Below are 72,089 nucleotides of genomic sequence, written 5' to 3' on the forward strand. Positions count from 1 at the left end.
ATAAAAGTGAAAGTTATGCATCCAGAACTCCACATGTAGGTAAACTAAAAAGTGGTGAGAAAGAGGAGAGCATCCTCCTTAGTGATTTCAAGCAGATCTGCTAAAAACCACTTCTGTGGCTAGAAACTTCTTTCACAAGGATTAATTGCTATTGTAGGTGTTCACTGCTTCCAAAGAACTAAACTCTGCCTCAGAAAAATGACCCTCTCCTATCTGCCCTGCTGTATTGCAGCAAGAAGCTTGGATTTAACCAATCAAGTAATTCATTTCTGTGAAACAATCTGAGTTAAAGTAACTCATTAAAATAATGTATCAATCTCTGTATCTGTCTTCTATCTATCTATCATCTAAGGATGTCTTATGCATAATTATGATACCAAAGGCGTCATTTTCCACACAATATTCAACATTATTATTGAGAAGTGAAAAATTCAAACCCTTCAGCCTACAGTTTGATTTCTGTGATTCCAAGCAACATACTTGACTGACAACTTTCCCTGTGTTGATTCACTTTTGGCTGAGTTAACTTAATTGATTGTTTTGTAGACACTTCTTCATAGATCCAGACCGTCTGTGGCTTAATGTACCCAGAGTAACCAGCCTCTTAACTGGGTGGGTTGTTTTGCCTTTTTCAAATGGAGTGATGGCATGGTATAAACTCTTTTTGTATTTGTGAGAGGCTTTTCAGTGTACCTTAAGCCTGAGACTAGTTTTCCTGAAATATGGTGAAGTACAGAGTGTTTCTTGATGAAAGTGAAAGAGGAGAGTGAAAAAGTTGGCTTAAAGCTCAACATTCAGAAAACGAACATCATGCCATCTGGTCCCATCACTTCATGGGAAATAGATGGAGAAACAGTGGAAACAGTGTCAGAGTTTATTTTGGGGGGCTCCAAAATCACTGCAGATGGTGATTGCAGCCATGAAATTAAAAGACACTTACTCCTTGAAAGGAAAGTTATGACCTACCTAGATAGCATATTCAAAAGCAGAGACATTACTTTGCCAACAAAGGTCCATCTAGTTAAGGCTATGGTTTTTCCGGTAGTCATGTATGGATGTGAGAGTTGGACTGTGAAGAAGGCTGAGCACCGAAGAATTGATGCTTTTGAACTGTGGTGTTGAGGAAGACTCTTGAGAGTCCCTTGGACTGCAAGGAGATCCAACCAGTCCATTCTAAAGGAGATCAGCCCTGAGTGTTCTTTGGAAGGACTGATGCTAAAGCTGAAACTCCAGTACTTTGGCCACCTCATGCGAAGAGTTGACTCACTGGAAAAGACTCTGATGCTGGGAGGGATTGGGGGCAGGAGGAGAAGGGGACGACAGAGGATGAGATGGCTGGATGGCATCACTGACTCGATGGACGTGAGTTTGAGCAAACTCCGGGAGTTGGTGATGGACAGGGAGGCCTGGCGTGCTGCGATTCATGGGGTCGCAAAGAGTTGGACACGACTGAGCAACTGAACTGAACTGAACTGAACAGAGTGTTTCTGAAGCAGAAACAATATCTTGGGTGATCCTCTGTGTAAATCTCACAGTCTGGAGAAAATCTTGGGCCAAACATGAACCTTGTCAGATGTCAGGCTTTTCAAAATTAGGTGTGGAAGTCTCACATCTGTCTAACTCCTGCTGTGCCCCTGATGATCACCCTATTACCCATGTTGTCTTCAGAACTCACAGCCTAAATAACCACCTTACCTTTTCTTGGAACATTGGGGGTAGACTTCCTTTTTATTTTTTAAAAATTGCATGTGAATTCTATTATGTTTAGCGTGACCCAAGCTTAATATCTGAATATTTGTTTCACAGGCAATTTCTCTGTACATCATTCATGATTACCTACTGTGTCTCACATACAGGCTTAGGGCGTGCAACTGAGGCAACCATCTATAATTGCCTGAGTCAGTGTAATGTCAACGCTGACCCTTGCTTTATACTTTGGATGAGAAGTAGAGTTAGGTCCATGTAGTAGTCTAGTGCCCTCTTGTGGCTTTCAAACTAAGAATTTAAACTCTTTTGTAAAATTAAGAGCTATTTGTGGAATTACAGACTTAGAGAAGGCTGTTGTTAACTCATACTTTTGTCTTCTGTGTGCGTGTGAGAGTCACTCAGTCGTGTCTGACTCTTTGAGACCCCATGGACTGTAGCCTGCTAGGCTCCTCTCCCTGAGGAATTCTCCAGGCCAGAATACCAGAGTGGGCAGCCATTTCCTTCTCCAAGAGATCTTCCCAACCCAGGGACCTAACCCAGGCCTCCTGCATTGCAGGCAGATTTTTAACATCTGAGTCACCAGGGAATACTCCTCAGTAATATTGCCCTCTTCCTGCAAAGCACAATAAATGTTGGTAAATCCATTTTACTCTGAGCTAAGAACACTTTGGAGTGTGTGTTGGACTTTAAAATGAATCTTTGAACTTAGTACACTGTGGAAACATCATAAATGACTAGTAAATGCTGATTGAAATCCCTTCACCAATCTGGTAGTATCTGTCATTTTTTTCCATTTACTGTTATGCTTACTCATTTATTTCAAATAATTTGGTATGCTTAATCTGAAAGAAATTATTACAAGAAAAACTATGAGAGACATAAAAAGCAACCTGATAAATATGAAGATTTGTCATATGAAGAGTTCAAATATTCTACACATCTCCAGAGGAACACAAGAGAAGATTATAGATATTGGTTTACTATAAGAACTTTTCAGTTCAGTTCAGTTCAGTCACTCAGTCGTGTCCGACTCTTTGCAACCCCATGAATAGCAGCACGCCAGGCCTCCCTGTCCATCACCATCTCCCGGAGTTCGCTCAGACTCACGTCCATTGAGTCAGTGATGCCATCCAGCCATCTCATCCTCTGTCGTCCCCTTCTCCTCCTGCCCCCAATTCCTCCCAGCATCAAGGTCTTTTCCAATGAGTCAAATCTTCGCATGAGGTGGCCAAAGTATGACATTTCAGCATCAGCATCAGTCCTTCCAATGAACACCCAGGACTGGTCTCCTTTAGGATGGACTGGTTGGATCTCTTTGCAGTCCAAGGGACTTGCAAGAGTCTTCTCCAGCACCACAGTTCAAAAGCATCAATACTTCGGCTTAAGTAGTTGCAAATCTATAACTCTGGATTACATCTGTGGTTAAGTTTCCATTCCTTGAAACAATTTGGGAAGGGTGGGTTAATTTGATATGAAAACTTTACAAGGGAATTTCTCCATTGAACTAGATGATCCTCAATAAAAAATGTTAGAGTTTTAGAATGCAAAGAGCTCACAAATATATCCAAGAAAGATTAAACAGCTTCTTTTGACTATTCAAATTATTCTCATAGTTAAGTCCTTTAATGTTCAATATGGAACCTTCTCAGTACATAAGAAGTTCATACCTAACATCAATCTTTCTAGGAAATCGAACTGTATGTGAATGTGTGTGTGCAAATGTGTGCAAGTGTATATTTATCCAAACCCATTCTAATAACTTACTTGGTTCTGATTTTCTAGACTGTAGTAAGATCTTTGATGTTTTTTTCTTATTCTGACATCCTACCACTTAAATGATTTTTGTTTTTAGCAAACCCTTTACATTCATGCTTAATTGTATATGATGGAAATTTACATGTTAGAGAAAAATATTCACCTTTTGTTTGACTCAAGTTATACGACATATAATGAGTATATTAACATACTAATTAATATACTTAATAAAGGAATAACTATTTATTAAAGTAGAAGATTACTCATGAAAGATAAAAGGTTGATTTTGTTATGCCAAATAGTAGGGTTGCACAGAGTCGGATATGACTAAAGTGACTTAGCGGCACCAGCAGGGACAATGAAAGTCGTCACCCCTCTCTAGTCCATGTTGACTTAAATGGAAGGAAGAGGACATGGCTTATATGTGTTTCCAGCATTATCTCTCACTCTTTTAAAGAGGTAGAATTATTTTAAAGATACTGATTGAGTTGGATTTTTGTTACTGCTGTTGTTTACATTATTTTTCATATATAGTCAATGAAATCGTCTCTATTTCTTTTTGGTCTGTACCCTAAATGCCAGAGAAGGTAAACAGTTAATTCATCATGTCTTGCAAAGGATAAACATGAGGTTAAAATGAAAAACCATTGAGTCTAATCTTTTAGACCTAGTGTAAAGATAGGTTAGATAGCTGTCTACCCCTTACTCTCTCTCCCCCAAAGATCTCATCACACTCACTGAATTGGGATTGTAGGGGATTGAGGGTTTTCAAAGGTAAAAGTTGCTTGACCCAAACTGTAAAAATCTAGAGGTTCAAGGACATTTCAGGTCAGGGATTCAAGCTGGTATGAGATTGCCCTCTTTTCTACCTCACAGCAATTCACTTACCTGACATCTTGACAAAGGAGCTGATGACCCATGTCACAGACCTTGCCGACAGCCCTGGGCTACAATGGAGGAATTCTCATCCCTTCCCAGCTCCATGGGAGAGACATACTGGATTGTCACCAGCCTGTGAAATAAACTACTCACCTGGTTCATGGAACCATTTCAAGACCAGAAAAGCTAGCCTTACTCAGCTGTGCCATATGGGAGAAAAGAAAGAGTGTTTTTCCTCCATATGGATTTGTCACACATTAATAAGAGGCATTTGCTCTCTGTATCAGCCAAATGCCTTGATTCCTAAAACACATGAGAAGACGTGCTTGGCTTAACTTGCCAGGCAATTGGATATGTACTTTATAAAGTGAATCAAAACTAAAGCTGTGTTGGGCCATTATGTCCCTACCTCATTGGAGAGACATCCCTGCAAATGGACAGCTAATCCCTTTAATGAGCAAAATACCCCAAGGCTTTTCTAGGGGAAGAGGCCAGTGTTTAACTACCTCTTGCTGCACAGCTACAGAACACAGAATTTTAGAGTGGAGAGGGATCTCAGAAATCATCAACATGCCCAACACACAGCTGACTTTCCAGTTGAAAACTGAGCCCAGAGAAGCAAAGTTACTTATGCAAGACCTCTCGGCTGTGTTGTAGCATCTAGGGTTCATATCTAGATTTTTCACTTTTAATTCTTTTCTCATGGGTCACAATTCTTTTCATCCTTTTTCCTTCTGGTAATTCTCTTACAGTGCATTTATTTGATGCTGTTTTTTCCCCAGATTTCTGACCCACTGCTCATAAATTCAATGAATGAAGAATTATGAGTTCCTTATTAACTTCCCCTCAATGATAACATTTCTGTTGATAATTCTGTTCTTTTCTTAGCTGCCACCATTTTTATTCATCACTATGACATGAAATGTGAGACAACAGGACAAAGCTCAGCATTGGTATTAGAGACCTGCATCCTGATGAGAATGTTCACCAGATGATACAGGAAGGTCACACCCTTTGACCAACAACAGAAAGAACAAATCTCTAAATTGAGTGCTCCACTGCTGGTTCTTTTGTATGTATGGAAAATTATTATATCCCTCTAAAAGTCATGCTAAGAACAAAATGTGTCATGAAGAGATTGACATGCAGCTTTCATAGCTATTGATTTTTTAAGGAAACAAGAGGGATCTCAAAATTTTCCAAAGGTCCCTGTCATGTGTGGCTCCTAAATACTAGTCAGAGAAAACTCTCTTGGAATCTAAGTTTTGGAATCCAAATCTCTCTTTGGACTTGCTCTTGAAGCTGTGTCTACACAGAGGAAACTGCCTATGGATTTACCATAAAAACCTTTGATTTGAATCTATCCTGTTGTGTGTAAAACCCTGATCTTTATTCACTATTCATAAAATAAGGATATTTTTATAAAATTTATTCTTAAAATAAGCATATTCATAAAAAAAGGATATTATTCATAAAATAAGGATATTATTACCTACTTCTTAGGGTTGTTGTGATTAAGGAAGACATGATATGTAAAACAATTAGCACAGACTGTTCAAAATATGTTATCTGTGTTATCTAGCTTCCTTTTCTTTCTTCTAGAGTAATATAAGCTTAGTGGCTGCTTCATCAGGGCATATGTGTATGCACGCTAAGTCACTTCAGTCATGTCTGACTCTGTGCAACCCTATGGACTGCAACCTGCCAGGCTCCTCTGTCCATGGGATTCTCCAGGCAACAGTTTTCTTTAATAAGACACCCCAAATAAAGTATCTCACAAGAAAAGCCTAGTGGGAAGGTGTCCTGAGCTCCAGTGAACTGTCCCAGAAAGTTCACTCTCTCTGGGATTATTTCTACTCACCAAGTATTCCTACAGTAATTCCTTGTAAGAAGGTTGGTGTAATGGAGAGGCAGGCCATGAAGGCAGGGAAAGAACAATGGCAGTTTGTTAATATTAATAAATACTCCCACAATAATCTAGGCAACTTATTGATATGTGGTGTGCATACGTGTGTTGCACATACATGAGTGTAGGTAGTTGTGTACATGTGTTTATTTCTCATCTGCCTGTCTTACAGTTAGTTTCAGAACATTTTTTTCTCTTTCTTAGTAACATAGTTGGCTCCCACTAAATCTGGGTTAGTGATCATGTTCAGCCTCTAAAGAGAATTAGAAGGGTTAATGAAATACAAATGTAAAATTTTAGGTACCTAGTCAATTAAGAATTTAAAATTAAGAAACAAAGATATACAAAAATATAAAACTCAGACTCAGCCCCTGGAGCTGAATCAGATGCCATCATCTCTCCACTTTATTCAGAAATGCTTTGACCTAATCTCATCAGTGGCATCTCTAGTTTTCTTACTTTTTTTTTGTCCTTTACAGGGACTCACAAAGTGCTGAGGACATGGTTGATGCAGTGTGAATTCACCTAATGATATGGTTGATAGATGAAGGTAAATGGTGAAAGAACACCAACCAGCTGGTGTCCATCCATGATACCCTATTAACAGATTGTAGCTGTGCTGGTAATTGAGCCTGCACTCAACTTGTGCTTTCATTTATGAAATACTGACATCTCCTTACTGTAGTTTTGTCTTAGAAGCAGAAGAATGATAAAATTCCAATTCCTCACTTTTCAAGTTATCTCTATCTCTAAAAATTCAGTTTAGAGAAAGCAAATGAATAACTTGTCCAAGACCATACACCTAAGGCAGAGCCATCCATCAATGGATATCCACAGTTATCTCTCCCTGTGGCTTACAAAGAAGATGAGTTGAGAATGTATGGAAATAGAGCCAGAAATTGAATCAAAACCATGTATAGTTTAGAGATGGAGAGGAATGAGGAGCTATTTTGTTTAGAATAGGATTTCCTGCATGTTCTATCACCAAGAAATGCAGGGAAAAGACTTGGAGAAACATAGTCTAAACCAGTGTCTAAAATAGTGCTTCTCAAATGTCAAGGTTCATAGGAACCACTTGTAGGTTTTGATTCAGTATGGCTGGGATAGGGCTTGAACTTTTGCATTTCCAACAAGCTCCCAAATCATGCTGAAGTTACCAGTCCATGCTCTACACTTTGAGTAACAGTTAAAAGGATGTGATCAAAGGAGAGTAAACTATTCCTGGAGTGTTGGTGGCATCACAGACTCACTTGGCTTGTTGTGCAGCTGTGTTGGCCCATCCAGAAGGTGGCCCAGTCTCTCTCAGGTGTTGCTCCCTTGGCCTAAGCTCCCAGGCCCATCTGGAGAGAGGGAGCCAGCAAAAGATGAAGAAAGGGCATATTTCTACTCCAGGGAACCCAGCCCTGAATAGACATTTTTAAAGATGATGGTTTGCTAAATATCCTTGAAAATACATTTACCTTGATCATCTGTTCAGTATCACCATAAGATGTGACTCACTGGCCTCATGGATATCAAACATCAGCAAAGGGCTAGGAACAGAGAGCACAGTGAGCTCTTTTTGTCCACAATAGCTGAAAGACAGGATTGTGAACACAACTGAGATTTTGCAGCACTTCCAAAATGAGTCAACAAGTGGGAGATGATGAGATCTGAGGAATCTCAGGTGACATATAGAAAGATACAAAGAAAAAAAAGATGGGTAAAACATATTAAAATATTAATTATAACAGTCTCTAAGCAGGGGCATTATGTGTAGGTCCTTTTTTTGACATGAACTTTTACTTGGTTGTCATCATTCCTTCTATACAATGACTGTACTTTTTTATTTCCACTTAGAAACATAACTTGGGTATTTCCACAAGTAGATTTCTAAAATGCAATGTAGTATCCTACTAAAGGGATATATTCTATTAATAGATGTCTGGCAAAAGGGAATTTGCAGGCCAATAATTTGCTTCCAAATTTTTGTTCTTAAAATTAATGTTGTAATGAACATCTCTGTGTAAGACATTCTGGAAGTCCCAGAGGTAGATTTGATGGGGTTTAAATAAATGAGTCTAATGCTTACTTCCGTACTGCTTTCTTTTACTGATAGTGATGTAAACTGATGTTAGAAGACTTCCTGCCTCATCACACCCACTCCATCAAATCTAAAATTCTAAGAGGTTGTCTTATTTGAGGTCTTGACTCATCATGAACTTGAGGTTGAGGAATATGAAGATACTCAACTAGATGATGGCAGAACTGTAATTAGAGCCTGTTTGAGCCTTGGCCTATGGCCAACAACTATCTATGGTTAATGGTCTGTCAGGTTCTGGAGCCCTGAGAGTAATATGGTACCCATTTTTGTTTTCTTGTCACTATTACTGGTACCTCTTATTAGTTTTTAGATAGAAGAATACAATTAAAAGTATAAGATTGGGAAAATACAAACTCTAATGCCAGCTCCACCTCATTTGCTCTGCAAGAATTTGAATGTGTCACTTAATCTCATAGAGCCCATGGCATTTATGTGTAAAAATGATGCCATCTCTCCTGTGGGATGCTTAAGAAGAATAAATGAAGTTGAAGATTTGACTCTATATGGCACAGTTCCTGATTGCATAAAATGTAGATGTCATAGCACCTTTATTAGAGAATGTTTTTGAAGATTAAGTGGCAGCATTTAAAGAGCTGAACACCATCCCTTTTTTCCTGCTATAGCATTCCCATTCCTTTCCTCAGACTACAGGTTTCTTTTCATTGCTTTACAAACATCTTCATTATAAGTATCCAAGCATAAAAAACTCAGTGGAACAGTAAAATCATTAAATCAATGCATTCATTGAACTTCAGGATAAAGGCTTGTTGTTTTTCAAGTGGCTATCAACACGTCTTTTTAGAATATTTATTACTGTCAGTTGATGAGGACACTTTTTTCAACTTGATGCTTCTTCCCTCATCCCAAATAGATTTTGACATACCAATGGTACAGAATTTCATCATATTTTCTTACTGTTTGAGCATTCCTAACCAAGGTGATTCTGGAACTCATCTGTTAAAAAGTTCATTAAAAAGTGTGCTATTAGAAAAGGAATAAAACTATTTTCTTTAGTGGTGATGTTCTTACCTGTAAAATATAAAAAATACTTGACTTACAAGATTATTGTCAGCTTTAAAAATGTGTTCTGCCTAAAGTACTCTGCATAGGGCCCAGTAATAGTAACTACTGCTCAAAAACAGTCATTGCTAATACTCAGTGCCTTTATGTCTTCCTTTTTTTCCAAATGTCTAAAACTTTGAAGATTGTAATTAAAAGTTGCATTTTTTTTAACAGGTTTGAAGTGTAATTGATATACAAAAAATTGTGCACATTTTATGTAACAGAATGATAGGCTCAAACATTCAGCATATACTTGTAAAACCATGACCACAATCAAGATAATGAACATCACCTCCAAAAATTTCCTCTGCCCTCTCCTTTTTGTAGTAAGAACACTTAACTTGAGATCTATTCTTTTAACAAATTTTTCAGTTTACAAACAGCAAACTATAGTCACTATTATATGGCTGATCTCTAGAAAGTACTCACCTTGCTTAAGTGAAACTTTATATTCTTTGAACAATAATTTTCCATTTCTCCCCACCCTCCACTAGCCCCTGGAATCCACACTTTTCTCTACTTCTATGAGTTTGACTATTTTAGAAATTTCATATAAGTAGGATTATGCAGTATTTGTCCTTCTCTGATGAGCTTATTTCACTTAGCATGTGTGTGTGTGTATGTGTGTGTGTGTGTGTGTGTGTGTGTTAGTCGCTCAGTCGTGTCAGGCTCTTCGTGACCCCATAGACTGTAGCTCACCACACTCCTCTAGTCCATGTAATTCTCCAAGCAATAATATTGGAATGGGTTGCCATTTCCTTCTCCAAGGAATCTTCCCAACCCAGGGATTGACCCTGGGTCTCCTGCATGGCCAGCAGATTCTTTACCATCTGAGCCACCAGGGAAGCTCACTTAGTATACTGTCTCCCAAGTTCATCCATGTTGTTTCATATGGCAGGATTTCCTTCTTTTTTCTTACATTTTCCTCCTTGATTTATTGAGAAATAACTGGCATATATCACTATATAGTTTTAAGGGTATACAGAATGATAGTCTGATTTACATATGCTGGCGTTGTTCAGTCATGTCCAACTCCTTGTGACCACATGGATTGTAGCATGCTAGGCTTCCCTGTCCTTCACCATCTCCCAGAGTTTGCTCAAACTCATGTCCATTGAGTTGGTGATGCCATCCAACCATCTCATTCTCTGCCACCATCTCCTCCTGCCCTCAATCTTTGCCAGCATCAGGATCTTTTCCAGTGAGTCAGCTCTTCGCATTAGGTGGCCTAAGCATTAGAGCTTCAGCTTCAGCACCTGTTCTTCCAATGAATATTCAGGGCTGATTTCCCTTAGGATTGACTGGTTTGATCTCTTTGCAGTCCAAGGGACTCTCAAGAGTCTTCTCCAACACCACAGGTCAAAAGTATCAATTCTTCGATGCTCAGGTTTCATAATGGTCCAACTCTCACATTCATACATGACTACTGGAAAAAATCCATAGCTTTGACTATATGGACCTTTGTCGGAAAAGTAATGTCTTTGCTTTTTAATATGCTGTCTAGGTTGGTCATAGGTTTTCTTCCAAGAAGCAAGTGTCTTTTAATCTCATGGCTGTTATATATTGTGAAACAATTATCACCAATGGATTTAGTTAATATTCATCATCCCGTACAGATTTTCCAAGACTAATTTTAAGAATAGTCCTAAGAATAATTTTTCATTGTATGTATTTATATGTAATTTTATATAGTCATGTAAAATTTTCTTTGTGCATTTATCTGCTGAGGGACAGTTAGGTTGTTCCATATCTTGGTAATTATGAATAATGTTGCAATGAACATGAAAGCATACCTCTTCAAGATCCTGATTTCAACTGTTTTCGATATATACTCAGAAGTGGAATTGCAAGATCCCATATGATAGCACTGGTGTTAACTTTTTGAGGAACCTCTGTAATAAACATTTCTTTAAAAAAAGACATACAGCTGGCCAACAGGTATATATAAAAGTGCCCAACATCACCCATCATCAGGAAAGTACAAATCAATGAGATTATCCCATCACACCTCTTAGGACAGCTATTATCAAAACAAAACAAAACACAACTGCTGAAGAATACATGGAGAAATTGCAACCCTTTACACTGATGTTGGGAATGCGTGGTCTGTAAGTGTGTGTGTGTGTGTGTATCTGTGTATGTGTGGGTGACTGCAAAGCTTATAGTTTCATGCAGTTATTTTAGAGGAAAAATACCAAGGTTCAGGCTAACTTGAACTGCCACACACAAAAAAAAAAAACCCAAGATACAAGTGTCTCCCTGTTTCTTTAAACTGATGAGTTATGCTTATTCTCAATTTATTTCTGTTTTCCTTGGGGAAGTGCTATCATCTCTGGTGTCAAATTCATCTCTGCTGTGACAACTTTGCGTCCAACAAAACTTTGGAGGGTTTCTGGTTTCTCTGCTTTTCTTTCATTATCTTGTATATTTTCACTTGCTTCAAGCATACTTTTTAAACCATCTGTTTTTAATTACTGACTTATGCTGCAGTTGAGATATAGCTAATTTTTTTAAAGGTAGATGAATTGTGACAGCAAAATGACTGAGTGTTCCATACATTTGGGTAATCAAGGAAATTACCAGGTCATGAAAAGCAAATATACGTGGGCATATGTCTATACCCAACACATTAAAACAAACACAAGGTTGGCAAGAAGTTGAAATAATTTGTGAAAGCCAGTGGTGGTGTTTTGCAATCAAAAGTAAAGAAAAACAAGCTCTGGTTTGTAAGGTGAAAAATTCAAAATGTGCTTGTCATGCACACAAACACACACAATTAGCCAAGCAGGTGTGTGAGTTAGCTTGTGGTGCATAACAAATCCCCCCAAAACTTAGTGGTTTAACACAACAACCATTTATTTAGCTCATAAATTTGTGCACTCGTAATTTGAGTTGGGTTTAGCTGGACAGGACTACTCATTTTCGTTGGGGTCTCTTATGAGATTGAAGCCAAATGGAGACTCAACTAGACATTGAGGATTTTCTCCCTTTCTATGTTTTAGGTCCTCTCCTCTTTATCTGGCATGTCTACATGGTTCCACATGGGTAGTTAGACTTCTAACATGATGGTTCATGGTTCACCAAAGTGTGAAAATGGAAATTTCCAGGGTTTCTTAATGGCTGGACTCAGATGTCCTGCATGGTCATTTCTGATGCATTCCACTGGTTAATGTGAGTTCTAGGGCAGCCTAAGTTCAATGTAGAGGGAAGGGATGCTAATAAAAGCATGAATGCCAAGAGGAATAGCTCATCTCGTCAGGGTCATTTTCAGAGGCCAGCAGTTACATTCCCCATATTGAGCTAAAATTTATTTCTTTTTCCCTTGACTCTGCTCTACATTCTATATAACACAGAACGAGTCCATTTTATATGACAAGCATTAAGAAGATTTAAGCAGCTATTATGCTTCCTATTACTCCCAGATTTCCAGGGGAAAAAATGTTCCCAGTTCTCTCAAACATGCCTTACATGATACAGCTTTGAGTATTCCAACCACTGTGGTCACCCTCCCATAGATCCACCCCAATTTAAAGCCTAAGGTTGGCACCCAGCACTGAGCAGAACATTATAGATGAGAGGGCAATATAATGCCTTCTTCAAAGAGGCCCATGCCCTAGAGCCCAGTACTTTGAATGTATTGCCTTGTATGTTCAGGGACAATGCAAATGTGATGAAGGTTACAGATCTTGAGATGAGGCAAGTATCCTGGATCATCCAGGTTGTCCCAATATAATAACAATTGATAACAAGAGAATCTTTCCTGGTAGCAAAGAGAGAAATGCAATGCTTGAAGAAGGATCACAGAGATGTGCCCTTCAAAGGACTCAACCTGCCATTGCTGGCTTTGAGGATGGAGAAGGGGCCATGAGCCAAGGAATGTAGCGGTCTCTGGCAGCTGTGGATGGTCTTCAGTTTACAGCCAGCAAGAAAATAGGGACCTTGATCCTTTGAACCCAAGGAACAGAATTCTATTAAAAACCTGAACAAACAGGAAATAGATTCTTCCACAGAGTCCTAGAAAACAATACTAACACCTAGATTTTAGTCTGGTGAGAGCTGACAGGACTTCTGACTGTAAGAAAACAATTTGATGTTCTTTTAAGTCCCTAAGTTTGTGGCAATGTTTTATAATTGCAATAGAAGACTGATACAGTCTGTTATGATTTGTTTTGAAGAGAAAGGTAAAGGCATCATATATTTTTTAAGGAAAATATGACCTAGGTGTCCCTCAGCTATTTTGGCAATGATTAGTCTTGATTTATGTGGTGCTTATATTCAACAAAAACACAGGATCTTTTCTCATAAGGAGCTGTGATTGTGAATATTCTCTCCTTTTAATGATTAAATGTAAAGGATATATTTAGATCAGTTCATTTCCATCATGCTAGATTTAAACTATCTTTCCAGCCTGTAAAGACAGTTTGGAGTCTAGTTTCTGTCATCCAAATATTTCAGCCATGCCCTCCTCATTCTGTGCCATTTCAACATCTGATCAGTCCTATAGGTGAACATACCTTGCAGGTTGCTTCCATCACCAGGGTTGACACTTTTCTTTTCAAGAATAGTGCTTATGTCTGGACTCCCAAAGTTTTTCAAGGTGCAGATCAAACCCCATGTCTTTCATGGAGACTTGCCTTGATAACACAACCAGAAGTGGCTTGTCCCCCTCTGCTCCTATGAGTTGCTCATTCTTGCCATTGAAAGGGTACAAATTGGCTTCTACAGTAACCATCTATCTATGGTTCTTTCCCCTTAAACTGTAGACGTTTTGAAGACAAGGATTGTGTTTTTAAATTTTATATCCCCTAAAGCCACTGGCATTGTGCCTAGTACATAACAGGTGCTTTATGGAAAACAATAGTCCATTTAGCAGTGCCTAACTGAGCCAAGAGGCAGTACTCTAAAACATTCCTTTTTATTCTAAATGAGTTGAGAAAAAGAAATATATATATATATACACATACCAAGTACATCATTGCAAATAAGCAATTTGAGACACAAAGAAGCAGAGGTTCTTTTGTGGGAGAAATTATGGCTCAGAGCAATATGCATATACTTCATGGCTTGTGAGAAGACAGAGCCATATACTTGAAATTATGGGAGCACTAGATCTTGTGCTTTCAAAGAACAGAAATTGGGTCTTTAACTCAAGAATCTAGCACAATGCTCAGGACAGAGAATGCACTTAATCCATTTTTCAAGTCGTTCAAATTGATTACTGTTTCTTTCCATGGCACCAACTCACTTTACATACCTCCCATTCATTCAGGGTCATTTCGATACCATCACTATATCAGCATCAACTTTTAGTTGTAGATGGACAATGAATCACTTAGGATAATATTGGCAGCCAACTATAGAAACTTAACTCAAATTGACCTATGTTACAGGGATGTTTGTATCTTAAACAAGAATAAACCAAGGAGGAGACCAATTTCAGGACTGGCCATTCAGCCATTCTGAGAGAACCTCTTTACTTTCCTGTAGGGGTCTATTTACTCTCCTGATCTGTCATCCTTAAGCTAGTTTCTTTCAGGATCAGGAGCAAGTTGTATCATTTCAGCCATGCCAGAGGCTGTATCATAGAAATGAATAGATCTTTCCTATGAACCTCCCAGAAGACTTCCTTTCATATATCAATGTCTAACTGAACGTGAGGGCACATGCCCATTCAAAACCAATTGCTGGAAAGTCAATGGGATCACCATGCTTGTGATGTAGAACATATGGCTTTGAGGAGAAGCGGAGAATCCTCTTCTGATCTACAGCAGGGTTCTATTAGAAAGGAGGAATGAGGTGACTTGGTGGAGAGGAACCAACAAAACCTACAGACACTAAAGCCAGTAATTAAACTCAAACGCTACAGAGTCTCCTTTTCTTTCTTTTGATTTTTCTTGGTGTTCCTTTCTAAAGTCAGCCATGCTTCCCTGGAACTACATCAGGAAAATAAAAATTACTTAATTCTTTCACCTTATTATTTACTTTTATTCTAAAATGGAAAAACACACTTGTACATACACACACAAACACACCCACAAAGTTGTTGTTTACCAATGCAATTCTTATCATAGTTTTTTTAAAAATAAAGAATCTTCGTAAGTTGCCAACCTCTTGAGTTTCCATCCTGTGTCAGAATTTATTCCTCTGCCTTCCAAGTAGAGAATGATGGTTTATGCCTCAGATGAAACTTTTGAAATTGGGATCATTTAATGGAAACAGACATTTACCCTTCCAGATAAAGTCAAAATGTTTATCCCACAACTGAAATTTAACTTCTTTGTGATTTTCAAGGAGTCTGTAAGATGGAATGTGAATTGAAGGAAATGTTCTGGAAGCATTTTTTTTTCTGGCAAAGAAAGAATTGCAGATTCTTTTACTACTTCTTAAATTTCTGAAACATGAATCTTTTAATTTAAAGATTAAATCAATAATGAGCCAGCCTTTGCTGTCTTTAGGTCATGACACCAATTTGCATGTGCAAACACATTTTATAATTTTCAAATAATTTTTAGATTATTTATACCAAGGTCTCAAAGTAGCCATATAGGATAGATGAGGTTGCTCTTACTATCCTTGTAAATGGAGAAATGGAGTTTCAGAGATGGTAATTTACTTATCATTAATCACACAACATGTTAGTGACAAAGCACAGTCTAATAGTGAGATATTATGGTTTTTAAGAGTTTCCCTTGGTAAAGAATATGCCTGCAGTGCAGGAGACTCAGGTTTGACCCCTGGGTTGGGACGATCCCCTGGAGATGAGAATGGCAACCCTCTCCAGTATTCTTGTCTGGAGAATTCCATGGACAGAGGAGCCTGGTGAGCTACAGTTCATGGGGTCACAAAGAGTTAGACACGACTGAGTGACTAACATTTTCACTTCACTCTCATAGTTCCTGAACTGCATCTTTCTGAATTATAAATGGTCATAGAACAGTGTGGTCTCTCTTTATTATTTTCCAGTTAATTGAATAAGATGTTATGGAATAAATTAAGAAGAGATCAGATATCAGAAAGAACTTTCAACTAATGGGGATTAGGAAATCTCAAAGTACACTATTGAAGTTGTAGTCACCACCTTGCTTATTGGTAGGAAAGAGCATTGAAAATAGTCATCTGACAGAAAGGATGATTTTGCTCCTGTTTAAAAGGAAAAGATAACCTTTCCAGAATCAGTTGATTCACTGGAGGCTTTGAATAAAAAGAACGTATATGATGGAGGATAAAGTGCATGATGGATATTTTCTGACACCTCCTGGGTGATCACATGCGTTGGATCTTTGTTGTGTACACTTTGGCGGGGGGGGGCGGGGGTATTTTTATTTATTTATTTTTTTGCTCTCTTCTTCTTCTCTAAACTTCTCCTGGCTCTGCATTCAGTTCTGGAGCCTCTTTCAAACCATAGGGGCTAAACATGCTGACCTTGGTTCTCCTTTGTCTGTCTCACCAGCTTGCACACCTCATCTCCAGGAGTCTTGTTTATTCACCTTAGGTCATACTTTCCACATGAAGTCACCGATTTGCAGTTTGTGTCTTTCTTCAGTAATTAGCTTCCCGCTTGGTGAGAGCACAGCTGCACCTTCAGTCCCATTGATCCAAAGGCAACAGGCTGCTCCCCACTGTGCTGGCAGGCAGACACTTCCTACTCACCTACAAGCAAATACACAGATCTACTTTATTTCCCAGAAACCAGCCTAGATACAGCCTCCTGTTTTTCAAGACCTGGAACAGGCTGGCAGCACCAGGTCGGATGTTATTCTTGGTTTAGGCTTCCCCCCCCCTCCCCTTTTTCCTTCCACACTTGCTTAGAAAACATACCACATCATGAATAGGGTCTGCTCTTTGCAGACATTCCTTTTTTTTTTTAAGTCATTACCATTATTAATATTTTAAAATCTGGTAGCAATTGACTCTGATGCCTTTCCCCCATCCAGAGAAGGTTATGGAGAGCCAGGCAAATCTCTTCCCCTCCTTCAGGGAGGTGTCAGAGGAAAAGGGACTCAGAACAGGCAGGACACTTTGGATTCCACCTGCTGTGCTCTCATCCAGAGGTGATCCAGGGCCATGTGAGTGAAGGTGTGCTGACCGGAGTTTGTGCATGACAGCTCATTGAAAAAGAGACTAAAGACTGTGGTCAGTAAGACAAATTAAGAAGCTCATGCAATTAGGCTTAAATCAAAAATGATGAGAAAAGAAGGTATAGAATTCTGGAAGCTTGTATGCATGTGGCATGGGGCATAAGAGTAATATATGTAAAGCACTTTATGGAAGACTAGAATTGCAAGCTAAAACATCACCATTTCATCTGTCTAGCTATATATTCTAGAATGGTGTTATACTGATTACAATTCCCATATTTCTCACCAAAATATATCATTTGGCCTTCCTATTCAATCTAATGGTTCTTTGGCTTCATCCAAATGGTAAAAACACATTCTGCTACCTTAACCCCTCTTAAGCAGGCTGGGGTCATTGGACAGATAGAGATTCAAGGTATTTTCTGGGCTTTGCTAATCATTTTGGACTGGCACTGACACTAATCTACTAATTCCCTAACTTGGGGATTTCTCCTTTTAGCACTTGCTGATTCATGTGTATGTGTGTTAATCTCTCAGTCATGTTTGACTCTTTGCAACCCTGTGGACTGTAGCCAACCAGGCTCCTCTGTTCATGGAATTCTCCAGGCAAGAATTCTTGAGTGGGTAGAACCATTCCCTTCTCCAGGGGATTTTCCCAACCCAGGGATTGAACACAGGTCTCCTGCATTGCAGGTGGATTCTTTACCTTCTGACCCACCAGGGAAGCCCAACAGATCATGCCTGAATCCTATGGTATAAAATTCCATATTGGATTCTCTGGGAACCTGCCATTTTCCATGCCTTTCCTTCTTGAGACACACATTTGTTACCTTGGTGCACTCTGGAATGTTCTGAGCTTTGTCTTAAGCAACCTAATGACTTCCTTACAAAGAAATGTGGGGAAATATAGAAGTTAGTTGGGCCCTGCCTATAGATCCAAGGTGGAATGGTTTCTATATCACTTCTTTCTGATCTCAGAAGTATTCCTCCCAGTACAAATAAGTGAAAGTATGTAAGATTGCCTTTGGCTTAAGAAAGGGAGAAGAGCAGGGCAGAAAGATGTGTAACCACTAAGTACTTTGGGGGAAGTGTGTCTATAATAGATGCCACTGCTTCAGAGGAACCCTCTAATGAACGATTAAAAATGAATCAGATTAATTTCTGAGTCATAACTAGAGTGGCCATAAAATTAATCAACCAAATGAGATACTTTTTAGAGGAAAGTGGACACTAGCTATAATTATTCTAGACAACCGACATAAACTGGAGCTACCTCTGGTCAACCATGTAAGTGGATGAACGAGCTTTCATTGAGAACCCATTTTGTGTTATAGGCTGTGTCTCTGACAGCCTCTCATCTCTGCCACCATGTTTAACAGTCACCAAAGCCTTGTGAGGCCAAGAGAGGAGCTCCCATATGTCCTGGTAGAAGGAATTGACACATTTGGGACAACCTTTAGCCAAGAAAGCTCAAAGCTTGGATTTCGGATTTCAAGAATTAAGAGTAATCCAACTGGGGGCAGAGGCAAAATTCTTTATGATCCTAGAATAGATTTCTGAGTATGAAGAGGACGACTGTCTTTACTGAGGGGGGAGATGATAAGGTAACGTTACCTTCAGAGACTGGATCTTTCTTATATGTTTCACTTCATGTAGTTTCCATTAATCAGTGGGGTTAATGATGGTGTGATTACTCACCTACAGTCAGACATCCTGGAATGTGAAGCCAAGTGGGCCTTAGAAAGCATCACTATGAACAAAACTAGTGGAGGTGATGGAATTCCTACTGAGCTATTTCAAATCCTGAAGGATGATGCTGTGAAAGTGCTACACTCAGTATGCCAGCACATTTGGAAAACTCAGCAGTGGCCACAGGACTGGAAAAAGTCAGTTTTCATTCCAATCCCAAAGAAAGGCAATGCCAAACAATGCTCAAACTACCACACAATTGCACTCATCTCACATGCTAGTAAAGTAATGCTCAAAATTCTCCAAGCCAGGCTTCAGCAATACATGAACCATGAACTTCCAGATGTTCAAGCTGGTTTTAGAAAAGGCAGAGGAATCAGAGATCAAATTGCCAACATCCGCTGGGTCATGGAAAAAGCAAGAGAGTTCCAGAAAAATATCTATTTCTGCTTTATTGACGATGCCAAAGCCTTTGACTGTGTGGATCACAATAAATTGTGGAAAATTCTTCAAGAGATGGGAATATCAGACCACCTGACTTGCCTCTTGAGAAACCTATTTGCAGGTCAGGAAGCAACAGAACTGGATATGGAACAACCGACTGATTCCAAATAGGAAAAGGAGTATGTCAAGGTCAAGGTTGTATATTGTCACCCTGCTTATTTAACTTATATGCAGAGTACATCATGAGAAATGCTGGGCTGGAAGAAGCACAAGCTGGAATCAAGATTGCCAGGAGAAATCTCAATAACCTCAGATATGCAGATGATACCACCCTTATGGCAGAAAGTGAAGAGGAACTAAAAAGCCTCTAGATGAAAGTGAAAAAGGAGAGTGAAAAAGTTGGCTTAAAGCTCAACATTCAGACAACGAAGATCATGGCATCCGGTCCCATCACTTCATGGGAAATAGATGGAGAAACTGGAAACAGTGTCAGACTTTATTTTTGGGGGCTCCAAAATCACCACAGATGGTGACTGCAGCCATAAAATCAAAAGATGCTTACTCCTTGGGAGGAAAGTTATGACCAACCTAGATAGCATATTCAAAAGCAGGGATATTAGTTTGCCAACAAAGGTCCATCTAGTCAAGACTATGGTTTTTCCTGTGGTCATGTATGGATGTGAGAGTTGGACTGCGAAGAAAGCTGAGCGCCAAAGAATTGATGCTTTTGAACTATGGTGCTTGAGAAGACTCTTGAGAGTCCCTTGGACTGCAAGGAGATCCAACTAGTCCATTCTAAAGGAGATCAGTCCTGGGTGTTTATTGGAAGGACTGATGATGAAGCTGAAACTCCAGTACTTTGGCCACCTCATGCTGAGTTGACTCATTGGAAAAGACTCTGATGCTGGGAGGGATTAGGGGCAGGTGGAGAAGGGGACGACAGAGGATGAGATAGCTGGATGGCATCACTGACTTGATGCACATGAGTTTGGGTGAACTCTAGGAGTTGGTGATGGACAGGGAGACCTGGTGTGCTGTGATTCATGGGATCGCAAAGAGTCGGATATGAATGAGCGACTGAACTGAACTGAACTGAACTGAGTAAGTGGGGTTGGGTGAAAAGAAGAAGAAAAATTTGCTCATGGACAGCAATTAATTTGGATTCCAAGTCCTACCTGTTATATGGAAGTATATATCCAGATTCTTTCCTGATGGGAAAGTCTACCACAAACAAAAGCTCAGTTATGACTTCTGTCTCATGACTTTTCCCTAATCTGCTTCATCCTAATCTGTTCTCAGGATGTTAAAAAAAAATAATAATAATCATGGAGCATTCAGAGGCCAAGAATATCAAATCCTGCTTCCCCCAATTTCTGCTTTTCTGCTAGAATTGGCATAGAAATTGCAGGACTCAATATCCCTCACTGCAACCAGGGCCAGGGATGAGCTGGACAAGCTGGAACAGGATTTTGGAAGCAAGAGGGAGGCTGATCTTCAAAAACAGAATGTACTCAAAGCAATTCTTGGAAAGTCAAAGGAGGTTAGAACTGTGCTCGGCATTATTTTCCTTCTGGTGGAGTTAATGACCTTTCTCCCTGGCAATTCATAGGATGGATGTGAACATCTGTCCCATGGTGGGAAAAAGATGAATAAGGATCTGAATTAAACAGCAGACCCAGAAGCAAATGCTCCCTGGTCTTGTAATGTTTCTTTATCAGTGTATGTCACATTTGTTCATTATTAATTAATTAATCTAAGGGTCAATTTTTAGTTCCTCCCATGTGTTCCTGTTCTTTCAAAAATTACAGTCTAAAGAGCAAGCATAGAGGATAGAGACAATTAAATGAATAAATACACAAAATGAAATGAAGGTTTTGATAGCACAGAATGTTATGGGAGTACCTAGCATGGACTCCCAATCTAACCCAAATGGTCGAGCGAAGTCTTTTAGGGCAACTGACATATGAACCTATATTTATAGCATTCATAGGGATTGAGCAAGAGAAATTGACTCAGGGAAGGAGAATTCTCAAGGTCTAGGAGCCAGAGACCATGGCTCACTGAGAGACTGTGAGGGATTCAATAAAACTGCTTCCTATAGGATAAGAGGGCAGGATAGGAAGAGACAGAAAACAGTTAAGCTTGCATTTCTTCTTTCCCTTTCTTATCATTTTAGACCATTACTCCTGATGAGAACATTAGTGCTTGCTAACTCTTCCCCTTAGAAATAGGAGAACACATGTCCAGAAGAGGAAACTCGTTTGTTCAAAGGCATAATTTTTCAAACTGAAAGAATACACTAAGCTGACTTCAGTTCCATGCTTTAAGTCCAGTGTGTTCTTGTTATGGTCTGGTTGTTTTCCTTTTTGGGGGAAATGGTTGAAACCCATTTGACTTAACATTCTTAGACTAGAGACCTATTGAAAATGGGGGGCAGGCAGGCTTGAGTTTATTGGAAATCAGGTTGAATGATCTAACTTCTTATATCTACACTCTTTTATTATTTTCACAGGATTTTGACTTAGTGAGTTTATATTCCAAGTAAATGCATCTTTCACTCCTTTCACAACTGGTTAGAACCTCATCATATGCTAACACCTCTGGTCAAGATACTCCATCCATAAAACAGAGGAGTTGGGGTTGGGGAGGGGAGGGGAGAAAGAGACAGAGGGAGAGATTGAGAAGAGGGGAGGAAGCCCCATATATTATTATTGGAAGAAAATAGGAATTTGTAAACAGTCAAAAAAGATTTAATTATCGATTCCATGTACCTTGAAACATAGTGAGAAATTAATGAGAAGGGAGGAGGGCCAACTGATCCAAAATGCAGGGGAAAGTGCAGGTTAGTTTTAGGTAAAGGACAGCAGTCCAGTTGGGTGGAAACAAAAGGAACATATAAAAAAAATACCAAAAAATCAGTCTAGAAGTGTAGTTCAAGTGTAGCTGTGCTGAATTCTGAATGCTGATCTCTTTTATGGACAATGGGGAAAGATAGTTTTTAAATCAAGGAAGCATAGACTTAAAGCAGGGCTGTGTTGGCAATGAGGCTGCAGTGAAGTCTGTGTTGTGCTGCCCAGACCCTTTCAGGACCAAAGAATGAATTCCCCCACCTGCTAAGAGAGCTGGCCCCTGAGCATACTCAGCTGACCTCTAGGAATTGCTTCACCTGTGGTCACATCTCTCCCAGGACCTTGATGTGGGTACATCTTCAGGGTCTCCCCAGGTTCTGAGCTCCACATGGGATCAGCTGAAGTCTTTGTTGTGATGGTTCCACAGCTCAACTTTTTGTGCCTCATCATATCGTATACCTTTTCCTCCCCCAGTTGTTGACCTTGAGCTTACTCCACAATAATCTACCTCCTCACCACCCAGGTCTGTTTCCCAGGGAGTCAGATCTGCAATAGAGGGATAAGCAGGGTAGGGAGACTGTATGCCAGGATTCCAACTAATAAGCATTAAAAGTTAAAGGCTTTACCCTGGAGGTGCTATTGAGCATTAAAAAAGGGGGAAGGGATAAGAAGTAATGGGGAATTTTCATCTCATCCCTTTCATCTCTAAACCCTCTAGGACTGAACATCTACCACTTTTCCCTAACTTCTTGCCAACAACCTCATAAATTACATCTTTTCTAGATGCTTGGAGGTATAGCTTTCAAAACTGGCAATGTATCAGAATAATCCATGGGACTTTCAAAAAATACAGTGTTGTGATCCCACCCCAGAGATTCTAATTCAGTAGTTCTCTGGGGAGGGCCTCAGAAAAATAAAATATATACCACTATTTTAGTTTTTAGAACATATACTTTCAAGAACATTTTCTTAGTTAATACACAAACACAGGTGGTGGTATTATTATTATCCCCACTTAACAAATAAGGGAACAGGGCTAAAGGAAGTTTAGCAACTTGCCGTAGGGTACCTAGCTACATGAAGAGACAGAATCAAGATTAAAGACAAGACCTGGAAGCCTCTTGATGTTCTTTCCATTACTCCACACTTCCCCTTTTAGCTCTGAGAGGCCAGAATACCCAAAACCTGCCCTTGCATGTGTCTGTTCCACTCTCCTGTCTTTGCTGAAGCTCTTCCTCTAATCCACCTCCTTTTCCTCAATAATGCAAGCCCTGAGAAATCTTCAAGCCCAGCCCAAGGGGTTTATAAAACCATTCAAATGGTGTCATACAAAGTACTTTGCAATTGGTAATATCCAAGGGGAATTCTCAGTGTGATGCTCACCAGGTGTCCTCAAGGAACTGTAAACCCAGGAAATGCTTAAGACTCACTCGTGACCTCTATCACATCCCTCAGCCCCTGATCAGGCTCAGTCACTTAGTCATTTACCCAACCAGACTGGTAGATTTGAGAGGAAAGATACAGATTTCCAACTCAATTCAACAAAGTTAACAAACTCCCCTGGCCCCTTTTATGTACCAGATATGGAATTAGTAAAACATGGAAGAATAAGATACTTTGCCCACAAAATGTTTATAATCTCTCTATGACTTCTACAGCTAGATTTCACTTCATAAACATGTATGATGGACACAGACAAAGGCATAGGGTGCAATTAGGAGAGTTTCCCAGAAGGAGAGCTATTTGAGCACAAATTTGATGGTAAATTGTTAAAGTGATCAGTAAATTCATGTTTTAAAAAAAGGAAGACATTTTAAGTATATCTATGTGTTCAGACTTAGGTGCAAGGATTCACTTACTGATTCAATAAATATTTATTGGGCACCAATAATCATACAAAATCATACAAAAAAGATCTTCACGACCCAGAAATCATGATGGTGTGATCACTCACCTAGAGCCAGACATCCTGGAATGTGAAGCCAAGTGGGCCTTAGAAAGCATCACTATGAACAAAGCTCGTGGAGGTGATGGAATTCCAGCAGGGCTATTTCAAATCCTGAAAGATGATGCTGTGAAAGTGCTGCACTCAATATGCCAGCACATTTGGAAAACTCAGCAGTGGCCACAGGACTAGAAAAGGTCAGTTTTCATTCTTTTCCCAAAGAAAGGCAATGCCAAACAATGCTCAAACTACCGCACAATTGCACTCATCTCACATGCTAGTAAAGTAATGCTCAAAATTCTCCAAGCCAGGCTTCAGCAATACGTGAACCATGAACTTCCAGATGTTCAAGCTGGTTTTAGAAAAAGCAGAGGAACCAGAGATCAAATTGCCAACATCCGCTGGATCATTGAAAAAGCAAGAGAGTTCCAGAAAAACATCTATTTCTGCTTTGTTGACAATGCCAAAGCCTTTGACTGTGTGGATCACAAGAAACTGTGGAAAATTCTGAAAGAGATGGGAATACCAGACCACCTGACCTGCTTCATGAGAAATCTGTATGCAGGTCAGGAAGTAACAGTTAGAACTGGACATGGAACAACAGATGGTTTCAAATAGGAAAAGGAGTACGTCAAGGCTGTATATTGTCACCCTGCTTATTTAACTTATATGCAGAGTACATCCTGAGAAACGCTGAACTGGAAGAAACACAAGCTGGAATCAAGATTGCTGGGAGAAATATCAATAACCTCAGATATGCAGATGACACCACCCTTATGGCAGAAAGTGAAGAGGAGCTAAAAAGCCTCTTGATGAAAGTGAAAGAGGAGAGTGAAAAAGTTGGCTTAAAGCTCAACATTCAGAAAATGAAGATCATGGCATCTGGTCCCATCACTTCATGGGAAATAGATGGGGAAACAGTGGAAACAATGTCAGACTTTATTTTGGGGGGCTCCAAAATCACTGCAGATGGTGACTGCAGCCATGAAATTAAAAGACGCTTACTCCTTGGAAGAAAAGTTATGACCAACCTAGATAGCATATTCAAAAGCAGAGATATTACTTTGCCGACTAAGGTCTGTCTAGTCAAGGCTATGGTTTTTCCTGTGGTCATGTATGGATGTGAGAGTTGGACTGTGAAGAAGGCTGAGCGCCCAAGAATTGATGCTTTTGAACTGTGGTGTTGGAGAAGACTCTTGAGAGTCCCTTGGACTGCAAGGAGATCCAACCAGTCCATTCTGAAGGAGATCAACCCTGGGATTTCTTTGGAAGGAATGATGCTAAAGCTGAAACTCCAGTATTTTGGCCACCTCATGTGAAGAGTTGACTCATTGGAAAAAACTCTGATGCTGGGAGGGATTGGGAGCAGGAGGAGAAGAGGATGACAGAGGATGAGATGGCTGGATGGCATCACTGACTCGATGGACATGAGTCTGGGTGAACTCTGGGAGTTGGTGATGGACAGGGAGGCCTGGTGTGCTGGGATTCATGGTGTCACAAAGAGTCAAACTTGACTGAGCAACTGAACTGAACTGAATAATCACAGAAAATTTTATTTACACCTCCCTCTTTCTCCCTCTCCCCACATTCAATAACTTTTAACTTCTTCTACTCTTTATGTATCTCTCTAATCCAGTACTTCTTTTCATCTCAACAACCATCACCTCTAATGAAGTCTTCACCAACAGGTTACAAACTGACCTCTTCATCTATTATCCATTCCTTCAAACACATTTTCTACTTTGCAATTGGAATTTCATCTTTGGTAAATCTGAACTAGCTCCCCACTCTGCTTCCTAAGACTCTAATGATAAAAGGTAAAATTTTAACCTGGGCCTACAAGGCTCCATGCGTTTTGGCCTCTTTCATTTTTTCCAGCCTCATCTGGACCTTTATTTCGTGTTAACTCTATGCTCCAGCCACATCAGCTTTCTTTCATGTTCCCTTCTACCACATGCTCTTTGCACATGCTGTTCCCTTCACTGAGCATGCTCTTCTCCATTACTTCCTCCCTCTTTTTCTTAACTCGGAATTTCCCTTTTGGATTCAGTAGAATCACTATGTCCTTAGCTTTCCATCGCTCCTCTTATCATATCTACAACTCCTTTACTTGCATTTATGATGGATCCCTCTCCTGCTACTTTGCCGCATTTATCAAAATTATAATTTTGCATTTAAATTAGACTCATATCCCCTCCCCTACCCTCAATATATTAAGTTCTACAGGGGCAGGGACTCTGTCTTTGCATACTATTGGGACTGATTGAGAAGATAGCTAAATCACTTTCTGTAGGGCCTAGTTTTTGCACAGAACCTTGGCCAAGAAAGGCTGCTTCTCCCTGAGAAACCCTAAGTGTTCTACCGATTATTTTGTGATCTAACTTTCTATGGCCCTCCTGTTCTCTATGCTAGCTTTTTATTACTCTTAAGTAGAGGATGTTGCTGGGAGTTGACCAAAAAACTGGCAGCAGACCTAATATTCTAAACCTCTCTGAGCATTGGAAAAGCTCATTATCGTTTCTATGCCTCAGCTTCATCTTCTACACAATAATAAACAGCAACAGACTTACAGACTTAGAGAATAAACTTATGGTTTCCAAGGAGGGAAGAATGGGGGGGAGAGATAGTAAGGAAGCTTGAAATCAGCACATACACACTGCTGTATTTAAAATGGATAACCAGCAAGATCCTACTGTATAGCACTTGGAACTCTGCTCAGTGCTATGTGGTAGCCTGAATGGGATGGGAGTTTGGGGGAGAATGGAGTCAGCAAACCCCTTTGCTGACTACCTGAAACTATCATATCATTGATAATCAGCTACACTCCAATATAAAATCAAAATTTTTAAAAAAAGAACTTGCGCTAAAACTTCGAAGTTCTTGTCCAGCATTCTGCAACTCACCTGAACAAAGGCAACCAGATAAATAAATAACAGTAAAAGAACCCATTGTGAAATGGACCTGGGAAGAAAAGGAACATGTGATATTATATATCCTAGGGAATAGCACGAACTAGTGTGTACTTGTGTGCACGGGTAGGGGGTATGCACATATGTTTGTGCATGTGTGCGTGTGTTTTAGAAGCAACAAGCATCTGCCTTAGTTTGAATGCTGTCTTGTCTGCAGCCAAGGGGAAAAGCCAGGTGGCCTGTAATTCTGATTTAAGTCCTAAATTTAAATACATAGTAAACAGTCTATTAGTGGGAAATTTGGGGACAGTCCCTAAGCAAAGTTTGTTTTACTTTTTACTGTCAGACTTGCTCCAAAAGCTCAGTTGAAATTACACCTTAGAAAGTGCCTACTTAAATTCCTTTAACAAGCAATCTGCTCTCAGTAGACACAAGTTCGGGCCTGTCCTCTCACCTCAAACAGACCATCCACCTGAATAGTTTGCAACAGCCCCAGGCTACAGGTGGTTTAAAGCACCTCTATCAGATTGCTTCTCAATCTTCTCCTCTAGACTAAATAGTTCTGATTTTTGTCAGCAACTTTTCATACTTTAGGTCTCCCTTATTAATTGTGTTTGCACTGAACTGGGTTTTTATCCTGCTCCATTGCCCTCCTGGTTTTGCTCCTTTTAGGAGCTCAGAGGCCAGACATGGGACTTGCTGGCTCCAGGCCCCCTTCTTTCCTTTTAAAAATGTTTTGATGATCATATGTTAAGAGCTAATGACAATCATCTGCCCAGAATGCTCAAGCATAAACTTGCATCGAGTCAGGGGGATTGATGAAATCAACTACCAAATCCAGAACATCTATCCTATAATTAAGGTCCACAAATATATGGACAAACAGGTCAGCAAGACCTACTTATGGTCTCCACAAATTAAAGGGCTCCAAAGGAAACATTCCTTTCTTCCAGAGACAGATTTTTCAAGAAGCACATTAAATAAATATTTATTGAGCATCTATGTCATGATAGGCATTGTGCTAAGCTACCTTGATACAGAAGTGAGCATAGGAGGTGGGTCCTGCCCTCATCTTGCTCACAGGCTATGGGAGGGCAGTAGAAAGGGTATATGTTATAGAAAAACATACAGACAGTTATAATGAAATAAGTGCTAAGGGAGGAAAAATATTGAGGGTTTGGCCAGTGATTAGGAGGCTTCCCAGGTAGCTCAGAGGTAAAGAATCTGCCAGCCAGTGAAGGAGACGCAGGAGACTCAGGTTCAATCCCTGAGTCAGGAAGATCCCCTAGAGGAGGAAATGGCAACCCACTCCAGTATTCTTGTCGGGAAAATCCCATGAACAGAGGAGCCTGTGGGCTACTGTCCACAGGGTCCCAAATAGTCAGACATGACTGAGGCACACACACACACACACACACACACACACACACACACACACACACACACACACACACCAGTGGTCAGAACTCTGCACTTTCATTGTCAGAGCACCATGTTCAATCCCTAGTTGGGGAACTAAGGTCCTGCAAACCTCCAGTGCAGCTAAAAAAATAAAATAAAAAGGAAGCAGAAGAATTAGAAGAAAAAGGGAAAGAACCATGGTCAGGGGCCTGAAATAGTTTCACTTGGCCGCCTCACAGGGTGGTGGGGCAGTTATGAGAGTACAGCCCACACAGCAATGGGGACTGGAAGCGTGCAGGACATTGTCAGCCAGGTAAGAAGATGAAAGCACCCTACCATGGCCATTCTTAACCATGGGTGATCTGGCTCTGCCAGGGCACAGTTAGCAACCTTTCTCTACATTACTGGTTGTCACAACTCCAGAAGTTCTACTGGCATCTATTGTGGACAGGCAAAGTATACACCGAAAGAGCGCAACACATAGGACCGCTCCTGCAACAAAGATTTATCCTCCCCTCAGTGTCAACCATGAGGCTTCCCTTCTGGCTCAGTAGTGAAGAATCTGCCTGCCAATGCAAGAGAAGTGGGTTCCATCCCTGGGTTGGGAATATCTCCTGGAGAAGGAAATGGCAACTCCCTCCTGTATTCTTACTTGGGAAGTCCCCATGGATAGAGGAGCCTGGCAAACTACAGTCCATGGTGTCACAAGAGTTGGACATGACTTAGCAACTGAGCACACACACACAGTGTCAATCACCAATGTTGAGAAGCCCTCCTCTAGGGCAGAGGACTCACAAAAGGAGAGAGATAAGATTAGATTTTGTTTTATAACTTTTACTCTAAACAAAGAGAGGTGAGTGAGCAAGGTGCTTTGGAAACAGCACATGCGAGGGAAAAAAAAAAAAATATATTGCAGTCTTGCCGGTAAGAGATGAGATAGGAGAAAAATGCCCTTCAGCCAGTGAACCTGCCACAGAAACACAGGTGATGTCAGAATAAAAGGGCCACTGCAGGAGTTTTGATGTATTATCCTTTCTTGACTAATGTGGGGTGGAAAGCTGTAAAGAAAAGAAAGTAAAATAATTATTTTTATCTACACATGTGTACATCTCACCATTTTGGTGTCCTCAAGCCAAAGGCATAAAAAATAAAAGCTTTTGGATTAAAGTGTTAGCTGACTTTCACATAAAATGGTAGCATCCCGATATTTTCAACACACCCACATATACATACACGCACAGGGCATGATCCCAGGTATTTGTGGAGCATGTTTTTCATTCTTTGTGACAGGTGGGGTCCTATAAAGGCAGCACTGTGACAGCTGCTTAACATGATAATGTGTTCCATATTGTCAGACCAATTTGGAAAAATTCATAGTATCTATTATTAAGACTAGTATAACATATATGGAAAATCTGTTTGACCAAGATAAAGCACAGTAATTTTCACCCACCTCCTCCCTGATGACTGCCTAGTCCCACAACAGACCATCTAATAGTTGGTATTTACTGAGCTCGTGCCATTCAGCAGGCCCTTGTGCTAAGCACCTATGTATGCTTTCTCACATGATCGTCACAATGCTATAGTGTAGGTATTTTTCTTTCAATTTCACACTTAAGGGCCCTGAGGTTTAGGGAGATTCTTAATAATTTGTTCCACAGTTGCAAAGTTAGGAGAATGCAGAGCCTAGATTGCAACCCAGGAATGAAAACTTTTCCCAAGACTCTCAAATTTGACCCAAAGCCTGGCTTTTCTGGTCAACAGGAATGAGTGATTTCAAGAGGCCATCTGGAGCAAGACTTCCCTTGAGCATCGTATCCCTTGGAGGTAAGGCTGACCACTCACTGAACTCTGGCCATCTTCTTGTTGTTCGAGGAATACTCAGGCCAGCTGGATACAGCTGTTTGAGCTGTAGCCATTTCAAGTCTACACACCCTACTCCCCAGCCTCTGACCATTCTTTCTACTGCATTCTAGTAAAGTGAGTAACTTGACATCTCCTCCGGAAATTAGCACGACAAAGAGACAACAGCTGATCTCCCAATATCAAACTGGTAAAGCCCACCCTACTTTCATGGGTTTTTCTGAAAATACCCAAGTTCCAGATTTGACTATAGCAGGCAGGAAAGAGTTGGGATGACAGCGAGAGGTGCAGATTCAGAACAGACCACAGAATCTCAGCTTGTTTTTTTCCGTCCTATAACCACGGGATGTTTTGTAGTTGCTCCACAGATAAGAAATTCATATCGTTCTTGGCACTTTCACATGTTTTTCTATTTTTCATTCGGAAGTATGTCATTTTCCTGCTGTTGGCCACCCTTCTGACAGCACAGCCAAAAGTCCAGAGGCTTTCAAAGAAATGCATGTCCCCTGAAACTCAGCCTCTTCACAAGGTATTTCCCAAGGACCCCAAAGGACTTACCTTTCAGAACAAACAAACAAACAAATGTATCATTGCAGTATACGATAGCCTTCTTTCTGAACCAAAAGTTCATTTCCCCCAATTCTATGCTTAGCCCAAGATGAAACTGCACGACATAAAGTCTTCTGTCCCCCAGGAGCCAGCTCAATGGCCATAGCTCAGTTGCCTCAATTCCTGGGGAGCAGGCATAACTAACCCTCCATTTAGGCAACTTTCTTCCAATGTCCTAGACCTGGGCTTCATGGCTAGGCGTACACATGTTCCCTAATATAATCCTAGGGAGATCTAAGGAGTCAATTATTTTCCAGCTCTAGACCACTACAGAGGTCACAGTTCATCACTAGAAATACCCTGTGTGAGGACATAAACACCGACAAGGCCCATATCATCTCTAGTTCCCTGTCCTGGATTCAGGAAGCTGTGTTTGTTTGGCCCACTGGTCCATCCTTGCCTTCCTGGAAAGAATGGATGCTGGCTTTGATCCTCAGGAGAACCATGCATGAGTTTCCTATAACAATTGTTCACAAAACTGGTGGCTTAGAACCACAGAAATGTATCCTCTTACAATTCTAGAAGTTTGAAATGAGTTTCACTGAGCTGAAATCAAGATATTTCTGCAGGGTGGCACTCCCTCGAGAGGCTCTGAAGAAGAGTAATTCCTTGCGGTTCCAGCTGCCGGTAGCTGCTAGCTTGTGGCTCCTTCACTCCAGCATCAGGGTCACCATCTCCATATCCTTCTTTGCTTCTGTCTCGTCGTCTTCTCCATCATGGCTGTCACCTCTCTCTCCGCCTCTCTTTATATGACTCTTGGGATGGCATTTAGGACCTACTGGGCAATCCAAAATAATCCCCTCATCTCAAGATCCTTAATTCAATCACATCAGTGAAGACCCCTTTTCCAAATAAGATAACATTTACAGATTCTAGGTATTAGAATATCTTTAGGCACCTTTATCCAGCCTACTGCAAACACCTCCCAGCCCATTCTGCAGAGAGTTGGAGGATCACAGCCCATGACAACTTTCCTGGAATGTCACAAATTAGAGCTGAAAAAATTTATGTACAGAGTGTATATTAATGGCCCAATAAGGGTTTCCCAGGTGGTGCAGCGGTAAGAGAACTCCACCTGCCAGTGCAGGAGACACTAGAAATGTGGGTTTAATCCCTGGGTCAGGAGGATCCCCTGGAGCAGGAAATGGCAATCCACTCCAGTATTCTTGCCTGGAAAATTCCATGAACAGAGAAGCCTGACAGGCTACAGTTCATGGGGTCACAAGGAGTGGGACACAGCTGAGCAACTAAATACATAGTGGCCCTGTAAAGGATGTGTATTCATTCAACACTAAATATGTTCAGCATTCTAGCATCTGAACTGTACTCATGTTGCTACCACCTACTGTCAAGCTTCTCAACCTCAGCACTGTTGACATTTGGGCTGTTTCTCTGGGGCAGGGGCACTACTCTATACCCTTCAGCTGTTTAGCAACATCCACCAAATAAAAATATAGGAAACCCAGTTAAAACTGAATTTCAGATAAACAAAGGATATTAAAAAAAAAAAACTTTAAAAGGTGAGTCTTTATCTGAAATTTAAATGGAACTAAGGTGTCCTGCATTGTATCTGTCAACTCTACCCTGGGTGCCAGTAGCACACACCCACCCTCACCCCCAAGGACAACAAACCAAAACGTCTGCACACATTGCCAAATGTCCCTTGGAAGGTGAAAATCACCCTCGGCTGAGAACCACTAATCTACCTCATAAAAATAAATAAATAAAAATCCTTGTAAAATAGGAAAGACTGAGAAAAATATGTGGAACTGTTTTAAATGGGTACACACTGGCAGTTGCTGCTACTTAGTGTGAAGCTCTCAGATTCGAGGGCCCAAACCATGAGGGATACTAGCAGAGCTCTGGGAGGAGGAATGTTCATCACTGGTGGTGGGGGACTGGGTTTGGGGAAGCCCGTCTCTTGGGAATAATCCTGCCCTGTCTTGCACCTTTCAAGCCTTGGTGCCTAGGGCTGAGCAGCAGGACCAGGCATGATCTCCCATCCCCCATTCACCCCCTAATTTATTTTAATTATTTTCCTCCCTTCCCCCCCACCACAACCCCCTTAGTCCTCAGGCTTTGCTTAGGACTAAGTGACTCTCTCATTCAGGCAGCTAAGTTTGAAGGCGCCAGGAGACAACTGCTTGGCAGAGCGGGGCTGTGAGGTCCCTCTGCTAAAATGATTTTGAGCGTGTCCCTACTGGTAGGAAAAGCTAAACAAAAGAGGGGCTGAATGAGAGTGTGTCTGCCTCTCTCTCTCTCTCTGTCTTTCTCTCTCATTTTTTCCCCTGCACTCTCAGTCTTCTGTGAAGACTTGGACTTGGCATGTGGAATATCCATGCCTCACCCAGGCTTTTGATACTGATAATCAGTAACCGTCCCTCAGGGTCTCCTAACCCACCAGCTGCCTCTGCACTATATCAAATTTGGCTCTGAAAGGTTTCTCCCGATATAAGCCTGGTGCACACAGATAGCAATGGGGTGCACATATTGTATGTCTTTATAAACAAAGCCACGTGTATTTATAGACCCATATCAATGACAGATCTATAAGGAGAAATGAGAGTTTTACAGACATACACACATACACACACACACAAGGAGGTGAGGCTTTGAAGTCTCTGACCCAAAATAAAATTAAATACCAAATAATAGTCAGCAACAAATCCCTTAATAAGGGAGAGCTATTATCTATCCCAGGACTGGGGAAGTCTAAATGGGAGATCTGTTTAACAGGGAGTTGGGAGGGGGTTGCGGCTCAGACCCTCACAGTAGGGAAGCAGGATTTCAGTTCTGTTCCAGAGTCATCTGCTGAAGGGAGAGTATTTCATTATTCACTGCTGAGCTCTTGGTCTCTTGGAGTCATTAACACCATCTTCAAAGGGCTTGTGTTAACCAGCTACACATGGCCCCATAGAGCAGTCCAAAAACAAAGTCCACATTTAGGAAAAGTTTTAATAATGAGTGAATGTATTCAATGAAACATAATGAATTTGCTCCTGGAAGTTGGAGACTGACAGGAATGTCTGGAGAGAAAAATACAAAGAACACAGAGAATACAAAGAACACATAGTAAGAATCATGCCAGAAGGAAGAATGGGTTTCAGGATAATGACCCCAGTGACTGGCATTGTGAGGGGCATACTTTGACTCAGACTGTTTATCCAGCCTTGGAGACGAGGCCAACTTTGTTCCTAGAATGGGTTGGTTTATGTACACAATCAAGCCAACTATAGGGAGGGCAACAGAGACACAAACTGGACAGATACCAAGTAGAGGTGCTGTAATTGGAACACATGCATTCTAACTTCAGCATCTTCCTGGATCATCTCCTTCATGCCTGTCATTGACATGAAAAGGACATTCCATGGGTTTGAAGACTGAAAGTCTTTTATATGTCTATATCCTGGGTGGTGCTTCCCAGGTGGTGCTTCCCAGGTGGTGCTAGTGGTAAAGAACTTGCCTGCCAATGCAGGAGACATAAGAGACATGGGTTCAATCCCTGGGTTGGGAAGACCCTCTGGAGGAGGACATGGCCACCCACCCCAGTATTTTTGCCTGGAGAATCCTGTAGACAGAAGAGCCTGACAAGCTACAGTTCACAAGGTCGCAAAGAGGCGAACAGGACTGTAGCGACTCAGCATGCTTGCACGCATCTTGGGAATAACCCATTGAGTGTTTTCTTTCTACACATCTATATATAGTACAATGTTATCAAATATAGTCCCCATGCTTTACATAGATCCTCAGACTTCATTGTAGCTGAACATTGGTATCCCTTTCTTTTTTACTGAGACAAAATTTACACACAGTGGAACATGCAGGTCTTTATTATATATAGTGCATGAGTTTGGACAACAGTGTACACCAAAGAAACTACCACCCCAGTCAAAGTACAGAGCATTTCCAACATCCTAGAAAAGTCCCCTAGGGCCAGTGGCGTATAGGAGCTACCTCCCACTCAGACAGTTCCACACATCTCATCCCCATTTCCTATGGTTAGCTAAAAGTGGGCCATGATGGGATATACGACAGCATATACTACAAACCAGAGATTCCCTCACATCCCCCTGAGAGCCAGTTTACCAGCAAAATGCTGTTCATGCCCCTTCTTAGTCAGTCTCCCATTCCCAGAGAGGCAAATCAACATAGGTTTACTTTTGCTTGCTCTTGAAATTCATGTAAATGGAATTACATTTTGTATCTTGCTTCTTTCCATCAATGTCTGTGAGATTCATCAGTGTTGTGATTTATTAGAAATTTGTTCCCTTTCTGTTGCTAAGTACCATTGCAATGTACAAATAAACTGTATTTTTTTCCTAATTTCTTGTTGAAAGACATCCATTTGCTTCCAATTTGGAGCTATTGATTTTTATTTATTTTTCCACTTTTATGGAGGAGTAACTGACAAATTCATGGGGTCGCAGAGTCGGACACGACTGAGCGACTGAACTGAACTGAACTGAACTGACAAATAAAGCTGTGTATATTTAGTGTATAACATGATGATTTGATGCACATATACATTGTGAAGTGATTACCAAATTCAAGTCAATTAACAACCATCACCTTACATAGTTAACTCTTTTTTGTGTGTCTACTGAGAACACATATGATCTACTTTCCACAAATTTCAAGTGCATAATTCCATATTTTTAACTACAGTTACCATGCTATATATTAGATCCTCAGGACTTGTCATATAATTGAAAGTTTGTATCCAATTTTTAAAAAGCTCCTGTAGACATTCTTGTGCAAGTATTTTCATGATCATATGTTTTCATTTATCTTGGGCAAATACCCAGAAGTGGAATTTATGGGTCATAGAATAAGCTTATTTTTAACTTTGTAAGAAAGTGCCAGAAAGTTTTCCAAAGGGGTAGTAGTGCATAAGCAATGTATGAAGGTTCCAGTGGCTCCACATATTTGCCAGCAGTTAATGTCACAACTGCTTTTTAAAAATTTAACCATTCCAATATGTATGAAGTAATATCTTGTGGGATTTTAACTTGCATTTCCCTGAAGACTAATTATATCACAGTCTTCCCTGGTGGCTCAGATGGTAAAGAATTTTTTGTGGGCTTATTGCGAGTATTTATTGTCGTTGGTATTGTGACTGGTAGAATTTTGTACAGTTTTTGATAGAATTCATCAGCAAAATGATCTGGGCCTGGGGCTATCTTTGGGGAAGGTGTTTGATAATTAATTTATTTAGTAGATATTCAGATTTTCCAACTGATTTTATTAGTTATGTTAAGTTGTGTTTTTCAGGGTCTTTATTCATTTTTTTCAAGGTTTTTGAATTTATTGGCTTAAGGCTTTCACTGTGGTTCAGTCATTCAGTTGTGTTTGACTCTTTGAGACCCTATGGGCTGCAGCATGCCAGGCCTCCCTGTCCTTAACTATCTCCCAGAGTTTGTTCAAACTCAAAGACTTTACTCTTCATAATATTCTCTATTATCTTTTTAATGTGTATAGAAGTTTCAGTGATAGCTCCCTTTTCATTCTTACATTATTAACTTGCTCATTCCCTCTCTCTCTTCCTGATAAGTCTTGCTGGAGTTTAAAACAATTGTATTCATCTTTTCAAGGAAGTTTTATTTCTTCCACCTTATTTAGGTTTAGTGTTTGCAGCTTTTTAAGGTGGAAAGTTACAACATTGATTTTAACCTTTATCCTTTTCTAATGTGACTATTTAATAGTGTAAGTTTCCTGACAAGTACTGCTTTTCTTACATCTCATACATTTTTGTATATTGTATCTTTAATATTATTCACTTAAAATATTTTAAATGCCCTGATTATTTCCTTTTTGTTCATGGATTATTTAGATCATGTTGTTTAATTTCCATATTTGAGGATGATTTTTAATTTAACAAAACAGTGCCCAGAGAATATATACTGGAAGGTTTAAATCTTTTGAAATTCAAGGCATTTTATTGCTCAGTAATTGGTCCATCTTGGTGAATGTTCCATCTGCACTTAAAAATAGTATGCATTTTACTGTGATATATGATAGAATGTTTTATAAACTTCAACTCAGGTTATATTGGATGATAGTGTGGTTCAGACCTTCTATGTTTGTTTGTTTGTTCAGTCACTAAGTCGTGTCCCACTCTTCACGACCCCATGGCCTGAAGTGCACCAGGCTTCCTTGTCCTTCACCATCCCCCAGAGTTTTCTCAAACTCACACCCATAGAGTTGGTGATGCCATCCAACCATCTAGTTCTCTGTTGCTCTCTTCTTCTCCTGCCATCAGTCTTTCCCAGCATCAGGCTCTTTTCCAAGAAGTCTGCTCTTCACATCAGGTGGCCAAAGTACTGGAGCTTCAACTTTAGCAGCTTCTCTCTTTATACACTAACAAATCGTTTGGAATCTCTATTCTTGAATCCAAAGTGTTTTCAAGAGTATTTGCAGAATAAAGGTATAAAGAGAAAATTACTCTTTTTTCAACATTTTTCTTGCACTGTGTTTATCTTGATCAAAAGATAAATTTTACTCTCTGGTTAATTTTTTGAAACCAAATCTAAGTAAATTAACTCTGAATTTCTACTATTACTACAATGAAGGGACCCAATTTGTTTCCTGCACTAATGTATCTTTCACAACCAGATGGAGATCTGGCAGATATGAGTGCTCAGTATGTGCTGTGTCTTATTTTAGAATAAATGAGTGAATAGACATAGTAGCTCCAGTCTCTGTTGTCATGTCAGTTGTGATAGGCATGGTCTATAGCACAGGCTCAAGGAAAAGTTGGGTAAGTAACAATTTTTCCTTGGGATGATCTAAATGGTTTTTCTTGCTTTGGGTCAAACTTCGCCAGCCCCCATCTCCATCCTCCATCTTTTTGCAATCCATCTTCACATCCCCACTGAATTTCAAAGTGTCTATAGATGAACAAAGTGATACAGGCAAAAAAGATTCATGGGTGTCTTCTCCTTCTATCCATGATAGAATTAAGTTGCACTAGGCTTAATGTCTGCTATGAGTTTAAGTGTATCTCCAAAAATGATGTTACAATCCTAACACCAGTACCTGTGTATGTGGTCTTATTTGGAACTTAAGTTCTTGCAGATGATCAAGTTAAGATGAGGTCATTGGTTTGACCCAAATCCAGTATGACTATCTGAAAAAAAAAGAAAGAAATTTGAACATAGAAACACTCATAGAAGGAAATACTTAGATGGAAACACAGGAAGAATTCTACCTACAAGCCAACAAATGCCTGAGGCTACCAAGAGCTGGAGAGAGGCATGAAATGAAATCTCCCTCAGAGCTTCCAGAAAAAACCAACCTTGCTAGCACCTTACTTTTGTACTTCTAGTCTCCAGAACTGAAACAATATGCTTCTGTTGTTTTAGTCAACAATTTGTGGTACTCTCTTATGGTGGCCCTAGTAAACTAAGACACCTTCTAATTGAAAACAGCTATGAAACTGGACAGCATATGTGAGGGGACTGCTTTTAGATATTTGGACAACAGTTACTGCAGGACTGTTATCCTTGAGAGAAGGGAAACACATGAGATAAATAAAAATTGAAAGAATTCATTGCCAGCAGATCTGCAATACAAGAAATATTAAAGGAGATTCTTCCAGCTTAAGAGAAGTGACATTAGATGACAGCTGAATCCACAGGAAGGGTGGAGAGTCCCAGAAATATCAATCATGAGGGTAAATATAAAGACTACCTATTTTCTTCTCTTGAATTCTCTGAAAGATAACAGATGGGTTGAATAAAAATAATATTAAATTGTAGGACTTGTTACACAAATAGTTACAAAATACATGTCAAAAGTAGCAGAAAAAATGGAGATAAGTTACATGGAATTTTAGCATGGTAAGATTTACCTTTTATGTGAAGTGGTGCAATCTCAACTCTAGGTAATCTTATAAGTTAACTTTTTAAAATCATAATTCTTGGATATCAAAATTCTTGGAGGAAACACTTAAAAATACAAAGGCATACAGCCTAAAAAGCCAGTAGAGGACAAAAAGGGAATACTCAGAAATATTAAATTAACTCAAAAGAAGGAAGGAAAGGAAGAATAGAGGTAAAGAAAAAGAGATGGAAGAAATAGTAAGCAAACAGCAAGATGGTAGAATTAAATCCAAATACATAAATAACTATATTAAGTTTTAAATGTAAACACTTCAATTAAAAGGCAAGATTGCCAAGCTGAATAAAAAAATCAAGATATATTTTAAATGTAAAGACACAGGTAGGCCTAAAAGAAAATCATGGGGAAAAGATTTATGATTCGGAGAATAAGCACAAAGAGATGGAACAGTATATTAATCCTAGAAAAAGTATACTTTAACACAGGGGGGATTGAGAAAGATAAAGAGAGGCATTTCAGTATGATAAAAGTCAGTTCTCCAGAAAGATATAACAGTCTTAAACACATATGAACCTAATGCATGCATGCTAATAATAGAATTTTAAAAAACAAGAAGCACAGAATGAAAGAATTAAAGGGAGAATTAGATAAATCAATGCTTCTGGCCTGAGATTATAATACTCCTCTCTCTTGAATTAATAAATCAACTGAACATGAATTCAGTGTGGATATAGAAGATCAGATTTTATTTTCTTGGGCTCCAAAATCACTGAAGACAGTGACTGCAGCCATGAAATTAAAACATGCTTGCTGCTTGGAAGAAAAACTATGATAAACTTAGACAGCTTATTAAAAAACAGAGCAGAGACATCACTTTGCTTGCAAAGGTCCATATAGTCAAAGGTATGGTTTTTCCAGTAGTTATGTATGGACGTAAGAGTTGGACCATAAAGAAGGCTGAGTGCCAAAGAATGGATGCTTTCAAATTGTGGTGCTAGAGAAGACTCTTGAGAGTTCCTTGGACAGCAAGGAGGTCAAACCAGTGAATTCTAAAGGATATCAACTCTGAGTATTCATTGAAAGGATGAGTGCTGAAGCTGAAGCTCTAATACTTTGGCCACCTGATGCGAAGAGCCAACACATTGGAAAAGACCCAGATGCTGGGAAATATAGAAGGCAGGAGGAGAAAGGGACAACAGAGGATGATACAGTTGGATGGCATCATGAACTCAATGGACATGAGTTTGAGCAAACTCCAGGAGATAGTGAAGGACAGGAAAGCCTGGCATGCTGCAGTCCATGGAGTTGCAAAGAGTCAGACATGACTGAGTGACTGAACACCAAACAACAATTATCATTTCTTCAGCTATTTGAAATTAGATTCTCTATTTGTAGGCCTAGCTGAGTCAAAAAGCAAAGAGCAAGAAGTCCTAAGAATTTTATTTATTGTCTCAGTTCCCTCCATCTCTCTCAACACAAGAGAAAATTTCTGCTATAGGAATATGCTCATCCTCCACTAAATAAATCCAATGCTGTATATTTTGGGAAAGAAAAGCAGGCATGTACATCTTCAAAACATCCCAAGGCAGCTGAAAGGTTAGCAGCTATCTAAAGCCCATGATAAATGACTAAATTCCTCAGCAGCATATTTTTATGTTTGCAGATTCAGAGACAAGAGACTTTAATCACTGCTGCTAAATCCCCCTTTTAAAATTGAATTGCAAGTAACATTTAAGGCTGTGTATATTGGCTGCAGATTCCTTCCCATACTCTTCCTGGGAGTTTCCCACCAATAACACAAAAGTGCCTCCCAATAATAAGGTAGCTTTTTCCTCTTTTTAAAAAAGCTGCTTATTAAGGCAGAAATTCTAATATTAGACTGCTATTCCACTGAATGAAGGAATTGGATATCTTTTGCACAAACTTGGGGGTCTGGATGTATTTCTGCACTTTTCCTCAGTGCTTTACAGAAACTTAAAATAGCATTTTTCCCCTTTTTCCTTCAACTTGATGCAACCACAACCAAATGTGAGGGACTGGTTTGGGGCTTTGGAACTGGCATATGTTGTGTTCAGTTTTATTTTCCATGCCCAAATGAAGTTAGTTCCTTCCTCTTTCACTTTGGATGTAAGGGGGGAAATGAATATTATTTTTATAAATATGACTCGGGGTTGTCTTGCCCAAGCCTGTCTGTGGGCTTCAGAGAAAATGGGATGCTGGAGGTGAAAAAATATGGAAAAGGAGGGTCCCAGGAAAGCTTTTCAGAGATCATAGATATGCCTGTAGCCTCCTGGGAGATCCAAAAGAAAGAAAGAAACATTTTCATCTGTAACATTATACAGCTTTGTGTGCATGCATGCTAAGTCACTTCTGTCATGTCTGACTCTTTGTGGCCCCATAGACTGTAGACCACCAGGCTCCTCTGTCCATCAGATTCTCTAGGCAAGAATAGTGGAGTGGATTGCCTTGCCCTTCTCCAGGGGATCTTCCCAACCCAGGGACGAACCCCTATCTCTCATGTCTCCTGCATTAGCAGATGAGTTTCAGTGTTTACCAAAGGGCAGGAGCAGGGGGGCAGTGGATGGGTGGGCTAGGGTGGTGACTTATGGGAGAAGTTTTGAAAAGTCTGTGGCAGTCTGGGCATGCCAACAAATGTTTATACATTTCAAATCTAGTGCGGAATCTCTCAAGCTTTCCCAGAATTGAAAAGTGGGCTTTGTTTAATCTCCTTTTGCATTAGAGAAGACTGGAAAGAGCTCTAATGGGGTGAAGGTAGAAGGGGATGCTGAGAGAACATTTTATTCACCCCTTTCATTCTGTAGAGAAGGAAAGTGAGACAAGAGCTGGGACATAGGTGGTCTAGGATCGCACTGTAAGCTGATAGTGTGGGGGAATAGTTACAACAGGGGACTGGTTAGAACAGAGCTTGAATCCTGTGAGTGACACAGCCCTGCCATTTCCCAGATGTGTACCATGGGCTAGATTCCTAGCTTGTTGAGCTCCTGCACTGGAGGTCACCATAGTACCTTTCTCATAGGCTTCCTATGATTAGATGAGTTAATACCCTTAAGTAGCCAAGTGGCTGGCAAATAACAGGAAAAGAGCTTTTATGAAGCCCAAACGCAGGAGAAAGTCGTGGATCACATGCCACTGACCTTGTCCTTTTCTTCCTCCCTTTAACCCCCATCTTCCCAAATGTCCCATTTATGAGTTGCTGAGATAGTGGAGGATCCTCCAAGGAGAAAGAGTGGACCTGAGCCTCTGGCCTGGGAAATTTAGACCCAAAGGAAAAAGTAAGAGTCAGTTGGCTTATTCAGCATTTCTTTAGCACTCTAGAGTGTTCCCCCATCCTCATGGGCTTTCTCTTCTGTTGCTCTTTTCTTTTTCTTTCATCTTAGTTCCTTTCTTTGCAAGAAGAATGTAACTTGCCAGATGCGGGTTTAAGTAATATGTGACTAGAGAATGCCCATGCCCAGGGGGATAGATTTTAAGATCCATCTGTCTGTTAATGGACTTGGTGAAAGGGCTAGGTAAGATATCATTCATTTTTGGTAGAGCAGACAAAGATCAGATTGTGAAGAGGTGATGAGAGATCCCCATATAAGCAGAGCTGAAGACTCCTATGTATCAAATATCTTGTGACTGGCAGTCTCCAAAATCCACAGGTATTTGCCTCTCTCTCTCCATTACAGGCTCTAATAGGTTAGATAACGAAAGCAAGAGTCACGTCTCAGAAGGCTATCACTGCAAGAAAGTGCAGCTGTTACCTGACTCTCCTATTAAGCCATACCCCTGGTTTAGCTGGAGGCATGAGCTAGGGGATGTGAAGGAATTATCAGAGAGCAAGCCCTGATGGAAACAGAATACTGTGAAGAGCTCATATGGGGCATCAATCGTGTGCCATTGGCTGATTCATTAACTCTCCACTCTCCCCCGTGGGCAGTAATTCTTATGCTCATTTGACAAATGGGCAAATGGCCATGGTGTGTGCAGTATGCCCTGACAGCTCAACCTGCTGGTCGCTGATGCTCCCCAACCCCCTCTGCTTTAAGGGGAAATCCAGGCTCAGAAGAGTCTCTTGTGCAAGATCACACAGCTCACAGACTGTGTGCAGGGTCCTGCTCCCCACATTCACTTCTCTCTGCAAGTTTCAATCAGAATGTAAGAGGAGCCATCTCTGGATTTCTGGGCCGAGAAGAGGAAGCAAAGTAGGCAGATGAAGTGCCCAGTATAGTCCAGGAGAGGGCCAGAGGGCTTGAGAAGGGAGGCAGGGCTGGAACCAAAGGCAAACACAACCCCTTCATCATGATGCCTGGGCCAGTCCTGACTCAGCTGCCTCTGGATGTGGTGGAGGAAATTGAGGCTTTGGTCAGCTGGGAAGCTCTTTAAGATCCTGAGTTGAAGAAAGAGCTCAGCCCTCAGCCTCAAACCACCACATTGGTCTGTTCCACACTAAACCAGGAGCTGGCGTGAATGATCGAAGGCCCTGCGTTTCCTTCCACTCGGGGGCCCTCAGCCTGCTAGGAAATGCTCCTCTGTTATCTGTGGCTTTTAGTCCTTTCCCCCTTTGGAAGTAGAGGGGAATAATAATAATAATGACGATCTTCTGTGGGTTTGGGAGTACCCGAGGTCTGATAGGGCCAGAGTAAGCAGAATAAAATGAAGCTGCAGTGACGCTAACGGGTCTACCTCATCTCAGTGAAATCAGTGAACAGGAGAGCAGAGGCCAGAGGTGAGCCCAGGAGTAGAAGTCAGTGGGCAAAGAGAGAAGTGACTTCACACGTCGTCACAATTTCTCTTTGGGTAGAACATTGTAGCAGGATATATGGAACTTTTCATTTCTTCTTATTCTTTCTGTTCCTTTCACTGACTTTCTTAATAATGAAAGTAAAACATTAGGTACTTGAGGAAACAAGTCCAATTATATGAAAGTGAAAGTGAAGTTGCTCAGTTGTGTCCGACTCTTTGTGACCCCATGGACTGTGTCCATGGGATTTTCCAGGCAAGATGATGACGTTTCCATCCCATCCTCCCATGGAAGGCAATGCTAAAAGAGTGATAGGTATCCTTTCACATCTTTCTGTGACCTCAGACTTTAAGACTTATTACTGAAGGAGGTGGGAGGGGACATAAGTAAACCCATGGTTGATTCATGTTGATGTTTGGTAGAAGCCAACACAATACCATAACGCTTTCAGGGCAAATCCAGGCTCCAAAGAGTCACTTGTGCAAGTTCAATTAAATATAAATAAATAAATAAATAAAGAGTTACCACTGTTTTTCACTCCTTTTAGAGAAAAGAACATGCATGAAAAGAAATAATTGTAGTGTATGTAAGCGTGGTTCAGATCTTGAACTCCTTATTGCAAAATTCATGTTTACATTGAAGAAAATAGGGAAAATTAATAGGCCATTCAAGTATGACCTAAATCAAATCCTTTATGATTATAGAGTGGAGGTGATGAATAGATTCAGGGACTAGATCTGGTAGACAGAGTGCCTGAAGAACTATGGACGGAGGTTCATAACATTGTACAGAAGGCACTGACCAAAATCATCCCAAAGAAAAAGAAATACAAGAAGGCAGAATGGTTGTCTGAGGAGGTTTTACAAATAGCTGAGGAAAGAAGGGAACCAAAGACAAAGGAGAAAGGGAAAGATAAACCTAACTGAATGCAGAGTTCCAAAGAGTAGCAAGGAGAGATAAGAAGGCCTTCTTAAATGAACAATGAGGAAAAATAGAGGGGAAAAAATAGAATTGCAAAGACTAGAGATCTCTTCAAGAAAATTGGAGATGTCAAAGGAATATTTCAAAAAGGACAGAAATAGTAAGGACCTAACAGAAGCAGATGATATTAAGAAGAGGAGGCAAGAATACACAGAAAAACTATACAAGAAAGGTCTTAATGATCCAGATAATCATGATGGTGTGATCACTCACTTAGAGCCAGACATTCTGGAATGTGAAGTCAAGTGGACCTTAGGAAGCATTGTTGCAAATAAAGCTAGTGGAGGTGATGAAATTCCAGTTGAGCTATTTAAAATCCTAAAGGATGATATGGTTAAAGTGCTGCACTTAATATGCCAGCAAATTTGGAAAACTCAGCAGTGGCCACAGGACTGGAAAAGGTCAGTTTTCATTCCAGTCCCAAAGAAGGGCAATGCAAAAGAATGTTCGAACTACCATACAATTGTGCTCACTTCATGTGCTAGCAAGGTTATGCTCAAAATCCTTCAATCTAGGCTTCAGCAGCTCATGAACCAAGGACTTGCAACTGTACAAGATGGATGTAGAAAAGGCAAAGGAACCAGAGATAAAACTGCCAATATTGGATCATAGAGAAAGCAAGGGGATTCCTTTAAAATATCTACTTCTGCTTCATTGACTACCCTAAAGCCTTTAACTGTGCATATCACAGCAATCTGTGAAAAATTCTTAAAGAGATGGGAGTATCAGACCTTCTTACCTGTATCCTAAGAAACCTGTATGCAAGTCAAGAAGCAACAATTAGAACTGGACATGGAAAAAAGGGCTGGTTCAAAATTGGGAAAGGAGTAAGACAAGGCTATATATTGTCACCCTGTTTATTTATCTTATATGCAGAGTACATCATATGAAATGTTAGGCTGGATGAAGCACAAGCTAGAATCAAAACTTCTGGGAGAAATATCAACATCAAATATGCAGATGATACCATTCTAATTACAGAAAGCAAAGAGGAACTATAGAGCCTCTTGATGAGGGTAAAAGAGGAAAGTGGAAAAAGCTGGCTTAAAACTCAGCATTCAAAAAACTAAGACCATGGCCTCTGGTCCCATTACTTCACGGCAAATAGAAGGGGAAAAAGTGGAAGCAGTGAAAGATTATATTTTCTTGGGGTCCCAAATCACTGTGGATAATGGGACTGCAGCCATGAAATTTAAAGACTTTTGCTCCTTGAAAGTAAAGCTATTACAAAGTTAGCATATTAAAAAGCAGAGACATTGCTCTGCTGACAGAAGTCCTTATAGTCAAAGTTACGGTTTTTCAAGTAGTCATGCACAGATGTGAAATTTGGACCATAAAAAAGACTGAGTGCTGAAGAATTAATGCTTACAACTTGTGGTGCTGAACAAGACTCTTGAGAGTCCCTTAGACAATAAAGAGATCAAACCAGTCAATCCTAAAGGAAATCAACCCTAAATATTCATTGAAGGGACTGTAATGCTCCAATATTTTGGCCACCTGATGTGAAGAGCTCACTCATTGGAAAAGACCCTGATGCTGAGAAAGACTGAAGACAGAAAGAGAAGCAGGTAGCAGGATGAGATGGTTAGATGGCATCACTGATTCAGTGGGCATGAATTTGAGCAAACTTCGGGATACAGTGGAGGATAGAGGAGCCTAGAGTATTGCAGTCCATAGGGTCACAAAGTAATGGACAAGACTTGGCAACTGAACAACAAGAATTTTATAAGAGGCTGAGATGAAATTGCCACTGTGGAGTGGAGTGGGGAAAATTCTGGAGGTTTGGGGGTACTCACCAAGACTGGCGGTATAGAAGTTTAGAGGAAATGGGAGACTTGGGTTGGGATTTTCCAAAACACCGTATTATTTAAACTTCCTTCATTCTCATTCAACCTCAGAATTGGGCAAGTCCTTAGAGACCAGTGGTCTATTTCTTTATAGATGCAGCCACGTTAATGGTTATCCAGTGTTCCTTTGGTTGCTTCCAGATCCAAAGAACTTGCTAAGATCATGATTCTGAACAGTCCACGTGACCACCAATCCCAATCAACAAGGAACTTTGACTGTTTAAAATGCTTTTCATGTTTGATGTTTATGTGTTATACAATTCTTCTCTTTCCCTTTGGCAGAGTTTAAGTACTCTGTGGGCAGGGATTGTGTTTTATTTATTTTGGTTGTCCAACTGACAGATGAATTACTAAATTAATTCAAGAAAATTAAAATAAACATCTTCTGGAACTTTCTATGTGAAGACACAGAGCCAGGCATGGAAAAGTATGAAAACCTGAACTTTCTCATGGGGACTCATAGTTTACTCTGTGTGGTGCCAGTCCTCTATTTCTCCAGGGACCTGTCCTCCAATTGCAGGAGATTCCCCATTTTCTCCTAAGGCTGTAACTGTTAGATCTGCGTAGCAACTCAGAATATCACTGCATAAACTCAGATATGTACAATTAATTGTAAAAAAAGAAAGTTTTAACTGGATTTTTCTATCAAAGCCACCTTCTGCCTGAATAATACAAACCATGACAGTTTTAGTCTTTGTGGGTCTCCATCTTTGACCTCCACTTTGGTGTGACAAGGTGAGGGCAAGGAGGCATTTGATCCATACTAACAAATAAAGCAAAATAAAACAAAACAGCACCAGAATCTATGTCCACTGCAGAATTATCTGAAGTAATGCAAAGCCAGATCAGACTAAGGCAAGGTCCTCAGAGATTTAGAAAACAGGATTGCAAGATAATACTTTCATGTGAAAACATTTCAGATATATGAGTGCTTCATATATAATTTTATATTTCTCTATACATACATATATAATATATCTCCATCTTGAAAATTTTTCTTGACATACTCTAAGAAATTGAGAAGAAAATGAACAAGGAAAAATTAAAAATTAAATAAAGGGTATATTAGGACCCGTGGTCAGTATTGAATATGTTAAACATAGATTTGTCTCTAAATAATTATCAATATGGCTACACAATAAAACAAGTTTCTCTTCATGAAGAAAACATACTTTATACAAATGTTAAATTTATTCTAAATAATTAGCAGTAGAAACCCCAAATTATATTTAAAAATATTGGGGAGCAAAGGAGGTCAATGAATAAAGATATCCCAAATTATAAATATTACATAAGGAGAAGTGATTTTTGGCTTCAATAATCACAGAAAAATAATTCAAATAGGGTCTTTGGAAAACATGAAGATGACTACTAGTTGATTAAAAACAAATGTTTGCCTTTCAAACTATTAATGAAGAGAAAAGCAAACAAATCTAGTCCATATATCAAAAAAGAATAAGGAATTAACAGGAACAACAAACACAAAACTTAACATAATGGGATATATGTACAGAATAACATGATGTATCAGGCACTATTAGGGATTTTGCTCTATTTTTTATTGGCTTTTTATAGCAAACTTAGTAATATTATCTTTTCAATATTACAGATGAATCAGAAGGAACCCACAGAGAATAAATCACTTTTCTGAGGTCACACAGATGTACATGGCAGCTTCAAGGTCTAAACCCTGGCTTATCTGGCCCACAGGCTTACTCTCAGTCACTGCTCTTCCCACCTCCAAAAACACGATAAAAGGAGGGAGACCAGATGTATCCATTATGAATTTCCCAATTTACAAACAAAGGCTTGAAATATGACATGCTTCTTTTAAGAGAAATGGCCTTAGAAAGACACACACACAAACACAAACAATGTGTTTATCAGGCAGATATAAAAAGAACAAAAACTAAAAACCCAAAGCACCAGTGTCGATATAAATTTCAAATAAAGTGTAGAATTAAAGGCAAAGAACAACATGATTTGAAAAAGATTACATGAATTATCATATGATCCATATAAATAGAAACCAAATAAAAAATTTTAATAGCTAGAAACACAATATAAAACACACAGTTATTGTGAGATTCTAACACACATATTGACTTTTGCAGATGAAAAATACTGAAAATATAAACAAAATTACTAATATTATGTTAATACATATGTATATGAATATGTGTGTCCATATATATATATGATAAATATGTATATATATAAATATACATATGATATAGGTATATTTTCTTAATCTGAAAAATAGGTTGCATATTTCCTTTTCATTTGTCCACACTAGCCTCTCAAATACTGACAACATACTACACCAGAAAGAAAAATGGTCTTAATAAATTATAGAAGCTAATGTCACCCAAACAACATTTTTCTTACTAATGCATAGTTGATCCATCAAAAAATATTGATTTCTAACAAAAAATGTATAAAACAAATAACTATTGTTAATGAATAAGAAACTCTCTCCTATATGAGTATTGGATATAAGCAGAGATTAAAATTGCAATTAGCATTCATTAGAAAATACTGTTAGTCAGATGACCATTACATCTACTACTGTGGGCAGGAATCCCTCAGAAGAAATGGAGTAACCATCATGGTCAACAAAAGGGTCCGAAATGCAGTACTTGGATGCAATCTCAAAAACGACAGAATGATCTCTGTTCGTCTCCAAGGCAAACTATTCAATATCACAGTTATCCAAGTCTATGCCCCAACCAGTAACGCGGAAGAAACTGAAGTTGAACGGTTTTATGAAGACCTACAAGACCTTTTAGAACTAACACCCAAAAAAGATGTCCTTTACATTATAGGGGACTGGAATGCAAAAGTAGGAAGTCAAGAAACACCTGGAGTAACAGGCAAATTTGGCCTTGGAATGCGGAATGAAGCAGGGCAAAAACTAATAGAGTTTTGCCAAGAAAATGCACTGGTCGTAGAAAACACCCTCTTCCAACAACACAAGAGAAGACTCTACACATGGACATCACCAGATGGTCAACACCGAAATCAGATTGATTATATTCTTTGCAGCAAAAGATGGAGAAGCTCTATACAGTCAACAAAAACAAGACCAGGAGCTGACTGTGGCTCAGATCATGAACTCCTTATTACCAAATTCAGACTTAAATAGAAGAAAGTAGAGAAAACCGCTAGACCATTCAGGTATGACTTCAATCAAATCCCTTATGATTATACAGTGGAAGTGAGAAATAGATTTAAGGGTCTAGATCTGATAGAATGTCTGATGAACTATGGAATGAGGTTCGTGACATTGTACAGGAGACAGAGATCAAGAACACCCCCATGGAAAAAAAGTGCAAAAAAGCAAAATGGCTGTCTGGGGAGGCCTTACAAATAGCTGTGAAAAGAAGAGAAGCAAAAAGCCAAGGAGAAAAGGAAAGATATAAGCATCTGAATGCAGAGTTCCAAAGAATAGCAAGAAGAGATAAGAAAGCCTTCTTCAGCAATCAATGCAAAGAAATAGAGGAAAACAACAGAATGGGAAAGACTAGAGATCTCTTCAAGAAAATTAGAGATACCAAGGGAATATTTCATGCAAAGATGGGCTCGATAAAGGACAGAAATGGTCTGGACGTAACAGAAGCAGAAGATATTAAGAAGAGGTGGCAAGAATACATGGAAGGACTGTACAAAAAAGATCTTCACGACCCAGATAATCATGATGATGTGATCACTCATCTAGAGCCAGACATCCTGGAATGCGAAGTCAAGTGGGCCTTAGAAAGCATCACTACAAACAAAGCTAGTGGAGGTGATGGAATTCCAGTTGAGCTGTTTCAAATCCAGAAAGATGATGCTGTGAAAGTGCTGCACTCAATATGCCAACACATTTGGAATACTCAGTAGTGGCCACAGGACTGGAAAAGGTCAGTTTTCATTCCAATTCCAAAGAAAGACAATGCAAAAGAATGCTCAAACTACTGCACAATTGCACTCATCTCACATGCTAGTAAAGTAATGCTCAAAATTCTCCAAGCCAGGCCTCAGCAATCCACGAACTGTGAACTCCCTGGTGTTCAAGCTGGTTTTAGAAAAGGCAGAAGAACCAGAGATCAAATTGCCAAAATCCACTAGATCATGGAAAAAGCAAGAGAGTTCCAGAAAAGCATCTATTTCTGCTTTATTGACTATGCCAAAGCCTTTGATTGTGTGGATCACAATAAACTGTGGAAAATTCTGAAAGAGATGGAAATACCAGACCACCTGACCTGCCTCTTGAGAAATCTGTATGCAGGTCAGGAAGCAATAGTTAAAACTGGACATGGAATAACAGACTGGTTCCAAATAGGAAAAGGAGTACGTCAAGAATGTATATTGTCACCCTGCTTATTTAACTTCTATTCAGAGTACATCATGAGAAATGCTGGACTGGAAGAAACACAAGCTGGAATCAAGATTGCTGGGAGAAATCTCAATAACCTCAGATATGCAGATGACACCACCCTTATGGCAGAAAGTGAAGAGGAACTCAAAAGCCTCTTGATGAAAGTGAAAGAGGAGAGTGAAAAAGTGGCTTAAAGCTCAACATTCAGAAAATGAAGATCATGGCATCTTGTCCCATCACTTCATGGGAAATAGATGAGGAAACAGTAGAAACAGTGTCAGACTTTATTTTTGGGGGCTCCAAAATCACTGCATATGGTGACTGCAGCCATGAAATTAAAAGACGCTTGCTCCTTGGAAGGAAAGTTATGACCAACCTAGATAGTATATTCAAAAGCAGAGACATTACTTTGCCAACTAAGTTTCGTCTAGTCAAGGCTATGGTTTTTCCTGTGGTCATGTATGGATGTGAGAGTTGGACTGAGTGCGGAAGAATTGATGCTTTTGAACTGTGGTGTTGGAGAAGACTCTTGAGAGTCCCTTGGACTGCAAGGAGATCCAACCAGTCCATTCTGAAGGAGATCAACCCTGGGATTTCTTTGGAAGGAATGCTTCTAAAACTGAAACTCCAGTACTATGGCCACCTCATGCGAAGAGTTGACTCATTGGAAAAGACTCTGATGCTGGGAGGTATTGGGGGCAGGAGGAGAAGGGGATGACCCAGGATGAGATGGCTGGATGGTATCACAGACTCGATAGATGTGAGTCTGAGTGAACTCTGGGAGTTGGTGATGGACAGGGAGGCCTGGCGTGCTGCGATTCATGGAGTCGCAAAGAGTCGGACACGACTGAGCGACTGAACTGAACTGAACTGAAACTACAACAAAATATTACATTACTAAATATACAGGTTGTGGTCAAAGTCTTACTGAGAGAGTAAGTTAATAATTTTAAACTTTTCTCTTTTTAGCAAAAGAGAATAGAAACAAATGAACCAGGTATTATTCTTAGTTTGGAAAAATAAAGTAAAAATAAGAGGAATGACATAATATAGCAAGTACAGAAATCAATGAACTGTGGAATGAAAACCAAATCCAATACAATTGATAACTAAACCCAAGAATTACTTATTTAAACAAAACCAGTGCAGCATGTACAATTTGGAAAATCTATTAAAATGTGGATTCAAACTATCCTATTTATTATTCTCATAGTCACAATTTATTAAAGCTCTCACCATCTCTCCTTTAGATTTATTCAAGGAACTCTGGCCTTTCTCCTTCAATTCAGTTCAACAGATTATTTCAAAATGACCCCAGAGTTTGACTACCAGAGGTGCCCTGAGGGAAGTGACTTCCCAAAGAAATGAGCTTCACTAACTTTTCATTGGTAAAGCATCTGTCTACAATGCGGGAACCTGGATTCCATCCCTGGGTCGGGAAGATCCGCTGGAGAAGGAAATGGCAATCCACTCCAGTACTATTGCCTGGAAAATCCCGTGGAGAGAGGAGCCTGGTAGGCTACAGTCCATGGGGTCACAAAGAGTTGGACACGGCTGAGCAACTTCACTTTTCACTTTCCTTTCTAAATGTGAGGATGATCCAGACAAGTGATGTTCCCTGATTTAGCTCTGTCTTCTAAATGTGAGGATGATCCAGACAAGTGATGTTCACCAACAAACCTTTTCTTTGAAAGCCAGTGTCTTCTTCAGTCATCTGGGCAAATGTCGGCCAGTCACAAGTGAAGAGACATTCACTAGGCCCAGGAGGACACATAAGCCTCCAACTCCCTCTACACGAAATGGGCACTTAATTTGTGAAAGATTGAGACTTTAAGAGAAAGCTGTTCATCTTTGCCTACATCCTCCCATTTCAACAGATTTGACTTCTTTTATTCTTAGGCCATCACTGAAGCACAGAAGCATGGGTGTGAAGAAGGAAACTTGAGCATGAGAGCAGAATAAAGACAAGAAAGCTCTGTTCAGTAGACCCAAACAACTAACAACAGTGCATGCTGTATGTTTCGCTTTCCTTGTTGCCCCGGCATAGCGCTGAAGATTTTAATTCATTGCTTCTTTAAGCCTTAAGTACTATGAAAATAATATTATTATTATTCCCATTTTACTTCTGAAGAAACTGAGGCTTAGAGAGGATAAAAGAACCTTTCCAATATCATCTAATCAGTGACAGAAAGAGGGCTTAAACATAGGCAGTCAGCATCCAGAGCCCCCACAGTCTTATCTCTGCCCACTATCTTCTTATGTACAATGTCAAGGGTATAGAAATAACTGTGTTTCTCTCCCTCCCCATTCCTGGTGGCTGAAAGAGAAGTAACTTTTGCCCCAACAAAACCGTTCTTGAGAACTCCTACCTTCCTTCCAATCTCGACTGGCTTCAACTCCTGAGAGGAGGTATTTATTTGATTAAAGAAAAAGAAGATCATTATTCATCAATTCTTATTTCTGATTGTGATTAACAAGTTAAAGTTCAGAAACATATAGGAATTTACCATCTACCCACATCCTATACCCACTAGAATACTCTCCATCCCGTGGGCAATGTGCATGGGATGACTGAATATACGTAAGATCTGCAAACTGAACTCAGACTTGTTTCAGCGTGAGGGCAAGTATAAGGCAATCTGTTTGGCTTCACATTCAAAGAGCTCGCCAGTTCAGTTTCATAAGCAATTGAGCCAGTGATCTCTAGTTAATTCTCACAAAGCACTACAGTGATCTCTGTCCCCTGATCTTGACTATAAGAAACTAAATCTTGAGGCTCTTTCTTACTTGACACTAAAACGCTGAGAGGATGCATCACAATTTGTTGTTGTTGCTCTGTCACTAACTCATGTCTCACTCTGTGACCCCGTGGATTGCAGCACATCAGACTTCCTTGTCTTTCATCATCTCTCAGAGTTTGCTCAAACTCATGTCCATTGAGTCAGTGAGCCATCCACCCATCTTATCCTCTATCATCCCCTTCTCTACTCTGTCCTCAATCTTTCCCAACCTAAGGGTCTTTTCCAGTGAGTCAGCTCTTCACATCAGGTGACCAAAGTATTGTAGCTTCAGCTTCAGCATCAGTCCTTCCAATGGATATTCAGGGTTGAATTCCTTTAGGATTGACTGGTTTGATCTCCTTGCTGTCCAAGGGACTCTCAAGAGTCTTCTCTAGCACCAGGATTCAAAAGCATCAATTCTTTTGGTACTCAGCCTTCTTTATGGTCCAACTCTCACATCTGTGCATTACTACTGGAAAAACCATAGCTTTGACTATATGGACCTTTGGTGACAAAGTGATGTCTCTGCATATCACAATAAATGTTGTCAAAGCCAGATAAATAAAACACTGCTCTATCAATGCATGAGATAGCTACATTTTAGAGAGCTTCTCTCTGAAGGTTTGAGAATGACCACAGAAGTAGATAACTCTAGAGTAAAAGGGAAATGCACCCACAGATATTCCCTCTAAATATTTCTGCATGTGTAGAGCATGGCTCCATGCCAGCTTACCTTTACAGTGCCACATAACTTTCCCTTCCCTTTGCAGCAGATGAGCCACCCTAGGCAAAACATCTTTCTAGTTAGGCTGAGTTCTTGGAATGATGGGCAAATATTCATATTATGTTTGAGACAAAATCCCTTACAAAGGAATGACTTTAAAATTTGTATTAACTTTAAACACTTGAAGCATCACAAAATCAAAATTACAGCCCATTTTCCTCAAAGACATGGATGAACTGATATAATTGGGTTTTGACATTTACTTAATAAAAAACAGATTACTGAAACTAGAAAAGTTTACTGTGTAATTATTTCACATTGCTACTTCTGGCTGTTTTCATGGAAAGATGAGCATTTTCCTTAACATGTGACCGTGACATGTGACACAAGAAGATGGTTTTGGATAGAACCACTAGGAACATGAAAAGGTTGTATACCATGTATATCTTGTATCCTCTATGCTATGCAAACTGAGGCTGAATGGCCTGGTCATCTGCTCCTAGCACCAGGTTGCAAATGGGACTTGACAACTTTATGTTCTGTTTCAAATTTATCGCCCCATTTAAAAATATTTACAAATATTTACAAATTTTAAACTTCAGATTCAAGATTGTAGCACAGACTGTTGTCTTGAATAAGTATGTTGGAATTCATTTACTGAAAGTGATTCTTATTTGTAAAGATTCTTCTTCTCATTCCCTCCCTTCCTTCCTCCTCCTCTCTCTCCTTTTTTTTCTTTCTTTTTTTAAACAAGGGAGTTTGCCTTTTATCGTAAATCACTAAAGAAGGCAAAAATGACCTTGAATTACTGTTCATATCCCAACTATTTTGTGACATAGAACTCAACTCAATCTAAGAACTGTCTTCACATAGTGAGAAAATTCACACCAGGTCCTGTTTTCAGGCTAAGAGTACCTTTTCAGCCCCTTGGGGACTTCGCAGTGGAAGAAAAGCTCCTTGGTGGAACACTCAGCCTCCCATTACCCTGAAGGGCTTGTTTTTGCATATTTCTGACAACCTGACCTTTGACCTAAAGGTCGTGACTCTGGCTGATGGAATGGCATTCAAGTTAAATTAAGTCAACAGTTCCCTGACTTACTGTTATGTTTTCACTTGGTTCTTCTGCAAACAGAAAGATTGCTTCTCCAGTAACTCTCATCAGGTTAAGTCTCTCTTTGGATCAATTGGCCTCTTCTCTGATTTCTAAATTCGTGGGAATGAGCTATGTTGATGCAGGAAGTGGGGAAGGAGTGGGATGATAAGGGAGTATTAGGAAATACTTATGAAAAGCATGATAGAATGAAAGAACCCTGGACAGAGAACCACTACTGTCTAGGGAGGCTTCAGACCCTGAAGATGGATGCACTTGAAGCCAAGATGGGTCAGTTCCAGGCACTTCGGGGCTGATACAGGCTGGAGAGGATGCTAACATCTCATCTTTGGTAAGGATCTTAGAAATCACTTAGCCTGAGCCTGAGGGTTCCTGAGGTTTTTTTTTTTTTTTTTAATCAGTTTCACCTTTTCTTTGAATCTAACTCAGATTCCCAATTTATAAAACAGATACCAATCAAAGCTACTCTGGATGAGGTCCAAATAAGGGGCTGAGGACCTCCCTTCTTTGCCCACTTTTCTCTGCCACGTGGCCTCTGAGATATCTCCTCAGAGCTCTAGTGTCATGAACCACAAACAGCTTAAACAGTGCTGAGAGAATAATCCATGACAAGGTCTCTGCAGGACTTCACAGCAGCTTCAGAGCAACTGGAACTGCCCCTGGACATGCCCCCACCCCACCAAGAGTCCCCTGGAGCCCTTCAAACAAGCCTACCTGTTTGTCCATGGGACACACCTTCAAACACAAGACCAGAGCTGCTACATTTTCCTGAGGTCTAAAACTCTCATTATTTGTTTTCCTTAGACTGTTTGCTCCTTGAGGTCAGAGTTCTGTCTGTTTTATCTTCACAGGCTCAGTGACTAGTACAATAGCCTGGCATGAACTAAGTCTTTAATAGATGCTGATGCTGCTGCTGCTGCTGTTGCTGCTGCTAAGTCACTTCAGTCATGTCCGACTCTGTGCGACCCCATAGACGGCAGCCCACCAGGCTCCGCCGTCCATGGGATTTTCCAGGCAAGAGCACTGGAGTGGGTTTCCATTGCCTCCTCCTAATAGATGCTAATCCTGGAGAAAGAGATGATAGTTAGGAGGTGACAGCCCGATGACCAAAAATAAAGTGACAATAAACACTCCAACTACTGAACTAGGCACTGCATTCAACTCTATACATATGGATCTCAATTTTTCTGGATACCCAGTGATAGATGATACTAAGTCGCTCCAGTCATGTCCAACTCTTTGTGACCCTATGGACTGTAGCCCATCAGGCTCCTCTGTCCGTGAGATTCTCCAGGTAAGAATATTGGAGTGGGTTGCCATTTTCTCCTCCAGGGGATCTTCCAGAACCAGGGATCAAACCTGGATACCCAATAGGCATTACTAACTCTGTTGGGGCGATGGGGAGCTGTCTGAGGAGTTAACCAACGAAGCAGGGCCACACAGCTAGTCAGTAGAGAAATTGGGATTTGAATCCAAGCTTATCTCAGCTTTAACTACTATAATAGTCTAGTGGCTGAGCCTAGTGTTGGCAGATGTTCCATAGAGGCCAGAGCTGGGGAGGGAGGAAAGGAAGGGTCCTGTGTGAAAACTGTGCTCTGGTTGAGAAGGAATCTGAGTTGCTCTTTGATAATTTTTCCCAATAGAGTGAGATGTTCTTCCACCACCACCATCACTCTGAGCTCCTTCTCTCCACCCTTCTATCGACTCTCTTCCTGACCCAGACTAACTTCAGCAGTCAATGGGTGGGTCATGTCTGGATTCCTAAAGAGTTTGTGCTACTAGAACATTCCCACCCAGGGATGTCTGCTCACCAATGATGTAAGACAGCAGCAAGAGAGGCAGGAGGTAGGCTGGAGGTCATGAGATCACAGATATGATGTATAATAGAGCCTCACAGCAGGCACATTGCAGGTGATCAAGTGATTAGATGTTCTCCCCTGCTTTTAAAATCTCTTCTTGCCAGTTTTCCACAGTCTCCCTATTTCCCTCCTCTAGTAACTCTTATTTTATCCTGGAATGATTTCTATTTCTAATCATCCATAAGAAAGGTTGCTCCACAGAAGACATAATCCTTTAAGCCCCTACTCTCATGATCAGGGCAATATCCTCCTGATACTCACCTCCCACTTCACCTTGTACTTGTACCTTTCATCATCACCATCTGATTCTTCCTCCTTCTCTGTCAAGCACAAAATTAGAATGTGAAGCTCTGATCCCCCTTGTTTCATTATTAGTGGAAGCTGATATTTGGCTTTTTGCTTCAGAAGCCACGTTGTAAATGAAGACAGCAGCAGGAATTGAGTTTTGAGTTGCTGGCTGGCGCCAAAGATATGGTTAGATCTTTGAGGCCAGTTTCCAAGTGACTTTGGATTGAAGTCAGGATACATGTTTGGGATAAATGGAGAAAACACCCATCTAGCAAGCAGGAGGATCTCAGAGTCTGGTGTCTTAGAGGGTGGTTTACTAACTAAACAATAATTCCTTCCACATGTTCAGTATTTCACAGCTCACCAAGTGCTTCTTTGTATATTATCTTATTTGATTTTTACATTGGTTCTGTTGGGATTAATGGGAAAATACCATTGTCCTCATGTTATACACATGCAGAGCTCCTTAGTAAGGAGCATGGAGGTTACATGATTCCTCCATTGCCATTCAACACTTGGTGTAAGAAAGTTCGAAACCTTAAAGCTCAAGTTGTCTGAATTCCCAAGCTCAAGTTGGGAATATTGTATGAATTAGGTAGATAGATAAAGCACCTCACAAAATGTCTTGTGAATTTTCTATGTTCAGAAAGCATTAGTCTCTTTCCTCATTTCCTTTCTGAATCCTGCTCTGCTGCTCTTTTTCCACCCACCATGCTGGAAAAATAGATAAAGGGAGTGATATGGAGAGCAGAAAAGGAGGAAAATGATAGCACTTGAACATGGTTCTAAGACAAGCTTATGAGGATGAGACTGATGCTGTTATGAAGCCCAGCGTCTCGCAAGACCTTGGTAGGCCCCACCATCAGGAAGGGTGGGAAAGAGTGCCTATCCCTGTGTCAGCTCCGTTCCCTCTCTCCCTCCCCACCCTAATTTTGTGGTTTGCTAATTATTTTGAGGCCAGGGAATGTCTAGGCTCTGCTTTCTGATTCAATTTCACCTCTCCCCTGCATTCAACATTTCTCAGAGGCCGTGTCACTCAGAGAAGAAGAGGCAGACCCGCTATCTTGTCCTTCCCAGCGTGGCACATAAGCTTCTGAACTATCCCCCCTACCAATCTCCCCCAGACTCTCACCCACCCAACCACCCTCACTCACACAATTTACTGGAAACCTCTGTTCTTCTGAAGCAGGCTTTGGCTTTGTTCCCAGAACCAGGCAGAAGGAAAATGCTTTCTAAGAAAAACATGAACAAGGGAATTACATTCTCATCTGATATTTCTTCACCAAGATGATTTTGTTTGTTCTTCATCAAGACTGCTTTATCCTTTTTTTTTTTTTCTGTAAAACCTGCTCTTGCTGGGGCAAAAATTCAACTGGAATTTATTCTTCCCTAGTAGTTAAAAACCAAAATCCAATCCATATGTATGAATTACTATCCATTCTGGTGAAATGTCATTAATCATACACTTAGCATTGTGATATAATAAACTGAAATGATGGTTCTGGGGGCCTGTGGGGTGTCCCTTTGAGGATATTTAAAGATTTGAGAAAACTTGAAAGGACCCTAAAACATGGCTCTCCTTTCTCTTCCACTCATAGCTCAAATTGTGTTCTTTTGGAGTCTTGATTATTCCATTCCACTAACTGCTGCCATCTTTGGGTAATGTTATCAAGGAGCGTGACTATTCCCCAATGTCTAGTTATCCAAAATATCTCTTCCGTCTCCTTGCCCACTGCCCACAATCCAGTACATGCTGTGTTGTTTTGATGTTGACCTCACTCGACCTTCAAATCATTTTCAAAACTGGCTTTCCCACAGTGAAAAAATTTCAGGCCACAGACTACAACGATTGTGTTTATCTCACACAATATTGTTTTGAAGGTTTATGGCCACTTCACTCATGTTTGAAGCACCAAGCTGGCACTCAACAGATGCTGGTGAGCAATTTAACTACAGAATATACTGTTTACTACTTTAACATTAGAGTTGTAAATAAATGAAAAAAATAGAGTTATACCTCTAGTATCAATGTGGAGCTATATTGCTAAGCCTTGTTTTAGATACTATGAATACCAAGAGGCCAGGAACAGTCCCAAACCTAGACTCTGGAAAAGTCCTTATGAGTATTCCTATTCCTATTCATAGATCTTTTATTTAGACTCTGCCCTTCAGATTATTATTATATAAATGGCAACTGTTCATACTAGTAGTATTTGATTCAATTCTGTAGCCAGTTTTGCTTCAGCTCTTACCTTTGAAGAGATGGCAACAGCAATGGTGAAGAGAAAGTGTAGAGTAAACTTGTTGTTTAGTTGCTAAGTTGTGTCCAACTCTTTGCAACCCCATGGACTGTAGCCCTCCAAGTTCCTCTGTCCATGAGATTTTCTAGGCAAGAATACCAGAGTAGGTTGCCATTTCCTTCTCTAGGGGATATTCCTGACCCAGGAATCGAACCTGTGTCTCCTGCATTGCAGGCAGATTCTTTACTGCTGAGCCACGAGGGGAGCCCAGGTTAAACTTGAATTATGTTCTTACTTCACTCTGTGACTGTAGAGTTTTTACTTTCAGATCTGAGTAAACTTCTGCCCTATGAGGGAAACTGGGATCCAAGGGACTTAGGGAAAATTAATGACTTGTTAAAAGATACAAATATTTACTAAAAGATGACAATTGCCCAGGTATTAGAGATGGACAAGTAAATGAAATCAATTCCTGATCCAATTATAGTCCAGTGGGGAAATAATCTTGGAGTTTGTGGCTTCTGCCTTGCGCCCAGTACATGCCTTGAACTTGATGAGTGCTAGAGGGTCAGATGTTCATTTCAGCTGTGGATTTGGGGGTAGCTCTTTTATCACATTTGTTACTTCTCAGTGGAATGGATCATCTTTCTACCTTCTTTTTCTAGAAGAGAAAGATGCATTCTGATAAAGAGCTTAGGTAATCCCACCTGACCTATAACTGACTTTATGGTACAGTGAAGAAACCATTGAATTAAAGTTGGACATTCGGTTCCGTAACTTTGAGTAAGTCATGTTACCCCTGGTACATAAATTTATCCTCCTGGTAATGAATGGTTTGGATTCAGTGAGTGCTGTATCTCTTCCACCCTAACATTCTTTGAGTTGAAGATCATTCTACTAGGGCCCCAGTTTTGTTCTCAAGATCATGTGTACCTAAATTAAGGTCTTGGATTGTCTCCTCTCTTGTCCTTCAATACCATTCCTAACCTCTGCACTCCAGACCCTCTGCCTTGGCCCTGCCATATGCGTATCTGCTGCTCACCTTTTCAGTTCCTTTTTCCTATTCAGCTCTTTTTTTTTTTTTTTTCCAGTGAAGTATATGGGTTGATTTACAATTATATTAGTGTCAGGTGTGAAACATAGTCAATATTTTTATAGATTGTACTCCATTTAAAGTTATCTCAAATAATGGCTATGTTTTCCTGCACTGTACAATATTTTCTTGTTGTTTATCTATTTTACACATAGCAGCTTTCATCTCTTAATCCCTCATCTGTCTTGCCTCTCCCTTCCTCCCTTGTGCCAGTGGTGACTGCTGGTTTGTTCTCTATATCTTTGAGTTGTTTTTGTTTTGTTATACATTTTTTTTTTGTTTCACATATAAATGACGATATGGAGCATTTGTCTTTCCCTGTCTATCTCCACTCAGCATAATACTCTCTAGGTCCATCCATGTCATTGTAAATGGCAGAATTTCATTCTTTTTTATGGCTGAGTAATACTCTATGGTCAGAATGGCTATCATCCAAAAGTCTACAAATAAATGTCAGTGAGAGTGTAGAGAAAAGGGGCCACTAGCACACTGCTGATGGCAATGTAAATTGGTGCAGCTGCTATAGAAAACAGTACAGCAATTTCCAAGAAAGCTAAAAATGTAACTACCATGCATGCTTGCTCAGTGGTCTCAGGTGTGTCCAACTCTTTGCAACCCCAAGGACGGTAGCCCACCAGGCTCCTCTGTCTATGGGGATTCTCTAGGCAAGAATACTGGAGTGGGTTGCCATACTCTCCTCCAGGGACTCTTCACAGCCCAGGGGTCTTTACAGTCTTTGAACTCATGTCTCCTGTGTCTTCTGCATTGCAGGTGGATTCTTTACCCCTGAGCCACAGGGGAAGCCCATAACTACCATATGACCCAGCTATTCTACTCCCGAATTGCTATATTTATATGAAAAAGATGTAACTGAAAAAAAGGAAGAAAATAGCTCTTTCTTTCTTTTTGAAATGGGAATCTCTCTCCCTAGATTTAAACAATCCTGACCTGCCTGGTGATTATCACCTTTTCTCCTCAGTTTAAACCATATTGTGCTGCTGTGGACATATTTCCTTCAAAGTTTTATAAAATCCATTTTGTAAGCATCTTTGGACTTCTATAAAAATCACTTGAGGATGCTAATTATCATCTTTTGCCCTCACTTCCAGACAAAATATCATCCTTTTGCATTTCAGTCATTTTCTATCACTACTCAAGGTTACATAACCTCATTACATGTACCTGGCATCATGCCCTCTATTGTTGGTTAAAATGATTTTGCAATTGGTGACTAGCACAGCACATAAGCATATATTGGGGAAAAATATTTTCAAAGATATTATAAGAATCCACAGCTGCTTCATCTGAGTAGCCAGCTAATCATTTAGCAGCTGTGTTTTGTTTGACACTGATAACTGGGAACTGGTCTAAAATTTACCTAGATATTTGCTAATTTAGGACATTTTTTTTTTTGCTCCCTTGAGAATTTTTCTCAGGGATATTTAGATTTATTTGGTCTCAAGTTTTTATTTTTGCTTACTTTAGCCACAACAAAATAACTTAAAACTATTAAAAATCAACTTTTAAAATATTTCTTCAAGGGAAAAAAAATGAATCTACAACTCTCTTGTCAACAACTTTTATTTTCCCAGAGTAACAGTGGTTTTTCTAACTTGATTTTGATGATGTTGTATTTGTTAAGAAGGCAATTAACACATTATAACATAAGAGACTGTAATTAAATATTTTATTAATATTTGACTTTGCATTTTCTCTTGCTATGATCTGGGATGTGTGAGAGGCAGAACTCTCTGGGGGTAAGGGATAGGCAAGGTGGCCCCAGAAGAACTGGAAGTGGCATCTCTGAGGTTAGAAAAGGATGCCCAGGGTTTGGAGAAAACTCGCCCTCCTGCTCTGTCAAATGCAGGAAGGGACTGCCTTGAGTAACTGAGAAACTGTAGGTAGACTATGAGGTTCCAAGGACTTAGCAGTGTGATGGCATTTCCTTTTCACTTGACGACTTAGGTCAAGTGGATGAGATACACTTTCAACATGAAAAACTAATAGTGATCAAAAGTTCAAACATCTGCAAAGATGAATTCTGGTGAAAATTCATCTGACCGGTAGTAAACCAAAGAGTAAATTAACATCCCAAGACAAATAGGAAAACAATTGTTTTTAGAGGGAATTAAAACCCTACCACAGACTCTATTGCCAGAAGGGTCCAGACTGAGCCACTTTTGGACCTGGGGTCTTTTTTCTCACTTTGTCTGGTTTCGAAGCCCTTCTGCCATCCCTTGCCCCATAAACAAAAGATGCCTCATACACATTCCCTCTTGCTTATCTTCCCTCAGATCTCCCTCTTGCTTGTGAGTTATTTATCTTTCTTCTCACAATCTCCATTCCTTCCTCATACCCTTCCACTACCAAGGTACCTTCCACTCAGTCCAATGAGTGGAGAGTCAGTACTTACATTACTAATCAGTTAAAAGATCTGAAAGAGATGAGGTGGGCAAAATGGTTCTGGGAAGGAAGTGAGGAAAATTTCCTCTTATGAAAATCTGAATTTTAAAGAGAAAAAAAAAAAAAAAAAAAGACAGTAGAGATCATTTCCTCCCAATGTGACAACACTCACAAAGACAAGGACCAAAACTAAATAATCTGTGTGGTGTGAAGCCCCTAAGTATGCCTGGGAAATTTCAAATGTATCTGTTTGAATGGAGAGAAATGGCAGAAGAGTAGACAGTCTGGAGGAAGATAAAACTCACAAGGGCCTAATTTACCAGAGTAAGCAATTCAGTGTTTACCCAGTGTGTAAGTGAAGTAGACCTTTGAACAGAGAATGCTATGGTCAAGGTCCTGAACTTCTAAGTCCTAGGCAGAACTCAGGGTGGATTCCTGTATCATATCTCCATTCTCTGCATCCAGTTATACCCACTTTTATCTAAGCACCATCCCCACCATGTTCAGCATCACCTCCACCACTCATACAATCCCTTGTCATGGGCATCACCCTCACCACTATCCCCGTTACCGCCTCCCCATCGCTGCTTCCCCCACCACCTCCCATGGTAGAGCTGTACCCCGAGTGATTACCAAGCAGCAATGCTATCATTCACTTTTTGAGCAGATACCAGGCAGACAATGTACTAAATATTTTTAAGTGTCTTGTTACTTTATCCTTACATCCTCATAAGATACATTCTCCTGGGATCCCCATTTTATAGAAGTGGAATGCAAAGACGAAGAAATGAATCATTTGAGAATCATTATGGAGTAAGCAAGTGGCAGAGAGGGCCAGACCAGAGTAGCGACCTCATTTTCAGGCTCTGAAAAATGGAAATGTGGGAACTCTTGCTCAAAAAGCCAGGGAAAGATGGCATAAAGACAGGAAAATATAAGGTATTTTCTATTCTCCCACAATCTCTCTTGACATTTTTTTTGTCTATTTAATGTTATTCTAAGAAACAAATTATAAATTATTAGCATGGATTCTACCATTCATCTTTAAATTGTACAGTGACATTTATTTTATTAAGATATAGTTGATTTTCAATATTAGTCTCAAATGTACAACATAGTGACTCAAATTTTTTTTTAATTTTAATTTTTACTTTATTTTACTTTACAATACTGTATTGGTTTTGCCATACATTGACATGAATCCACCATGGGTGTACATGAGTTCCCAAACATGAACCCCCCTCCTACCTCCCACCCCATATCATCTCTCTGGATCATCCCCATGCACCAGCCCCAAGCATCCTGTATCCTGCATCAAACATAGACTGGTGATTCATTTCCTACATGATAGTATACATGTTTCAATGCCATTCTCCCCAATCATCCCACCCTCTCCCTCTCCCTCAGAGTCCAAAAGTCCGCTCTACACATCTGTGTCTCTTTTGCTGTCCCACATACAGGGTCATCATTACCATCTTCCTAAATTCCATATACATGTGTTAGTATACTGTATTGGTGTTTTTCTTTCTGGTTTACTTCACTCTGTATAATCGGCTCCAGTTTCATCCATCTCATTAGAACTGATTCAAATGTATTCTTTTTAATGGCTGAGTAATACTCCATTGTGTATATGTACCAAAGCTTTCTTATCCATTCATCTGCTGATGGACATCTAGGTTGTTTCCATGTCCTGGCTATTATAAACAGTGTTGTGAGGAACATTGGGGTACACGTGTCTCTTTCAATTCTGGTTTCCTCATTGTGTATGCCCAGCAGTGGGATTGCTGGGTCATAAGGCAGTTCTATTTGCAATTTTTTAAGGAATCTCCACACTGTTCTCCATAGTGGCTGTACTAGTTTGCATTTCCACCAACAGTGTAAGAGGGCTACCTTTTCCCCACACCCTCTCCAGCATTTATTGCTTGCAGACTTTTGGATCACAGCCATTCTGACTGGTTTGAAATGGTACCTCATTGTGGTCTTGATTTGCATTTCTCTAATAATGAGTGATGTCGAGGATCTTTTCATGTGTTTGTTACCCATGCGTATGTCTTCTTTGGAGAAATGTCTATTTAGTTCTTTGGCCCATTTTTTGCTTGGGTTGTTTATTTTTCTGGAATTGAGCTGCATAAGTTGCTTGTATATTTTTGAGATTAGTTGTTTGTCAGTTGCTTCATTTGCTATTATTTTCTCCCATTCAGAAGGCTGTCTTTTTACCTTGCTTATAGTTTCCTTTGTTGTGCAGAAGCTTTTAATTTTAATTAGATCCCATTTGTTTATTTTTGCTTTTATTTCCAGTATTCTGGGAGGTGGATCATAGAAGATCCTGCTGTGATTTATGTCAGAGGGTGTTTTGCCTATGTTCTCCTCTAGGAGTTTTATAATTTCTGGTCTAACATTTAGATCTTTAATCCATTTTGAGTTTATTTTTGTGTGTGGTGTTAGAAAGTGATTTAGTTTCATTCTTTTACAAGTGGTTGACCAGTTTTCCCAGCACCACTTGTTAAAGAGATTGTCTTTACTACATTGTATATTCTTGCCTCCTTTGTCAAAGATAAGGTGTCCATATGTGTGTGGATTTATCTCTGGGCTTTCTATTTTGTTCCATTGATCTATAGTTCTGTCTTTGTGCCAGTACCATAATGTCTTGATGACTGTGGCTTTGTAGTAGAGCCTGAAGTCAGGCAAGTTGATTCCTCCAGTTCCACTCTTCTTTCTTAAGATTGATATGGCTATTCGAGGTTTTTTGTATTTCCATACGAATCTTGAAATTATTTGTTCTAGTTCTGTGAAAAATACCGCTGGTAGCTTGATAGCGATTGCATTGAATCTGTAGATTGATTTGGGTAGTATACTAATTTTCACTATGTTGATTCTTCTGATCCATGAACATGGTATATTTCTCCATCTCCAATTATACTTGTAGAAATATTGGCTATATTCCCTTGTAATTCATTTATGTCAGTGTGGACTTTTTATCCTATAACATATATTTTATCCTATAACAAGATTTTATCCTATAACATATATTTATATTTTACATATTGTCACTTATATTTCTCCACTATGATTATTTATTTTGATGCTCAAATTGTCCTAGATTTGGCCAGTACAAGACCTTTCCATCTGGTTCCTGTCTCCATTTGACATATCTTCATTATTCTCTGAGCACTTTCTTACTTTCTGACACAAGAAATTCTCAGCTCATTCTGTATTTTTTCGGCTCCAGCCTCAGAATCTGACATTTCACCAAAGAGTCTGACTTCCTTTTAGTAGCATATGGAATTTAGATCCATGGCTATGGGGATGTCATTGCTTCCACATCATATCAACAAAAGCAGAAAACAGATGTGTGTAAGTTCATTTGTATACATATCTAATATCCACGACTAAATCTATATGATTTTTGTCTATATATGAAAATCTAAGAATTTATGCTGATAACCTCTATTCTAATTCTGTGACACAGGACTCATTCTATCCTTCTCCCTTTCCATAGTTATGGCTTCCTTATCCAATAGTGAGAACCACAGCAACCATTTTCTATAATATATGTACTTATTTATTCAAAACACAAAAATTATTTTCAAAATTACTAGCCCATGCCTCTGTGAATTAAAAAAAGTCTACTAACAAGAGTTTAATTTTGTTCAAAGGCTTTTGGTTTTTAACCTTTAGCCTTAAGTCATAGAAATACTATGTTCAGAAATAATTCAGCTTATGTTTTCTTTCCTACTTTAGTAGGATATCTGACTTGATTCACGTGCTTTTATTTAAATTATATTTCAGATTTTTTTTTCTACTTTTGCTGCTGACTTTTTCCTAAATATGCAACAAGTAAACATGATCCCAAAAGTCAGAACCGGACAACAAATATGTGCATAAAAGTGTCATTTTCCCCATTCTGTCTATTCTTTGAGCTCCTTTCACTCACTTTTTATTAGTACTATGATGAACAGAATTCTGAGGATGACTGCTGATGACCTTGGCCCTTGTGTAATTCCTGACCTTCTGAGTATGGCCAGAACTTTTGAATATAACAAGATATCACTCGTGATTATGTTACTAATACTTTTTAAGGCAAAATGAAGAGTAGGTTAATCACATGAATTCTTTAAAAGCAGAGTTTTCTGTGCCTGAAATCAAAAGGAGAAATAAAAAATTAAAAAAAAAAATACTTGGCACACCATTGCTGCCTTGAAGATGGAGCAGGCCATGTGACAAGGAGTGGAGGCAGATCCTAGAAGCTGTCCACCAGCAAAGATGCATGGACTTCAGTCCTGTAGTCACAAGAAACTGAATTCTGCCAACAGCCTGTATATGCTCAGAAGTGGATTTTTTTCCAGAGCTTTCAGAACTCAGGCTGACTGACACCCTGACTTTGTTTTATAAGACTCTCAGCAGAGAATTCAGTTAAGCCCACCTAAGTTTCTGACCTATAGAACTGTTAGTTAACACAAGGGTTTTGTTTTAAACCACTAAATTGTGGTAACAGAAAACTAATAGAGTACTCAATTTTGTAGTCTCTGGTTTATCCTTATTGCATTATTACTATTTTTTTTGAACAAATGAGTAGATTCATGTTTATTTTCCTCCTTGTATTTCTTTCTTAAGCAAAAGGTAGCACGCTATTTAAATTCCTTTACAGTTTACCTTTTTTCATTTAGTAATATATCCTGGATACTCAACATCAGTTCCTAGAATTCATTTTCCATTGTTTTTTACAGCAACATAATACTCCAGTATGTGGTGATCACATGGTTTACTCAACAACTTTTCTATGTATGAGCATGTAGGTTGTTTCCAATTTTTCTTCCAGTTTTCAGCTATAAATAATGCAACAATATAATCTGTGAATCCTCAAGGAAATTCTTAGAAGTGATGTTTCCAAGCCAAAAGATAAACATGTACATAGTTTTATTTGCTATTGCCCAATTCCTCTCATCAGTGTAGTACCATGTGACATTTGCATCACCAACTTAGTTATGTTGATGCATGTGTTTTGGGCGGGTACTTTTTTTCCTGTGTATTTTTTAGGGTTTATTGGGAACCTCGGATTTATGCGGTAGCCATTGCCTAGGAGTCTGGTGGGCTTTAGTCCACAGGGGTCACGGAGAGTTGGACACAACTTAGCAACTGAACAGCAGCATTGCCTAGGCTACTATCTAGTCAAAATTTGAGATGTTTTTTTAAATTGCAAGTTGGTTTCCAGGAAAACTGTTCTATGTTCTCCCAGTGGTATATGAGAATGCCTGTCTCACTACATCCTGCAAGTAGGAAAGAGTAAATTTCAGTCTTTCAAAAGAGTGAATTTAAGCATATACTGGATAAACATTTTGACCTAATAAGAGATGGAAGAATGTTAAATTCATATTTTTTCTGAAATTAATGGTAAAGTCAGATATTATTATCATCACAAAATAAAATGTGTGAATACAAAAATTATTCTGCAATTTTGTTTCACTATGTAATTGTAGTTATCAATTTTATTTTTAAAATATTTAAGTTAAATTTTAAAGGTTGGATTACAATGCAAGAGTGATGTTTTCTCCAAATAGTCAGCTCTTGCTTTCATTTTCTGAACATTTAATGTGAAGGTAAATAGAATCATTTTCATTCAGATTGGTAGGGAAGTAAGGTAACTGGAAACAATTTTTCTTTAACATTTTCTTTCTTTGCATTTAATATTTTTCTTATGTCAATATAAAATGTATTGAGGATATTGATCATTTCTACTTAGTAAATTTTGAGATGACAAACATTCCAATCTTATAATACATTTAAAAATTAATAAATCATATGTTTTCTTGAATAATTCAAGAGCTAAATGGAATTAACAGCTAAAAATTATGTATAGTGTTTAAAGGGTTTTTTTTTAATTTTTGCTTCATGCTAATTTTATTTTGCAAGTGCAAGTGCAACAAAAAATCTACAAAGATTAAAAATATGATCTATTATACACCTATCTAAGGGAGTATCTGTTAGTCACTCAGTCGTGTCCGACTCTTTGCAACCCCATGGACTATAGCCCGCTCTGCTCCTCTGTCCATGGAATTCTCCAGGCAAGAATACTGGAATGGATTGAACCTGGGTCTCCGACATTGGAGGCAGATGCTTTATCATCTGAGCCACCAGGGAAGCCCAACAAGGGAGTATCTATCATGCTGAATTTTATTATTATTGAAGCATTTATAAGTGTATTGCCTCAAAAAATGCAATATTCTTTCTAAATTTATATAGCTACCATATTCTTTTAATATTAGAATTAAGTGGAAATATGTTTTCCTATTTATTTAGCTACTTGGAAACTCTTAGCACTTGTTTTTTGTTCATGAAATTAACAGCTTTTTAATTATTATAATTATTGCAACATTTTACTCTTTCCATAAAACATACATATGTCTACTTCAAATAAAGTAGAATTTCAACATATTAAGCAGACAAAGAAATTGTTATAAAAGATTATACTTAGAATGAAAGTGAAAGTGTTAGTGGTTTAGTCATGTCTGACTTTTTGCAGCACAATGGACTGTAGCCCACCACACCAGGCTCCTCTGTCCATGGGATTTTCCAAGCAAGAATACTGGAGTGGGTTGTCTCCAGGGGATCTTCCTGACCCAGGTATAGAATCCAGGTCTTCTGCATTGCAGGTAGATTCTTTACCTTCTGAGCCACCAGGAAAGACTATACTTAGAATGTTTACCTGATTTTGCATATGAATATGCATTGTGCATATTACTAAGTGTTGTGTTCATTACTTCTAATAGGATCCTATAATATCACACAATTGTATTTTGCTTCTTCATTTTTTTAATTTTTATTGTATGTTGGAGTTTAATTAATTAAGAATGTTATGTTTGTTTCAGGTATACAGCAAAGTGATTCGGATATATACACATATGTTGTTGTTCAGTCACTCAATTGTGTCCAACTCTTTGCAGCTCCATGGACTGCAGCATGCCAGGCTTTCCTGTCCTTCACCATCTCCCAGAGCTTGTTCAAACTCATGTCCATTGAGTCAGTGATGCCATCTAACCATTCCATCCTCTGTCATCCCCTTCTCCTCCTGCCTCAATCCCAGCATCAGGGCCTTTTCTAATGAGTCGGCTCTTAGGATCAGGTGGCCAAAGTATCAGAGCTTCAGCTTCAGCATCAGTCCTTCCAATGAATATTCAGGACTGATTTCCTTTAGGATTGACTGGTTTGATCTTACAGTCCAAGGGACTCTCAAGAGTTTTCTCCAACCCAGTCCAAAAGCATCTGAAAATGTTTTATCCCATTCTGTGGGTTGTCTTTTCATTTTGTTTATGATGTCCTTTGCTGTGCAAAAGCTTTTGAGTTTAATTAGGCCCAATTTGTTTATTTTTGTTTTTATTTCCATTATTTTAAGAGATGAATTAAAAATGATACTGCTGCAATTTTTATCAAAAAGTGTTCTGCTATATTTTTCTCTAAGAGTTTTTTTTTTCAACATAAGGAACGCACCCTATTTCTTTTTTTATTTTATCTTTTATTCATTTTATTTTTGACTATGTTATGTGGCTTGCTAGATCTTAGTTCCTTGACCAGGGATTGAGCCCATGTTGAACAGTGAAAACACTTAACCACTGGACCACTAGGGAATTTCTTTCTAAGAATTTTATAGTATTTGGTCTTACATTTAGGTCTTTAATTCATTTTTATGTATTCTTATGTATGCTGTTGAAGAATGTTCTAATTTTATCTTTTTACATGTAGCTGTTCAGATTTTCTAGCACCATTTATTGAAGAGACTGTCTTTTCTTCAGTGTATAGTCTTGATTTGTCATAGATTGATTGTATAATTTTAATTACACTAAAGTTTAGTCATTTCATAATTAATGTTCACAAAAGAAGAAACTGAAACTGAATAGTGTAGTTGAGAATACCAAAGCTGGAACAAAATTTACACGCTCCTAAAATATATTATTTCAATTTAACTCATTTCACTGATTACTGGTGAGGTTAGACTTTTGACATGTTTAATAATACTTTTTTTTTCTCAATTATATGTTCATTCCTCTGTATTTTTTTTATTTTGGATTATAAAATTTTGCATTGTATATAGTAACATTAGTTCCTAATATTTCTATAGATTTTTATTATATCATTGATTGGCAGAATGAGGTGGATAAAACTGGAGCCGATTATACAAAGTGAAGTAAGCCAGAAAGAAAAACACCAATACAGTATGCTAACACATATATATGGAATTTAGAAAGATGGTAATGATAACCCTGTATTTGAGACAGCAAAAGCGACACAGATGTATAGAACAGACTTTTGGATTCTGTGGGAGAGGGAGAGGGTGGGATGATTTGGGAGAATGGCATTGAAACAAGTATACTATCATATAAGAAACAAATTGCCAGTCTAGGTTCGATACAGGATATAGGATGCTTGAGGCTGGTGCACTGGGATGACCCAGAGAGATGATATGGGGAGGGTGGTAGGAAGGGGGTTTCAGGATTGGGAACTCATGTACACCCGTGGCAGATTCATGTCAATGTATGGCAAAACCAATACAGTATTGTAAAGTAAAATAATAAATTAATTAATACATTTAAAAAAATTTTGTTAAGTTATGGAAACTGAGATTCAGAAGTTTAAAATAGTTTGC

This window comes from Capricornis sumatraensis, chromosome 3, assembly GCF_032405125.1.
Source record: "Capricornis sumatraensis isolate serow.1 chromosome 3, serow.2, whole genome shotgun sequence".
NCBI lineage: Eukaryota > Metazoa > Chordata > Mammalia > Artiodactyla > Bovidae > Capricornis > Capricornis sumatraensis.